This window comes from Xenopus laevis, chromosome 2L, assembly GCF_017654675.1.
Source record: "Xenopus laevis strain J_2021 chromosome 2L, Xenopus_laevis_v10.1, whole genome shotgun sequence".
In the NCBI taxonomy this organism is placed as follows: Eukaryota; Metazoa; Chordata; class Amphibia; order Anura; family Pipidae; genus Xenopus; species Xenopus laevis.
The window spans coordinates 69,511,942-69,584,030 of NC_054373.1; the positions used below are offsets into that span (position 1 = coordinate 69,511,942).

Consider the following 72,089-nt stretch of genomic DNA (forward strand, 5'->3'; position numbering starts at 1 on the left):
TTTAGCCCACTTGTTGTATGCCTTAGTGAGATTAAAAAGATAATTTGAAATTCAAATTATGGATTTTAGCCTGCGAGTAAGATGCAAAAAAATTATGTCTCCAAATTTCCAAATTTTAACGTTCCTCTAAAATATTCTAATACTTTTGGGCATTTTCAAATGAGGGGGCTGTTTAAAGTGAAGATAAAGGACACGCTGTCTTTTAATTAGCCCAAAAAACTTTTTGTGAACTTTTCTAAAGAAGTGAGACTTAAATAAAGATATCTCCCCCCTAGCCACTGCCTTCCAAGTTTCACACATTAAGGATGGGTCATTCGAGTGTATTATGTTGTCATCTAAAAACAGATCCCATCTGTTATGTAGCATTTTAATGAAGTCATGATTTTCTCTAAGTGAATCAGGATAAGACCAAGAAACATAGTTTTTAGGGGCTGGAAACTTGGAAACCACAAGAGAAACTGGTGCATGATCTGATACATCGATGTTTCCTGTACTTGCTTCAGTAGTTCTATTTATCAGATTATTGGAAATTGAAATATAGTCTATTCTTGTTCCTACGTGATGAGCAGATGAAAACAAGTTAAATCTTTTTCAGTGGGATGAAAAAGCCTCCATACATCATTAAGATTAGTGTCTTTGCAGAAATCATGTAGGAGATTAGACTTCTTACAAGGATTATTCAATTGCCAATCAGATCTATCTAAAGAACTAAGAAAGGACTCATTCAAGTCCACTGCCAAAATAATATTATTAGCTTGAAGCAAAGAAATTTAAGACAAGTAAAATAATTTTTTTAGGACTATTTGGAGCATACTCCGAACATAAGTGCCATGTAACATCATTAATGAGTACTTCGGTGTAAATAAACCTGGCAAACTAATTTTTAGTCAACTTAGTAATAGCAACATTCAATTTTCATGAAATAAAATAGCTACCCCACATTTTTGTTAACAGCAGGAGAGAAGGCTAGCTCACCTACCCAGTCTTTTTGCAACCAAGCATTCTCTAAATCATTAAAGGAAAATTATACCCCCAAAATGAACACTTAAGCAACAGATAATTTATATCATATTAAGTGGCATATTAAAGAATCTTACCAAACTGGAATATATATTTAAGTAAATATTGTCCTTTTACATCTCTTGCCTTGAACCCCCATTTTGTGATGGTCTCTGTGCTGTCTCAGAGATCACCTGACCAGAAATACTACAACTCTAACTGTAACAGGTAGAAGTGTGGAAGCAAAATACACAACTTAATTGTTAATTGGCTCATGTGACCTAAGAAGTATAGTTTGTTTGGTATGTTTGTGTGCACAGTGAATCATACGATCCATGGGGGCGGCCCTTATTTTTTAAAATGGCAATTTTCTATTTATGATTACCCAATGGCACATACTACTAGAAAAGTATATTATTATGAAAATGGTTTATTTACACGGACCAGGGTTTTACATATGAGCTGTTTTATGCAATATCTTTTTATAGAGACCTACATTGTTTGGGGGGTATAGTTTTCCTTTAAGATGGGTCTCTTGTGGGAATGCTATGTCACATTTGATATTTTTTAAACCTTTTAGTATACTACTTCTCTTTGAAAAGTGTTTTAACCCTTTAACATTTCAGGAAACAATGGATAAAGTATTTGTTTTAGATGAGAACTTCAGCCTGAAGAATGAATCCGAGCAGATTTTAATAGAACAATATATAAATAATTAAATCCACTGGTATAAACAAAACAAATCAAACAATACATGACAATGTTAGCATATTAAACTGGAAACAGTAACTTATATAACCAAAACAACAAATCAAGTTTATCAAATTAACATGACACTTCCTTTTTTCCCCTAAGGATGGACAACTCACAATCTCTCAATGACATGAGTTAAACAGAGAACATAATACCCACTACAGAAATCCCTTTAAGAGTGTCAGAAATCATGTCCTCTTCACTGGAGTGTGGAGGGTTACTTGTTCTAGGAGGAAGTGGAGATCTAGATCTGGACCTGGAGCCGGCCTGAAGAGAGTCATTAGAGAATTTGGATTGGCGAGGTTTCTCATATTTCTTCCACCTTTGATCCTTGGGGGGAGAGCTGAATCTTGAGTTGGATGTTGTTTCTGAAACAAAGTTTCCAATGCTTTTCTTTTCCAGATGTGAAGTAAATGTAGATGCTTCTCCAGGATTGCTAAAGACTATAGCTCCGGAAGGCAAAAATATCTTAAGTCTAGCAGGATACATCAAAGAAAAATTGATATATTGATTGGCCAGAGATTGGCAAGTTTGGGAGAATTCCTTTCGTTTTTGGGAAAGAAACAATGAATAATCTTGAAATATCAATATTTTATTTCCTTCCTTCCACTTCTAGTATATGTAGTTTTTTTATAGGCTTGAAATAGTCTGTTTTTGTCCAGATATTTTACAATCACAGCCCTTGGTCTCATGGAGGTCCAATTCTATGGAGTCTCTCTATCTAAAAGTTGTAGCATTCTTAAGGGAGACCTTGCTTGAGGGGAATTATTTTAGACATCACGACATATAATGAGTCATTCTGATAAGATCCTGGAATGTTAATAAATCTGAGATTGTTTCTTCTAGATCTATTTTCCAAATCATCAAGTTTTAACTTTAGAAACTTTGTTTCTCTAATGAGTCAATCCTAGATAAAGAATCAATCGTTTTGTCTTGAATTTGAGAAACTGCGTCTTCTATCTCTCTAAATCGTTTATCATGTGTAGACAATTTCCCTGAAATATCAGAAATTTTTATCTGTAATTTGTCGATGGCTTTACCAATTGTAGTCTCAATAACTGGATTAATGAGCCTGGCTACTTCAGCCGCAATAAGAGAGTAGTCATCAGATAAGGATGATCTGTGAGGAGCAGATTTGTGAGATAAGGAAGTACTATTAGTATCCGAATCCTGTTGCTTCACATTTTTCCTGTTAGCCTTTTTGTATGTTTTTCCATTAGCATATACAAGAAAACCTGAGCAACAATCCCAAAACGTAAGATTAATTTTCTTTTGTGTTTTATTTTTATTTATTTTTTCACTTTTTGTTCTTGTTTTTTTTCCTTTTCCTGTTTTTTTAAATGATAAAGCTTTTTATTTTAATTCAATATTTCCTTCTTTTTTATTTTTCTTCTCCTTTTTCCTTTCACAAAGAAGTAACCAATAATTTATTTCTATAGTGACAACCCTCCTCAAACATTTTCAACACAGTTTACAATAAAGATTTAACAATAGTATTAATTATGTCAGCAGTCACTGAGCAATGCCAAGGGGCAGATTTATCAAATGTCGAGGTGAATTTTTAGAATGAAAAAATCTTGAATTTCGAGCTATTGTTTGTGTACTTTGACTAGATAATAGTCCAAATTCGATTGTAATTTGAAAAAAAATCAAAAAATTTGAATATCGAAATTTATCATGTACTGTCTCTTTAAAAATTAGACTTCGACCCTTCGCCATCTAAAACCTGCCAAATTGCTGTTTTAGCCTATGGAACACTTCCTAAAACCTATTTGGAGTTAACTGGTGAACTTTGCAAAATCTATGTTTTTTTGGGGAAAAACTTTGAATCTAATTTGATCGAATGCGGTATTCCTTTTGTCTATCATTGGCTGAGCTTTCAAAGTAGCAACTTTCTTTTAATATAAAGCATGCCTTATGGAAACATTAGTATTTCAACTGTGACATATAGTTTATTGGATTAACAAAAAATATGCAATATGCATCATAACAAAATTAGACAGGTGCATAAATTTGGGCAACCACAACAGAGATTTTACATCAATACTTAGTTGAGCCTCCTTTTGCAAATGTAACAGCCTCTAGATACCTACTATAGCCTTTGATGAGTGTCTGGATTCAGCATGGCAGTGTTTTTTACCATTCGTCCATACAAAATCTCTCCAGTTCAGTTAAATTTGATGGCTGCCGAGCATGGACAGCCTGCTTCAAATCATCCCATAGATTTTTGTTTATATTCAAGTCGGAGGACTGTGGCTGCCATTCCAAAAGTGTGTTTAGGGTCATTGTCTTGTTGGAATATCCAACCCCTGCGTAACTTTAACTTTGTGACTGATGCTTAAACATTATCCTGAAGAATTTGTTGATATTGGGTTGAATTCATCCGACCCTCAACTTTAACAAGGGCCCCAGTCGCTGAACTAGCCACACAGCCCCATAGCATGATGGAACCTCCATCAAATTTGACAGTAGGTAGCAGGTGTTTTTCTTGGAATGCGGTGTTCTTCTTCCGCCATGCAAAGTGCTTTTGTTATGACCAAATAACATTTTTGTCTCATCAGTCCAAAGCAATATGTTCCCATATTACTGTGACTTGTCTAAATGAGCTTTTGCATACAACAAGTGACTCTGTTTGTGGCATGAGTGCAAAGGGCTTCTTTCTCATCACCCTGCCATACAGATTTTTGTGTGCAAATTGTGCTGATGTACAGATACACCATCTGCAGGTCTTTGGAGGTGATCTTTGGATTGTCTGTACCCATTCTCACAATCCTCCGCATAATCCGCTCCTGTATTTTTCTTGGCTTTGCCAGACCTGAGTTTTATAGCAACTGTGCCTGTGGCCTTCCATATATATATATATATATATATATATATATATATATATATATATATATATATATATATATATATATATATATATATATATATATATATATATATAAAACATTCACAACCCTTCCAGAAAAACTCTCTAATTTGCACGTGCAAATGATGTGCAATTTAAGGATGGGTAGTGGGTTGGAGGGGAGGAAGCATTGATGCCTCTTCCTGTCTGTCCATTTTGAATCTAACACAGGCATCTTTATGATCATCTTTATGCTGTGACAGGGTCAGCAGTTCTAGGATAATGGAGATATTTTTAATATCAGATTACCTATTCCTTGTTCTTCCTTGCTCTGTTGTAGAGCATGGAATCCAAAACTGTAAATCTAATCCCTGGAGGACTGAAAGCAGTGGATTGTGGATGATAAACAACTATTTTGGAACAGTGCTATAAGCTAAGGGGGGCCTTAACGAATGTTAAACCCCCAAAGTGGTTCTTGAAGTAATAAACTTTGTGTTCTAATGGATGCATACATTATATATTAATATGCAAAGCATCATGGCAAATGAATACTATGTTCTATTTAAAAGATCTTGGTCACCCTGTTCTTGTTGTACCACAATTTCTACCTACTTGCTCTCACTCCTACACTTACATTTAAAATGTGTCACACATACATATATACCTCCAATTTATGAAGGTGTAGAATGTAAAAGATCAAATTCATAATTATTTAATTTGGTACTCACATCCAGGTACATTGGTTCATAGGCCACAGCAAAGTTATTTTGTCTATTCCAGTTGTATTTTATGGCTGGTTCTTTCTTAGATGTCTTTTAAAAAGTCATCAAGGACCCAATTCTCCTTCATTCGCTCTCTGGTGGATTTGTATCTTTTCAATGGGACTCCATAAAACAGACAATTCTCACTTAGGGTTGCCAGCTTTTCTTGAAAATAAAATAACAGCTTCATATTTTTATATGTTTCTATCTTTTAATAGCATTGACATGAAGTATAATTTTTACCAGCCAGACCAGTAAAATACCAGCTAGGTGGCAACACAATTCCCACTCCCACATTAACCTTTGTGTTTTACTTTTTGTATTGTTCAGTAACACAAATGAAAACCCAGCATCCATACACACACCCCTCCCTACTTTTAATTAAATTCTACATACCCATACCTATACTAACTATAGAGCTTAGTATCACAATAGCCTTTGATATTATGTCTGTCCAAAAAATCATCCAAGCCATTCTTAAAGGCATTAACTGAATCAGCTATCACAACATCACCCGGCAGTGCATTCCACAACCTCACTGTCCTGACTGTGAAGAACCCCCTACGTTGCTTCAAATGAAAGTTCTTTTCTTCTAGTCTAAAGGGGTGGCCTCTGGTACGGTGATCCTCTTTATGGGTAAAAAGGTCCCCTGCCATTTGTCTATAATGTCCTTGACTAGTATGTATACTGGGGTGTAGTCAAGGGACTAGACATGTTTCATTTAGTAAAAATAATCCAGTAGGTAAGTCTTTTGAAAAGTAAACCATTAAAGCATTTTAAAATATATACACTGTGGGGGTTAAAAACCCAAAACCCCAAAAAATCTTTTTTTTTACTATAGAATCCAAATTTTTGGTAGAAAAAAACCCTCTAATTTTTAGATTTAGATTTATTATACCCCGAGTATGCAAAAAGTCTGAATCTGAAAATACTCTATCTTCAACCTGTCGAGGTCCTGTAGAAGTCAATGGCAGAGGTCCTATTTGCAATTTAAAGATATGGTCTGCTCTGGGTTTTGTACAATAATCCCAACATTTCGGGCTTTTCTGCGATTTAACAAAAATTCTGACTTTCTGGGGGTCAAATCCGAAAAATTCGGATTTTTCACACAACAATCCTGAAAAGTCGTAGTTTTTGTGCAACAATCCGAAAAACTCAGGTTTCTCCTGATGCGATTTTTTTGTGTTTTTTTAATCAAAAATAAGGGTAAATCTAGTTTGGTTGGACTTTTTTATTTAAAACATTCGAAAATTCAGACATAAGGGGTCATTTATTATTTGCAGGGCAGGGTCCAAAGTGCAAAAGTGGGGGGCTATCTGCCATATTTTTTGCACTTAGAATAATTACTGCAGGTCATCTGCATCCCCCAATGAATACAGCTCTGTGTTTGGCATTGATGAGGGTTGGGCAAAGTGAGGCATGTAGGCATCCACCCAGGACCCTGTGGCTGTTACCTAGTGGCAGATTTCCAATGTACCGCTACGCCGCTAGGTGTGGAGCACAGCCAGTTCCAAGAGGGTTTGAGGGGCACACACCTGGTTAATTTTCTCAGTTGATTGGGTGCACCTCCCGCAGTGTCCTTCCACACTGAGCCACAGGAATCAGAGAAGAGATGGACAGCACTCCAGGATTGAGTAAAAATTGCCTTTATTTACACACAGCAGGGCAGCATAGCAAGGTTTCGAGCCTCGCACGGCTCTTTGTCAAGCTAGCATATCATTATACAGATTCTCCTTTTTATACACTGTTATCATAGCACCCTCTAGTGGGGCTGCACCAAAGTAACAAAAATACAAAACATTGTTTCACTTATCTGACAATATGTCAATTAGTAGTCCCATTTCAGAGAAAGTAGCAAAATGTATCCTCAGATAGACTGTAAAAAAGGAGAACATTAAAACAATATTAAAATATTATAAATTATCTAAAAACAGGAGATAGATCATATTCCAGATTAAGCCCATTCGGTGCTAGGGTGTCCAATTTTCTAATCCACCATGCCTCTTTATACAACAGTTTTTTGACCCTATTGCCTCCTCTTCCCAACTTCGGGACAGCATCCAAAACCTGGAATTTTAGTTGTAATACCGTATGCCCCACTTCCATAAAATGTTTGGCGACCGGCTGGTCCATCCTTTTACATTTTATGGCTGATTTCTGCTCCCTAATCCTATCTCTGGCCATACGTGAGGTTTGACCCACATAAACTAAGCCACAAGGGCACTTTATGGCATAAACCACGAATGTAGTAGTACATGAATGGTGGCCAGAGATAGGAATACCACTTCTCGGTTGGTGAATAACCTCTCCCTTTTGTATGTAGCTACAGCAATTACACGAGCAACAGGCAAATGTGCCCTTCTTTACCGGACGCAGCACTGTCTGTCTGTTCTCTTTCCCTGAACCCATGTCTGCCTTAACTAACATGGAGCCTGTAGTGCGGGCCTTTTTATATGACATGACAGGTGGATTCTGAAAAGCAGGGATTTCTCCCAAATTGGTTTTTAAGATACCCCAATGTTTTCTAATAATTTTACCAATATTGTCACTCAATGTGTTATAAACCGAAATAAAAGGTATTCTGGCATGATTTTCTTTCTCTCTTTTCTTTAAAAGCTGTGGAGCACAGCCAGACCCTTGACACAAGTGCACTATGAAGCATGCTTTCACTGTCCTTAGTGCTCCTGCTCATTCCTTTGGCAAGGTTAGAATCTACACCCCAGTATACATACTAGTCAAGTTTGCAATGTGTCCCCTGCCCTCCTTGAGCTCTAACTTCTGCACCTGTCATGGATGTTCACATGTCTGCTGGAGTGTCTAAAGGTAATGTCCCATAGTTTAGGAACCACTGTTCTAGGGGAACTTGTTATTCTGAGAAATTATTTATTTTTTATTGACATTATGTTTTCCACTCAAATTTCAGCTAAAATCAACTGCTCAGCCTGCAGTACATTTTAGACTCACCTCATCAGCCCCTCTGAATGGTGGACATAAATTCAAATAAAAATGATCCACTTCATTGTGTACAAAGTAATGACCAACCAAGGGTGTAATGAAATCAGTGTTGGCTTTTATAAAAACAAGACCATCCCATACATTATGAGCCTTCCCCTTATAAAGCTATCCCATTAACACTTTATTTTTATCTGTCCTTAGTGTTACCCTATCTCTGGGTTACAAGGTGTGTCAGAAAAGTCATAAGTGACAAGGAAAATCAAACAAAACTTATTTTAATTAACTCGACAAGTTACTATATCAACTTATTTCTAAGCCACTATAGATTTCTATCACTCTTATGATAGAATAGCTCCAAGTCATATAATGGCTTGGGCAAGATACTAATTCTAAAGTGATTCAATGATTACTGCCTAACTAGATATTATAGGGACCAACAACAGCAATTTTGAACCATAAATCAACTAACATTGCTAAACGTGCCTTCCATTTGTTGACTGCCGCCCCTTTCATCTCAGTGTTGTTCTGCATTATATAACACATTTCCATTCATTTTATGAATTCTTGATTCTATAGAATTTAGTTGCTGTGTTCTTGGTGTACTAATGTGATCTTATTAATATCATATGAGCCAAAGGTGAACCGTGAGCACCGAGGCATTTTTTTGTAGCAGTATGTGCAAAATGTCGCTGTCTTAAATATATTGATAATGGGTTGAGTGCAGAGGACTCTTGTATTTGACTGTATGAAACTATAGATGCACCAATTCCAGGATTTGGTTTGGGATTCGGCCAGGATTCTGACTTTTTCAGCAGGATTCGCCCAAATTATGGGTGGGAAGGGAAATCACATAACTGTTTGTCACAAAACAAGAAAGTAAAAATGTTTTTTACACTTTTTCCCTTCCAGTCCCTAATTTGCATAGGCAAATAAGGATTCGGATTTGGTTCTGTATTCAGCCGAATCTTTCATGAATGGTTCTGGGGTTAAGACCAATTCCCGTATAGTAGAGTCGTGCAACCCAAGTAGAAACTATTTATCAATCCACCACCACCTGCATTGTCCAGTGGTGTAACTACTAGGGGAGCAACAGGTGCGACCGCACCCAGGCCTGGCTACTGAGTAAAGCATTCCAGAATTCTAGCATGTTACAAGAAGGTTTGAAGGTAAGAGAGACAAGCAATTTTTATGACACTCTCCAATCTTAGTCATTGAAGTGTGTGACTAAGAATAGCCTCCTTCTTACATAATAACTTTTGGTGGACGACCTGTGTTTGACAGATTTACAACTGTTCCATTTCTTAATAAATGGTTTGACTGTACTGTAAGGGATATTCAGTGACTTGCAAATTTCATTGTATCCATTCCCTACATTTTCAACAGCACTTTCACTGAGTGGAATTTTATTAATTGCATAGGTTATGCCATGATATTGACTTACTAGAAGTTGAACCTTCCAGACACACATGTATTTATACTACAATTGCTTGAAACTCATTGTCTGCACACAATTCTAATGTGATTTTGGAAAGGAAACGGCTGCACCAGTGATGACTTAGGTCAGCAATGTAATTTCAGTGTGGTGGAAAGGCTCAATTTTTTGTATCAGCAGCAGAAGTAGGCAAAGTGGATTTGTTAAGGTTTAGTACAGTGTTTCATAACCTTTATTTCAGGGGACCCAAACTACATTGAAGTATTTGTGATCCAAAAATGTATTCATATTCCATGTTTTAATGACTATTTTCTATTATGAGAGAAGCTTTGACTGTCCTTATGGGTCCTGCTATAAACAGCATTTATCAGGCCTAAGCCATAGGTTAAAGGGCATCTGTCTTGAATAGCATGCTGAATTTTTTGTGTAAGATATATCTCGTGCAGTACTTTAACTAGCACCGCCCACCCCCTTTCCAAACATGGAAGCACATGAAAAAAATCAATCGCAATGCAGTGTCTGGGGGGCCCCAAGGTAATGTGCTCCTTGGTGCAACTGCACTACGCTTCTAGTGATGAGGTTTAAAGAAATTTGGCCAGTCTTGTTACAGTAGATGCAGTCTTAATGGCTTTTCAGCAACTATTGTTTGCTGCATTTTATATTTGTCTACAAAAAATCTTTTGATTTTGGAGATTTGACATGTTTATGAAAAAGAGCGACATATTTATTATGCTGTGTAAAACGAATATGTTTGGGAAGATTTTCATTCACCCAGGTCATAGCATGTCTGTAGAAATAAGTCAAATCGACTGGACTTGTTGTGATCTTTCGGGCATAATCATGCTAATACAATCAACACCTAACTTCATGACATCCTTGCTGAATATAATAAACAGATTATGCTGATTGGAGCAGCATTATGCTAGTAAAATCTTATTTATAAGTCATTCTGAATTGAGAAAGTCAGTTGGATGACTAGTGAAACATCTTCAAGAAAAACACACAAAGTCCAGTTGATTTGTGTAAAACGAAATTCTGAGAAAAAGTTTAAAAAGCGGTGTAAAATCAATGGTGAATTTACCATGAATTTACCATTGTGCCATGTGATTTGCCATTGTTAATGGACCTTTGATAAGACCTTTGTAAGTAAGTACAAGCAGAAGTCACTATAACAAAAAAGGCATGTAAAAGTACGCTGTTTTTTTTACACGGCGAAGCCTGGTGATGTGTGGCAAATTATCCAGCCATTTATTATGTGGTGTACATAATAAATATGCCACTAAATGTAGCCCATGCATTGGAAATTTAAAACACAGATGCACTTTAATCCATTATAAAGAATAAGATAGGAGTATGCTTAAAGGGGAAGGAAACCTAGTCGACCTCTGTAATAAAAGACTACTCAGAACCCAAAGCAGGTTAAATCAGGTTTTATAGTATATTTTTTATGGTAACAAACAGGCTCCCAGTGGCGTAACTAGAAATCACACTAGGAGTCCATCTGCAAATAGAAAAATAGATCTTAAAGAGGTTTCAGATTCCAGCACTAATGTAGATCCTGTTAAAATCATAGTTTTAGCATATTTCCTGCTTTGTGATTGGCAAATGATGTGGTGGGTGGGGCTACAGGCAGAGTAAAAGATATGCAGCATTTCACTTAGTATACTGCTACACACATGCCCTGCATTGTTAGAGGACTCCTATCTTGAAAAAAATGGCTCCCATTTTGCAAGTTTCTTAAACTTTTAACGTTTGTGGATTTTTTTACATTACCTCTGGTCAACTGGTAATGGTATCTACTACTACTCTATATCACTGTTTAACCAAAAAGTACCATCTGTACTTTATATATCTAATAGTAGATTACTAACACAAGTACAACTAATAAATCTGAGCAGATAGTATCTGGATGCTTTGTATCTCAGATAAAAATGAATAAACCATATGTTTATGTGAATGAACCTTATATTTACATCATGTAATTGTAATGATTCTGAAATACTATGTAATGCAATTATGTCAGTCAGTCAAAGTCAACTGTTCCAATCCTAATTACAGTATTCACTTAAATACATTTTTGCTGTAAAATAGCAAATCATTATAAGATGTTTTCTTTTTAAATAACTCTACCTTCAACCTCCACGCGCAGCTCTTCCACAAATGTGCTGTGGCGTCTTTTGAGATCACTCCAGATTCTCTGGAGCTCCCTTAGGCTTAAGCGCAAGCGGAACTCCCTCCGCAGCCTGCGCCTCAGCCTCTCCATTATGCTCCGCCGGAGCGCCTGGATGCCTCTCACACCAGGAGGGATATTGTCGTATCCCTCCTGGTGCAGGTACCTGACAAAGTACCGTAGCTGGTCTCTATTCATCATGCCAGGTCCTGCCATTTTCAAAATGCACTCCTACAACTGTAAGCACGGGCGGGGCTATTTATAGTGGCGACGCCCGTTTTTGACTGCGCGCGCGCATGCGCAAACATAATTTTGCTATGACGCGCGCCGAATCTCGTCACGCGGCGCAGAATCTCGTCGCGACGGTGCCGAAATTGTTAAATTGACTACTGTAACACTCAAATACATTGATTTTTTTAAGTAAATTATATTAAGTCACACTATATTTGGTAATTAGGCACTATTAGAAGTAACATTATTCCCCTAGCAATCATGCATTGATTTAAATAAGAGACTGGAATATGAATAGGAGAGGCCCAAATGGAAAAAAGTAGCAATGACTAACAATACATTTGTAGCCTGACATAGTATTTGCTTTTAAGTTGGGGTCAACTCATTGACCCACATTTAAAAGCTGCAAAGAGTCAGAACTTAGAAGAAAAAGGCAAATAATTAAAACCAAATTAAAAGTTGCTTAGAATTTGCCATACTATTGCATACTAAAAGTTACCTTAAAGGTGAACCACCCCTTTAAGGGCTTTGCACTGGATCTATGAATACGTTGTGTAAAGTGTTTGGAAACAAAGGATGGCGTGTGTTCTCTTTGAAGGTTATGGACAGCAAACTGGGACAAGACTGCTTGTGAAGTTGAAAGTTGCAAAATAGCAGATGCAGCTTAAAGTGGGATTTAAGATGGACATCATCTAGGAATGAAATTCCTCTTTCCATTAAGCAAACTGTGTTGTCTCGTTTATTTAACTCAAGGACAAAAGCATTCATAGAGGACAAATTCCATCTAAATTATTGCTTACAGCATGAATTTAAGTAGAGTTTATGGCTATGTTTGCGTCACCCAGGGTTGCCAGGTTGGTTGGTTTCCAGTCAAATTTACTGGGCTGATGGTTGGGGCCTGTTTGGGCCTCTGTGTAATTTGAATGCCAGGGCCTATTTTGACTCCCAGACCAGACATGGCTTTGGGGCTACCATTAAAACATTTCCCTTACTTTTAAGCTTTGTACACAGTGAGAAATGTATATATGCCATGTTTTGCTTTGAAATCAATGGGAAGAGCAATTCGGAATTTCGCACCTATGTTTCACTCAGTTACTGCTACACACACATGCCCTCCCTGTATACATTTTTAGAGCACTCCTATCATTTCAAATGAAAGAATAATGACTGAGGCACAGGACTTTTGGCCGCAGTCGTTTCAGGGGTAATAATAGTGTGAATACATTTGACAACCAAGCAGCAAGCATTGTTGTAATCAATTGTACTAGAGCCAGAAGAATTAAATGAGGCAGGCCTCAACCCGAAGAAATTAGCCCACTAAGCAGCAAAAATAGAAGCAACATAATTAGAAGCCATGTTAGGCCTCAACCTCCAGAAGAAATTAGCCAACAATGTGGCAGTATTCGAAGGAACATTTTTAGAAGCCATGTTAGGCCTCAACCCAAAGAAATTAGCCAACAATGTGGCAGTGTTCGAAGAAACATATTTAGAAGCCATGTTAGGCCTCAACCACCAGAAGAAATTAGCCAACAATGTGGCAGTATTTGAAGAAACATTTTTAGAAGCCATGTTAGGCCTCAACCAGAAGAAATTAGCCAACAATGTGGCAGTGTTCGAAGAAACATATTTAGAAGCCATGTTAGGCCTCAACCACCAAAAGAAATTAGCCAACAATGTGGCAGTATTCGAAGAAACATTTTTAGAAACCATGTTAGGCCTCAACCACCAGAAGAAATTAGCCAACAATGTGGCAGTATTTGAAGAAACATTTTTAGAAGCCATGTTAGGCCTCAACCAGAAGAAATTAGCCAACAATGTGGCAGTGTTCGAGGAAACATATTTAGAAGCCATGTTAGACCTCAACATGGCTTCTAAATATGTTTCTTCGAACACTGCCACATTGTTAGGCCTCAACCACCAGAAGAAATTAGCCAACAATGTGGCAGTATTTGAAGAAACATTTTTAGAAGCCATGTTAGGCCTCAACCAGAAGAAATTAGCCAACAATGTGGCAGTGTTCGAAGAAACATATTTAGAAGCCATGTTAGGCCTCAACCACCAAAAGAAATTAGCCAACAATGTGGCAGTATTCGAAGAAACATTTTTAGAAACCATGTTAGGCCTCAACCACCAGAAGAAATTAGCCAACAATGTGGCAGTATTTGAAGAAACATTTTTAGAAGCCATGTTAGGCCTCAACCAGAAGAAATTAGCCAACAATGTGGCAGTGTTCGAAGAAACATATTTAGAAGCCATGTTAGACCTCAACATGGCTTCTAAATATGTTTCTTCGAACACTGCCACATTGTTGGCTAATTTCTTCTGGTTGAGGCCTAACATGGCTTCTAAAAATGTTTCTTCAAATACTGCCACATTGTTGGCTAATTTCTTCTGGTGGTTGAGGCCTAACATGGTTTCTAAAAATGTGGCAGTATTTGAAGAAACATTTTTAGAAGCCATGTTAGGCCTCAACCAGAAGAAATTAGCCAACAATGTGGCAGTGTTCGAAGAAACATATTTAGAAGCCATGTTAGGCCTCAACCACCAAAAGAAATTAGCCAACAATGTGGCAGTATTCGAAGAAACATTTTTAGAAACCATGTTAGGCCTCAACCACCAGAAGAAATTAGCCAACAATGTGGCAGTATTTGAAGAAACATTTTTAGAAGCCATGTTAGGCCTCAACCAGAAGAAATTAGCCAACAATGTGGCAGTGTTCGAAGAAACATATTTAGAAGCCATGTTAGGCCTCAACCACCAGAAGAAATTAGCCAACAATGTGGCGGTATTTGAAGAAACATTTTTAGAAACCATGTTAGGCCTCAACCACCAGAAGAAATTAGCCAACAATGTGGCAGTGTTCGAAGAAACATTTTTAGAAACCATGTTAGGCCTCAACCACCAGAAGAAATTAGCCAAGAATGTGGCAGTATTTGAAGAAACATTTTTAGAAGCCATGTTAGGCCTCAACCAGAAGAAATTAGCCAACAATGTGGCAGTGTTCGAAGAAACATATTTAGAAGCCATGTTAGGCCTCAACCACCAGAAGAAATTAGCTAACAATGTGGCAGTATTTGAAGAAACATTTTTAGAAGCCATGTTAGGCCTCAACCACCAGAAGAAATTAGCCAACAATGTGGCAGTATTTGAAGAAACATTTTTAGAAGCCATGTTAGGCCTCAACCAGAAGAAATTAGCCAACAATGTGGCAGTGTTCGAAGAAACATTTTTAGAAACCATGTTGGGCCTCAACCACCAGAAGAAATTAGCCAACTTAGCGGCAAAATTATAAGCAACCTATTTAGAAGCCATGTTAGGCCTCAACCACCAAAAGAATTTAGCCAACAATGTGGCAGTATTCGAAGAAACATTTTTAGAAGCCATGTTAGGCCTCAACCAGAAGAAATTAGCCAACAATGTGGCAGTGTTCGAAGAAACATATTTAGAAGCCATGTTAGGCCTCAACCACCAGAAGAAATTAGCCAACAAAGTGGCAGTATTTGAAGAAACATTTTTAGAAGCCATGTTAGGCCTCAACCAGAAGAAATTAGCCAACAATGTGGCAGTGTTCGAAGAAACATATTTAGAAGCCATGTTAGGCCTCAACCACCAAAAGAAATTAGCCAACAATGTGGCAGTATTCGAAGAAACATTTTTAGAAACCATGTTAGGCCTCAACCACCAGAAGAAATTAGCCAACAATGTGGCAGTATTTGAAGAAACATTTTTAGAAGCCATGTTAGGCCTCAACCAGAAGAAATTAGCCAACAATGTGGCAGTGTTCGAAGAAACATATTTAGAAGCCATGTTAGGCCTCAACCACCAGAAGAAATTAGCCAACAATGTGGCAGTATTTGAAGAAACATTTTTAGAAGCCATGTTAGGCCTCAACCCAAAGAAATTAGCCAACAATGTGGCAGTGTTCGAAGAAACATATTTAGAAGCCATGTTAGGCCTCAACCACCAAAAGAAATTAGCCAACAATGTGGCAGTATTCGAAGAAACATTTTTAGAAACCATGTTAGGCCTCAACCACCAGAAGAAATTAGCCAACAATGTGGCAGTGTTCGAAGAAACATTTTTAGAAACCATGTTAGGCCTCAACCACCAGAAGAAATTAGCCAACTTAGCGGCAAAATTATAAGCAACCTATTTAGAAGCCATGTTAGGCCTCAACCACCAAAAGAAATTAGCCAACAATGTGGCAGTATTCAAAGAAATATTTTTAGAAACCATGTTAGGCCTCAACCACCAGAAGAAATTAGCCAACAATGTGGCAGTGTTTGAAGAAACATTTTTAGAAACCATGTTAGGCCTCAACCACCAGAAGAAATTAGCCAACAATGTGGCAGTATTTGAAGAAACATTTTTAGAAGCCATGTTAGGCCTCAACCAGAAGAAATTAGCCAACAATGTGGCAGTGTTCGAAGAAACATATTTAGAAGCCATGTTAGGCCTCAACCACCAAAAGAAATTAGCCAACAATGTGGCAGTATTCGAAGAAACATTTTTAGAAGTCATGTTAGGCCTCAACCACCAGAAGAAATTAGCCAACAATGTGGCAGTGTTTGAAGAAACATTTTTAGAAACCATGTTAGGCCTCAACCACCAGAAGAAATTAGCCAACAATGTGGCAGTATTTGAAGAAACATTTTTAGAAGCCATGTTAGGCCTCAACCAGAAGAAATTAGCCAACAATGTGGCAGTGTTCGAAGAAACATATTTAGAAGCCATGTTAGGCCTCAACCAGAAGAAATTAGCCAACAATGTGGCAGTGTTCGAAGAAACATATTTAGAAGCCATGTTAGGCCTCAACCACCAGAAGAAATTAGCCAACAATGTGGCAGTATTTGAAGAAACATTTTTAGAAGCCATGTTAGGCCTCAACCAGAAGAAATTAGCCAACAATGTGGCAGTGTTCGAAGAAACATATTTAGAAGCCATGTTAGGCCTCAACCACCAGAAGAAATTAGCCAACAATGTGGCGGTATTTGAAGAAACATTTTTAGAAACCATGTTAGGCCTCAACCACCAGAAGAAATTAGCCAACAATGTGGCAGTGTTCGAAGAAACATTTTTAGAAACCATGTTAGGCCTCAACCACCAGAAGAAATTAGCCAACTTAGCGGCAAAATTATAAGCAACCTATTTAGAAGCCATGTTAGGCCTCAACCACCAAAAGAAATTAGCCAACAATGTGGCAGTATTCGAAGAAATATTTTTAGAAACCATGTTAGGCCTCAACCACCAGAAGAAATTAGCCAACAATGTGGCAGTGTTTGAAGAAACATTTTTAGAAACCATGTTAGGCCTCAACCACCAGAAGAAATTAGCCAACAATGTGGCAGTATTTGAAGAAACATTTTTAGAAGCCATGTTAGGCCTCAACCAGAAGAAATTAGCCAACAATGTGGCAGTGTTCGAAGAAACATATTTAGAAGCCATGTTAGGCCTCAACCACCAGAAGAAATTAGCCAACAATGTGGCAGTATTTGAAGAAACATTTTTAGAAGCCATGTTAGGCCTCAACCAGAAGAAATTAGCCAACAATGTGGCAGTGTTCGAAGAAACATATTTAGAAGCCATGTTAGGCCTCAACCACCAAAAGAAATTAGCCAACAATGTGGCAGTATTCGAAGAAACATTTTTAGAAACCATGTTAGGCCTCAACCACCAGAAGAAATTAGCCAACAATGTGGCAGTGTTCGAAGAAACATTTTTAGAAACCATGTTAGGCCTCAACCACCAGAAGAAATTAGCCAACAATGTGGCAGTGTTCGAAGAAACATTTTTAGAAACCATGTTAGGCCTCAACCACCAGAAGAAATTAGCCAACAATGTGGCAGTGTTCGAAGAAACATTTTTAGAAACCATGTTAGGCCTCAACCACCAGAAGAAATTAGCCAACTTAGCGGCAAAATTATAAGCAACCTATTTAGAAGCCATGTTAGGCCTCAACCACCAAAAGAAATTAGCCAACAATGTGGCAGTATTCGAAGAAATATTTTTAGAAACCATGTTAGGCCTCAACCACCAGAAGAAATTAGCCAACAATGTGGCAGTGTTTGAAGAAACATTTTTAGAAACCATGTTAGGCCTCAACCACCAGAAGAAATTAGCCAACAATGTGGCAGTATTTGAAGAAACATTTTTAGAAGGCATGTTAGGCCTCAACCAGAAGAAATTAGCCAAGAATGTGGCAGTGTTCGAAGAAACATATTTAGAAGCCATGTTAGGCCTCAACCACCAGAAGAAATTAGCCAACAATGTGGCAGTATTTGAAGAAACATTTTTAGAAGCCATGTTAGGCCTCAACCAGAAGAAATTAGCCAACAATGTGGCAGTGTTCGAAGAAACATATTTAGAAGCCATGTTAGGCCTCAACCACCAAAAGAAATTAGCCAACAATGTGGCAGTATTCGAAGAAACATTTTTAGAAACTATGTTAGGCCTCAACCACCAGAAGAAATTAGCCAACAATGTGGCAGTGTTCGAAGAAACATTTTTAGAAACCATGTTAGGCCTCAACCACCAGAAGAAATTAGCCAACTTAGCGGCAAAATTATAAGCAACCTATTTAGAAGACATGTTAGGCCTCAACCACCAAAAGAAATTAGCCAACAATGTGGCAGTATTCGAAGAAATATTTTTAGAAACCATGTTAGGCCTCAACCACCAGAAGAAATTAGCCAACAATGTGGCAGTGTTTGAAGAAACATTTTTAGAAACCATGTTAGGCCTCAACCACCAGAAGAAATTAGCCAACAATGTGGCAGTATTTGAAGAAACATTTTTAGAAGCCATGTTAGGCCTCAACCAGAAGAAATTAGCCAACAATGTGGCAGTGTTCGAAGAAACATATTTAGAAGCCATGTTAGGCCTCAACCACCAGAAGAAATTAGCCAACAATGTGGCAGTATTTGAAGAAACATTTTTAGAAGCCATGTTAGGCCTCAACCAGAAGAAATTAGCCAACAATGTGGCAGTGTTCGAAGAAACATATTTAGAAGCCATGTTAGGCCTCAACCACCAAAAGAAATTATCCAACAATGTGGCAGTATTCGAAGAAACATTTTTAGAAACCATGTTAGGCCTCAACCACCAGAAGAAATTAGCCAACAATGTGGCAGTGTTCGAAGAAACATTTTTAGAAACCATGTTAGGCCTCAACCACCAGAAGAAATTAGCCAACAATGTGGCAGTATTTGAAGAAACATTTTTAGAAGCCATGTTAGGCCTCAACCAGAAGAAATTAGCCAACAATCAGTGGCGGAACTACCAGGGGTGCGAAGGGTGCAACGGCGCCAGGGCCCGCCGAGCCCCTGCACCCCCAATGGGGCCCCGCTGAGCCCTGCTGCATCCCCGATAGGGCCCCGCCGAGCCCTGCTGCATGCCCGATTGGGCCCCGCCCCCCATGACCAGATACTGTCAGCACTTTTTGAGCTGCTGTCTGGTTTTTGCGCGCATTGTCCGCTCCCACAGTTATGGGCCCCCGCTGTACTTAGTGGGCCCCATGCTGCTGCGCTGCTGCTACACTACTCCACCTGATGTCAATGACTGGCCGGCGTCCGACTCCTTCACGTGGGGGAATCAGAGATCAGCGTCATGGAGGAAGAATGCTGTGGATTACTGGTGCGGTGGGTGAATCGGGGCTGTGGCTGCCTGTTATAAATCCGATCCGCTGGTCAAGTTTGGCCACTGGGCCTGATATTGCTGCCTTCTTATTTTCTCCTCTGACAGTTCTCTCCATGGAAGATTTGATCTGCCTGACTCCTACAACAGTGCTGGTGAGCAAACATTTGGGGGGGGGGGTTCATGGAATATGTGGGCCTTAAAGCGGTGGTTAACATTTAGTATATTATAGCATGGCTAATTCATACCAACTTTTCAATTGGCCTTCATTATTTATTTTTTATATAGACTTTGAATTATTTGCCTTCTTCTGACTGTTTCCACCTTTCAAATGGGGGTCACTGACCCCATCTAAAAAACAAATGCTCTGTAAGGCTACAAATGTATTGTTATTGCTACTTTTTATTACTCTTCTTTCTATTCAGGCCTCTCCTATTCATAGTCCAGTCTCTTATTCAAATCAATGGTAGCATGGTTGCTAGGGTAATTTGGACCTTAGCAACCAGACTTCTGACATTACAAATTGCAGAGCTGCTGAATAAAAAGCTAAAGTCAAAAATCACAAATATTAAAAAATTTAAACCAACTGCAAATTGTCTCAGAATATCCCTCTCTAAATCATACTTTAATTTAAAGGTGAACGACCCCCGCATAACCCACATGTATTGTGTAACCCTGGGTGTCCTCCAACAACTTCTTTCATTTCATTTTACATTTAACCCCTATGGTCTCTTAACTTCCCCACTAAGTTTGCTGCCCTACTTTTTTTTAAATCTTAATGCCCATCTCTATCTCTCTACCCCTAGTTAAGCTATGAATTATTTTACTGTGATGGGGGTGGTGGAGTGCTTACAATGAATGAATTAAAAATTGATTAAAAAAATTAAATGCTCGCTGAATTGTTTTTTTATTTATGTTTTTTATTTTTAATGAAGTGTAACATGAATTTTTAACCTATTAATGTATTACAAGTTGATTAAATGGAATGCAATTCTTAAAGCTGATTAAGTACCAGTGTGTGTATAAAATGTGTGCAAATAAATTTCTCTCTCTCCAACAATCTACAAGCTAAGGTCCCTATCACATTCACATCCACATCAATCCCTGCGTATTTAGCTTACACTCAAGGGCCCTATCACATACCCATCAGTCCCTACCCCTATCTAAGATTCCTAACACATTAACATCAGTTTCTGCATCATTGTATTAAAGGACAAGAAATGTTAAACTAAAGTAGTAGCTAGAAATGTTGTACATGAGGTTTTGGGCTTCTGTACCAGCCCAAGGCAACCACAGCCCTTTAGCAGTAAAGATCTGTGTCTCCAAAGATGCCCCTGTAGCTCCCCATCTTCTTTTCTGCTGATTCACTGCACATGCTCTGTGCTGCTGTCACTTACTGAGCTTAGGGACCCACTCACAATATACAGTACACATAGAATAGAAATGTCACAATAAAAGGCTGATTAGTAATTAATACAGATAATTACTACATGGCAGCACAGAAACCAGTGCAATTAGCATCAGAATTTAATAATCAGCAAACCTGTAACATCAGCTTATATTACAGACCAACCTCATTTTCTGCTGGATAAATAGTGACGACCCATAAGCTTAGCTTCTCAACAGCTGCTCAGAACCCACTGAGCATGTGAGTGTCACAGACACTTTCTAAGATGGTGACCCCCTGTGACAAGTTTGAAGTCCTGGATCATTGCTGCTATTGACAAGCTGAAACTTTAGGCTGGTGCAATAATTTCTCTATGTAAAACATGGCAGTTTTAGCCATATCCATTTTTAGGGTTTAGTTCTCCTTTAAATGTCAGATGGGCCCAGTTGTAAATTTCTGTACCAGGGCCCTAAAGGGTCTAGTTACGCCACTGCCAACAATGTGGCAGTGTTCGAAGAAACATATTTAGAAGCCATGTTAGGCCTCAACCACCAGAAGAAATTAGCCAACTTAGCAGCAAAATTATAAGCAACCTATTTAGAAACCATGTTAGGCCTCAACTACAAAAAAAAATTGCCGACAATGCAGCAGTAGTGTCAGCAACAGCAGTAGGAGCCTTGATAGACACCCACCAGACTTTTGCCAAATAATGAGGCATTAGTAGCATCAGCAGCGGCAGCAACAGTCATGTTGTAACTTTAAATCAACTCTATATTAGAGCCAGAAGAATTAAATGAGGCAGGCCTCAAACAGAGAAGACTTTGGCCAAATAATGAGGCATTAGTAGCAACAGCAGCGGCAGTCATGTTGTAATCAACTCTATATTAGAGCCAGAAGAATTAAATGAGGCAGGCCCCAAACAGAAGACTTTTGCCAAATAATGAGGCATTAGTAGCAACAGCAGCAGCAGCAACAGTCATGTTGTAACTTTAAATCAACTCTATATTAGAGCCAGAAGAATTAAATGAGGCAGGCCCCAAACAGAAGACTTTTGCCAAATAATGAGGCATTAGTAGCAACAGCAGCGGCAGTCATGTTGTAACTTTAAATCAACTCTATATTAGAGCCAGAAGAATTAAATGAGGCAGGCCTCAAACAGAGAAGACTTTGGCCAAATAATGAGGCATTAGTAGCAACAGCAGCGGCAGTCATGTTGTAATCAACTCTATATTAGAGCCAGAAGAATTAAATGAGGCAGGCCCCAAACAGAAGACTTTTGCCAAATAATGAGGCATTAGTAGCAACAGCAGCAGCAGCAACAGTCATGTTGTAACTTTAAATCAACTCTATATTAGAGCCAGAAGAATTAAATGAGGCAGGCCCCAAACAGAAGACTTTTGCCAAATAATGAGGCATTAGTAGCAACAGCAGCGGCAGTCATGTTGTAACTTTAAATCAACTCTATATTAGAGCCAGAAGAATTAAATGAGGCAGGCCCCAAACAGAAGACTTTTGCCAAATAATGAGGCATTAGTAGCAACAGCAGCAACAGTCATGTTGTAACTTTAAATCAACTCTATATTAGAGCCAGAAGAATTAAATGAGGCAGGCCCCAAACAGAAGACTTTTGCCAAATAATGAGGCATTAGTAGCAACAGCAGCGGCAGCAACAGTCATGTTGTAACTTTATATCAACTCTATATTAGAGCCAGAAGAATTAAATGAGGCAGGCCTCAAACAGAAGACTTTGGCCAAATAATGAGGCATTAGTAGCAACAGCAGCGGCAGCAACAGTCATGTTGTAACTTTAAATCAACTCTATATTAGAGCCAGAAGAATTAAATGAGGCAGGCCTCAAACAGAAGACGTTTGCCAAATAATGAGGCATTAGTAGCAACAGCAGCGGCAGCAACAGTCATGTTGTAACTTTAAATCAACTCTATATTAGAGCCAGAAGAATTAAATGAGGCAGGCCTCAAACAGAAGACTTTGGCCAAATAATGAGGCATTAGTAGCAACAGCAGCGGCAGCAACAGTCATGTTTTAACTTTAAATCAACTCTATATTAGAGCCAGAAGAATTAAATGAGGCAGGCCCCAAACAGAAGACTTTGGCCAAATAATGAGGCATTAGTAGCAACAGCAGCGGCAGCAACAGTCATGTTGTAACTTTAAATCAACTCTATATTAGAGCCAGAAGAATTAAATGAGGCAGGCCTCAAACAGAAGACTTTTGCCAAATAATGAGGCATTAGTAGCAACAGCAGCGGCAGTCATGTTGTAACTTTAAATCAACTCTATATTAGAGCCAGAAGAATTAAATGAGGCAGGCCTCAAACAGAAGACTTTTGCCAAATAATGAGGCATTAGTAGCAACAGCAGCGGCAGCAACAGTCATGTTGTAACTTTAAATCAACTCTATATTAGAGCCAGAAGAATTAAATGAGGCAGGCCCCAAACAGAAGACTTTGGGCAAATAACGAGGCATTAGTAGCAACAGCAGCGGCAGTCATGTTGTAATCAACTCTATATTAGAGCCAGAAGAATTAAATGAGGCAGGCCCCAAACAGAAGACTTTTGCCAAATAATGAGGCATTAGTAGCAACAGCAGCGGCAGTCATGTTGTAACTTTAAATCAACTCTATATTAGAGCCAGAAGAATTAAATGAGGCAGGCCCCAAACAGAAGACTTTTGCCAAATAATGAGGCATTAGTAGCAACAGCAGCGGCAGCAACAGTCATGTTGTAACTTTAAATCAACTCTATATTAGAGCCAGAAGAATTAAATGAGGCAGGCCTCAAACAGAAGACTTTTGCCAAATAATGAGGCATTAGTAGCAACAGCAGCAGCAGCAACAGTCATGTTGTAACTTTAAATCAACTCTATATTAGAGCCAGAAGAATTAAATGAGGCAGGCCTCAAACAGAAGACTTTTGTCAAATAATGAGGCATTAGTAGCAACAGCAGCGGCAGCAACAGTCATGTTGTAACTTTAAATCAACTCTATATTAGAACAGAAGACTTTTGCCAAATAATGAGGCATTAGTAGCAACAGCAACGGCAGCAACAGTCATGTTGTAACTTTAAATCAACTCTATATTAGAGCCAGAAGAATTAAATGAGGCAGGCCCCAAACAGAAGACTTTTGCCAAATAATGAGGCATTAGTAGCAACAGCAGCGGCAGCAACAGTCATGTTGTAACTTTAAATCAACTCTATATTAGAGCCAGAAGAATTAAATGAGGCAGGCCCCAAACAGAAGACTTTGGCCAAATAATGAGGCATTAGTAGCAACAGCAGCGGCAGCAACAGTCATGTTGTAACTTTAAATCAACTCTATATTAGAGCCAGAAGAATTAAATGAGGCAGGCCTCAAACAGAAGACTTTTGCCAAATAATGAGGCATTAGTAGCAACAGCAGCGGCAGTCATGTTGTAACTTTAAATCAACTCTATATTAGAGCCAGAAGAATTAAATGAGGCAGGCCTCAAACAGAAGACTTTTGCCAAATAATGAGGCATTAGTAGCAACAGCAGCGGCAGCAACAGTCATGTTGTAACTTTAAATCAACTCTATATTAGAGCCAGAAGAATTAAATGAGGCAGGCCCCAAACAGAAGACTTTGGCCAAATAACGAGGCATTAGTAGCAACAGCAGCGGCAGTCATGTTGTAATCAACTCTATATTAGAGCCAGAAGAATTAAATGAGGCAGGCCTCAAACAGAAGACTTTTGCCAAATAATGAGGCATTAGTAGCAACAGCAGCGGCAGCAACAGTCATGTTGTAACTTTAAATCAACTCTATATTAGAGCCAGAAGAATTAAATGAGGCAGGCCTCAAACAGAAGACATTAGCCGCAAAATTGTAAGAAAAATATTTAGAAGCCATGTTAGGCCTCAACCAGAAGAAATTAGCCAACTTAGCGGCAAAATTATAAGCAACATATTTAGAAGCCATGTTAGGCCTCAACCACCAGAAGAAATTAGCCAACAATGTGGCAGTATTTGAAGAAACATTTTTAGAAGCCATGTTAGGCCTCAATCAGAAGAAATTAGCCAACTTAGCGGCAAAATTATAAGCAACATATTTAGAAGCCATGTTAGGCCTCAACCAGAAGAAATTAGCCAACAATGTGGCAGTATTCGAGGAAACATTTTTAGAAGCCATGTTAGGCCTCAACCACCAGAAGAAATTAGCCAACTTAGCGGCAAAATTATAAGCAACCTATTTAGAAGCCATGTTAGGCCTCAACCACCAAAAGAAATTAGCCAACAATGTGGCAGTATTCGAGGAAACATTTTTATAAGCCATGTTAGGCCTCAACCAGAAGAAATTAGCCAACTTAGCGGCAAAATTATAAGCAACATATTTAGAAGCCATGTTAGGCCTCAACCAGAAGAAATTAGCCAACAATGTGGCAGTATTCGAAGAAACATATTTAGAGGCCATGTTAGGCCTCAACTACTAAAAAAATTTGCAGACAATGCAGCACAGTAGTATCTATGATAGCAGTAGGAGCTTTGATAGGCCCCCACCATAAAAAAATTTGCAGACAATGCAGCACAGCAGCAGTACTACTAGGGCTAGTAGCAGGCTACAGCAGCAGCAGCAGCAAGGGCAGCAGGTGCAGACAGATGGGGAATGGGCAATACTACTGAGGAGGAGAGTATGGGCAGCAATGGAGAGAGGAGGCTAAATCTGTGGAGGAGAAGGAGGAGAGGAGGCTAGTCTCTGCTGTCTGCAATGGGCACTTGGATATCCCCGCTTATCCATGCCTCATTCATTTTAATGAACGTCAGCTTATCCACGCTGCCAGTGGATAGCCGTGTCCGCTTCTCAGTGACCACTCCACCTGCGGCACTGAAGACACGCTCTGACAGGACACTGGCAGGGGGGCAAGCCAGCACCTCCAGAGCGTACTGTGCCAGTTCTGGCCACTGGTCGAGCCTCGAGACCCAATAATGCATGGGGTCATCGTCAGGGCGAATGGCATCCTGCACGCTGACTGACCCCATGTAGTCAGCCACCATATGCTCCACCCGCTGCTGGTGGTGGCTTTGGGTGCTGACTGGGCCTGCTGCTGGCCATTGAGGCTCGAAAAAGCTCTTCCACACACCCATGAGATCTCCGCCCTTGCTGCTGCTGCTGTTAGGCCCCCGTCTCTGCTGGGTGTGTGGAGTAGTGGAGGCCTGAGAAGTGTCAGACTGGGGGAAGGCCTCCACTAATTTTGAGCACAGAGCCTTCCTCAATTGACCCATCCTCCTCTCTCTCTGGCTGGGTACAAGGAACTCCCCCACCTTTCCCTTGTACCGTAGGTCAAGCAAAGTAGCCACCCAATAATCCTCCCGGTCTTTGATAGAACAGACCCGGGGATCGCTTCGGAGGCAAGTCTGCATATGGGCAGCCATGTAAAAGAGGTGCCCCCGACCAACCTCTTCTTGACTGCCCTCCAGATGCAGCAGGTCATCTGGCTCGACCTGCCCCTGCTCTGTACCCTCCCAGCCGCGGACAATAGCTGGGGTGGTTGGGTGGCATGTGCCCTGCTCCCCATGCTGCGCAGGCACCCAGTCCTCCTCTCCCTCATCCTCCTCATCGGGCACCATTTCCTCCTCAGCCCCCTCTGCCTGCCTACGGGGCCTACTCTCCTCCTCCTCCTCCTCAGGCACGTCACCCTCCTCTAGCAGCCCATCCAACGTGCGCTTGAGGAGGAACACCAGGGGTATCACATCACTAAGACACGCATTGTCCCTGCTAACAAAGCGTGTCGCCTGCTCAAAGGGGGCAAGTACTTGGCAGAGCTGCCTCATTTGCTGCCACTGCTCTGCACTAAAGTACCCCAAATCCGCCCCCTGAGTACCCCTGGCACTGTGCTCCAGCAGGTAATTGCTGACCGCCCAGCGCTGCTCTAAGAGGCGCTCCACCATGTGCAGGGTGGAATTCCAGCGCGTCGGCAGGTCACAGATGAGCCGGTGGGGTGGCAGACTGTGCTGCCGCTGCATCTGTGCCAAAGACGCGCTGGCGGTGGGGGACCTGCGAAAATGGGCACATACCCTACGTACCTTCTCCAGCATGTCACCCAACCCTTGGTAGCTCTTGAGGAAGCGCTGCACCACAAGGTTGAGGACATGTGCAAAGCAAGGCATGTGGGTCAGGTGCCCTAGGTGTATGGCGGCCAGCAGGTTGTGACCGTTGTCGCAAACAATGTTACCTGCTTGGAGCTGGCGGGGAGTGAACCACCGCTGCACCTGAGTCTGGAAGGCAGCCATGAGCTCAGGTGCAGTATGACTCCTCTCGCCCAGGGAGAGGAGTTGCAGCACAGCCTGACATCGCCTGTGCAGCACTGAAGCGTAGCTGCGGGGATGCTTCAGGGGTGGCTCATCCATAGTGGAGGAGGAGGAAGTGTGGGGTTTGCCCTGTACCCCACGAGGAGGCACCTGTAGCCTGAGGGGAGCGCCCCGGCTTGCACCCTCCCCAGCACTCATGAGGGTGACCCAGTGCGCAGTGTAGGTTATGTACCTCCCCTGCCCATGCCTGCTGGTCCACGTGTCAGTGGTGCAGTGCACCCTGCCGCCAACAGCATGATCCAGCGACAGGGACACATTCTCCACCATCTGCTGGTGGAGGGCAGGGACGGCCTTCCTGGCAAAATAATGGCGGCTGGGGATCCGCCAGTTAGGGGCAGCGCAAGCCATCAGCTGTCGGAAGGGGGCTGCTTCGACTAGCTGATAGGGCAGCAGCTGCACTGCCAGAAGCTTTGCCAGGCAGCCATTAAGCCTCTGCACTTGGGGGTGGCTGGGGGAGAGAGGCGTCTTGCGGGTGAGGAACTGGGGGAGGGAAACCTGGCGGGACAGGGGCCGCATTGAGGAGGAGGAGGCTGCAGAAGAGGCTGAGCTACACAGTGGCTGCCTCCGACTGTGAGCCCCAGAATCCTCTTCCCTTGCTGCAGGGTCTGGGGAGCTAGCACCTCTTCCCTGAGGAATGGGAGGAGGTGGACAGGAAGCACCGCTGCCCCCCGGTGCCCTGCCACTTTGGTGCTGCTCCCACGTCATCCTGTGATGACGTTTCATATGGGAACTTAAAGCTGATGTTCCCATATGTGACCCTGCCTGCCCCCTTCGAACCTTCTGCCGGCAGAGCTGGCACACTGCTACTGCCTGGTCCTCTGCCTGGCACATGAAAAAAGCCCACACTGCTGAAGTGCGGGCCACTGCCTTGCCTGCTGTGGAGGGTTGGGGATGGTCCCCACCCGTACGCCCATAGGCTTTGGAACTAGGCGCAGTGCTGCCCTGTTGCCTGCCCCCCCTAGCAGTGGTCGGTGGAGCCGGCTCTTCATCCTCATCAACAACAAACAGTTCCCCCCCTGAACTGCTGCTGTTATCCTCTGGAGCCGGCTCCCAGGGTCTGTCTCTGTCATCATCCTCCCCCAGACCAGACCCTGCCTCATACATGGCATCAATACCCACATCCAGCATACTGGTGTCTGACCCCACACCAGCAACTTGCTGCCCTGCCATAAGGGGACTCTGCCCAATATCCCCAACTGATGTGGGCTGTGACATGACCTCCTCCTCTTCATCAGACATGAATGCCCCCCCCATTCCTGCCTGATCATCAAAAAGATCCTGGGTGTCTGGGCCCAAGTCCACCTCAGGATCAAATAAGAGGGATGGGGTATCATCCCACACTGAGCTAGCAGGTGATGCCACCTCCTGCCACTCACTGGTGCCCGCTGCAGACGAGGTAGCCTGGGTCAGCCAGTCTACCACTGCCTCTGCCTGCTGCGAACGTATGGGTCGCGAAGCAGTGGCAAAAAAATCCTACGTGTGCCAGTTGCCCCACTGCGACCCAAAGCCACCTGCTGCTGTGGCATTTGCTGCTACTGCTGCTGCTGTTGTTGCGGCTGCTGCTGCTGTTGTTGCGGCTGCTGCTGCTGTTGTTGTTGCAGCTGCTGCTGCTGTTGTTGTTGCAGCTGCTACTGCTGTTGTTGTTGCAGCTGCTGCTGTTGTTGTTGCAGCTGCTGCTGTGATGGCAGCTGCTTTGATGGCAGCTTGTGCTGCGCTACAGTGCCCAGACTGGGCATGGCACATGGGCTGGGCTGTTGTGGGGTTGGATGCCCACGGCCAGCACCACGGCCTCTTCCTCGGCCACCCCTCCCTATTCCACCCTTCTTCCCACCACCACCACCACCACCCCTCCCCCCTCTCCCACGGCCCGTCATATTGGGCAACTAAACTAAAAAAACAAAAAATATAAGGGGGGGGTTTGGATATTTCGGGGAAGGAAAGGAGAAAAAAATAAAACCCTCAACTAAATCCCCACAAGGAGTACACACACCAGCACAGACAAAGACAAAGACAGTTAGCCCTAAAAAGGGCTATTGGGTGGTGAGCAGGCAAGCAGAAGAGGGAAAACAGTAAACTGAAATCCACAACCTCCACTTGCACTGACTCAGAAAAAAAAAAAGCTCTCTACACAAACTCCACTAGCTAAATCACACACAAATCTCTCACTATCCTGCTCTCTCTACCTCTACCAGAAACGCCAGGAGTAATGGCCGCCTCTGCAGCTCCTTATATAGACAGTGGGATGGCTCACATCTTATTGGCTGCTGTGGGTGACGTTCAGTTTGTCGCGCGCCTTTTTGTTTTGACGCGCTTTCGCGAAAAATTCGCCGCGAATTTAACTATGGCGAATTTATTCGCCCATCCCTAGTTATATCTTATCAGTGCAAGATATTGGAACTTTTGAGTGGGCAGGACTTGTGGAGTGGCAAAGCAGAGAACCTAGACTGGTTAGGATAAGACAAGCTAAAAGGAGCCAAAAAGCTCTCCACGTGCAAAACATGCAGCAAGTTTGGATATATGGCTGTGAGCTATTAGGTTGTATCTGTGCTATTAAACCAGCGGTTCTAGATGCATAGTTGACCAAAGGGACATAACGGAGTGATTTGCATGTCTCTGCCCATAATGCCTTATGTGGGAGTTAAACTTTAATTTTTGGTATTAAGGCAGTGCTATACAGTATATATAGCACGCAACAAGTAAATACCTTCTGTTTTCAGAAGGCATTATGCTATGTACTTTAGATTGTAAATATTATTAATAATTTAATTATTATTTAATTATTATTTTATATTTATGAATTTTGGATTTGTCAGAATGTGTACATAATACATGGGTTTTCTGCAGATTTTACCACACATAAAACAGGCAGTGTATTTTTAAATTAGCTGATATGTAAGCCATGAAGTTAATATGTACAAGGTATACTTTTTTGACTACAAAATGGAGTCAAAAAAGTGGATCCCTGTCATTCATATTAGGGATATTTTATCTTGGTACCTCATGATATTTGGGAGATAAGATGCTGAAAAGTGGATTTTCAGAAATCAAAACTGCTATATTTAGGAAAGATTTGCCATTTGGTGCAGAAAGACATTTTTATCCATTTTGGATTAGGGAGAATGTGTACTTATATGAATTTCTGCACTTTATGCACTTCTATGCCGACATTAAGTTAAAATAAAGAGAAAGTAATGATCTTAGGTTTGCATGTTTGTTTCAGACATAGGGTTTTATTCAATATTAGGTGAAAGGCATATTTGTTTAAATTACATTACATGCTTTTGAGTATTTTCATTAACAGCCTTGAGTTCTTAGTTGACTGTTCACAATATAAGATTTGTATATGTAGATTCATGAAGGGTTATTTTCTTGTTTGATGTAATGAATATATTACACATGAATGGTTGAAGCTAGTAGTTAGTTACACTAACTTTAAAACCTTTGTGATACTGTAAGAAAATCAAGAACTTGGCTGGTTTGGCACACTTATGTTTGGCTTTGGCTAGGTCTTTTAGTGATAATGAACAATAATATTACATGGAAGAGACTGGAATGCAAGATATTTATGCTGACTGTGCAAATCCAACCCTGTTGTTGCCCATGTCATAAACAGAGTAATATTGTCTAAGGAAGACATCTCCAAGTATCCAGAAGGGTTGACCATTTTGAGATGGCAAGTACGTCACCTCTACCCCAACAGAGCAGTAGCCATTATTCTGAAATTGCAATTTAACAATGTGAAATGGTTAATTAACAGATGCAAAGATATAAGAGAGAACAAAATATTAGAAGGTACACCGAAGAAAAGAAATAGGGGCTCAGATATACAATAAAATATGAAAAGGCACAATACATACCATCTAAACTAATAAACACAAAAATAATACATTAAAAAAATCAAAATAAAAGAAGACATGGTACCTGGAGAATATAGGCAGAAGGAGGAATGGGAAACTGCACACCATTTATGGTAAAACTGATGGGAGGCAGGCTCTGCAAACTGTTACAGTTCACAATGTACTGTAAATCAAATATGAACATTTATTAGTGAGAAATCAGCAATTCAACTGAAAGTAGCCTCTGATACTGAAGTTCGGCTCTGTAATTTTTCCCTTTATCTTTACTACAGATATAGTATCCTTTATCCGGAAACCAGTTATCCAGAAAGCTTCAAATTATGTAAAGGCCATCTCCCATAGACTATACCTTGTACTTGGTCTGGTCCAAATTAAGATATAGTAAATCCTTAGTGGAAGCAAAACCAACCTATTGGGTTCTGGATAACAGGTCCCATACCTGTACTCAAACAGTTTATTGCAGAGTTGTCCTTAGTACATGTAATCCTGACATACATAGGGTCATGGTCTGGTCCTCAGTGACTCTAGACTACCTCCTCTGTGCAGTGATGTTTCTTGTAAGATTAAATCTACAATTGCAATACAATTTTCATAAAAAGTTAAAGGCTATGTTATTTATTCAAAACCAACGAGGAATGCACTTTCCACATACACTGTGAGTTGTATTTCAGCATTAGTGGTGTACAGGGTAATTATAAATCTTAATTACAAGCACAAAGCGTTAAAAGAAAAACTCATACTTGCACTTCCCCACTATGTTCATGCAGGAGCTTTACAAGAGAGTAGAGTGGAAATGCCTCCTTTTACTTATTCATAGAATCTAATGCACACCTAGTGAGGAGAGGAAATGAAACTCGCTGCCTACTTTCCTCTTTCTAATATGTAGCAAGAAAACAAAATTATGTATAATTATGTATTTAGTCAGGGTTGGACTGAACTGCTGCTTTGGGTCCCCCACACCCCAGTAGCAAAGAGACATTAGGCACCTCAAGCTCCAGCCACAATCCCCCTCCTCCCCCTGGCACTTACATTTTTTCCTGCTTGCAGCCACAACTGGTGGGCGGAAGAGAGGTTCCGGGGCTATGTCAATAACGAGTATGGGCCAGGGTTAGATTTTTTTTTTTTTTTGCCTCAACCCACCTCTCCATACTGGCTCTGTTGAGCTCCCAAGTACTGCAGGAATGTTCCCATAAATTGCTGTGGTACTGTGAGCAGAGAGGTTCCAGTATCCACCATGGCCTGGCATCCTTGGCTGCACCACCCTGTTGCTTGACCATTGATGGAAAATCTGAAAAATAAACACTTCTGTCAGCACTGGCATAAAGTGCATAAAGTATTACTATTAAGCCATATAGGACTATATCTGTGTTCTGTAAACTGAGTTAATAATAATAAATATCTTGTTCATACTTACTCATCAATTGCTATTTGCCAGTACAACTCCTGAGTGACAGGGGCCCAGTATATCTGACCACTATATAAGTTGTTATCAACTCCACCAAAGATCACTTCTCCAGACTGGCTGCAAATAGAAAGTAGTCAAGCAACTATGGTTTCATAAGATTATTATAGTTCTTTAATAGCTAATTTGGAACAATTATTTGCCTTACCTGCTCATGTAGACACTGAAGATAGGGTCGGTAAGAATATTTTGTTGCAGCATACCCTGCATTGGAGTGGAAGCACCTCCTGCTGCTAGGGCAGGGTAAGCCATGCCAAAGATTCCTTCAAAGCTAGCATATACAAAGTTGGTGCCAGGCTCATTAACACTTAGACCTATTTCCTGATTTGTGATGCTCAGTCCTTGTACCTAAAAAAAATGTTTAGCAGTTAAAGCAATGGTGATCATACTCTCCCCTAAATTACATATGCAAATTAGGATTTGGATTCGTTTTGGCCAGGCTCAAGGATTCGGCCGAATCCGAATCCTGCTGAAAAAGGCAGAATCCTCGCCGAATCTTGAACCGAATCCTGGATTCGGTGCATCCCTAATTTTAATTACCCAGATATTGACTGGATCAACAGTACTGCCAGATCAATTAATGGGAACAAGTTTATAACACAGATTGTTGAGGAGCCAAGCAGAAAAAATGCTATTGTGGATCTAGTGATCTCAAATGACCCAGAACTTATAGCAAATGTAAAAAAGTCCTTGAACCTGTGGGTAATAGTGACCATAATGTTATATCATTTAATGTCTGGTGCAAAAAACAAATATAGAACACTGGGGCAACAAAAACCATGAATTTTAGAAAAGCTCATTTTAGTGCCGTGAGTGCTGCCCTTCAGAGCATTGATTGGGGCATTACGTTTTCAGCTAAAAACACAGAACAGAAATGGTTGTCTTTTAAAATGATACTAAATAATTACTGTTCTCAATTTATTCCCTTAAGGAGTAAATGTAGAAGCTCCAAGAATCACCCTGTGTGGCTTAATATAGAAGTAAATAGGAAAAAAGAGAAAGGCATTTAAAAACTACAAGTCTGTTGGGACAGAAGCTGCTTTTAATGAATATAAACACTATAATAAATGTTGTAAATCAGCAATCCGGAAAGCAAAGAAAGGAAATGAAGAGTGCATTGTGGCAGAGGCTAGGACTAACCCCAACACGTTTTTTAGATATATTAAAGGACCAGTAACATCAAAAAAATGTTTAAAAAAATTCGTTAGTACACAACGAAAAAAAACACCTACACAAATTATACTTTAAAAAAGCAAAGTCTTTATTAAGAAATAACTTACAGAAACTCTGCTTCCTGTCTTCTACAGAAACGGCGAAAGGGTGACCATCCATTGAGCGGTGCTTGATTTCTCGTCCCTGGCTCTCTGCTTTAGCTGCCACATTCTGTGCTTTCTGTAGTGCAGCGGCGCTTCCAGCAGGAACTTGAGGCAGATCTGTGGTGCCGGTGTTCCTATGGGCCATGTTCTCTCTCTCACTGCTGTAGCGGCTCAGGCCCTACAAGATCCCCCTCCGCCCAGGGAGGTGAGTCCGGGTCAGTTCCCTGTAGGGCGGCTGTGTGGCAAGGGGAGAAGGAAGACTTGGAAGGGGGCGTCAATGTATTTAGGGGGGAACGGGGGTATTTGGGGGTTCTCTTACACAGTTTGCTGGGACAACCGGTAGCGCGACCTAGCAGCTGCGCGCACCCGCTGCAACTATGTTTCTCTCTGGCACTTCGCAGCTACAGACAAAACTACAAGTCCCCCCATGCATCCGTCCCTTCTGCTGGGCAGCTTCTCCGAAAGCGCTACCGGCAGTGGGACGCAGGGACTTGTAGTCAGCTACATGCAGAGTCTCGCAGCTCAGCAGGGCGTGAGCCGCTACAGCAATGAGAGAGAGAGAACATGGCCCATAGGAACACCACCACCGCAGATCCGCCTCAAGTTCCTGCTGGAAGCGCCGCTGCACTACAGGAAGCCCAGAATGTGGCAGCTAAAGGATCCAGCAGCAGAGAGCCAGGGAGGAGAAATCAAGCACCACTCAATGGATGGTCGCCCTTTCTGTAGAAGACAGGAAGCAGAGTTTCTGCAAGTTATTTCTTAATAAAAACTTTGCTTTTTTAAAGTATAATTTGTGTAGTTGTTTTTTTCGTTGTGTACTAACAATTTTTTTTTTTAAATCTTTTGATGTTACTGGTTCTTTAATAGTAAAAAGATTCAGGTGTGTTGCTCCATTAAATAATGGTACCAGTATGGTTGTAACAGACACAGAAAAGGCAAATGTGCTAAATCAGTTCTTTTCTTCAGTGTAGAGGAGTCAGAGTTCTCGGGCTCACTTCATAGCTACACTGATGGCTCAGCTCAATCTAGTCAATGGCTGACTCAACATATGATCCATAAAGCTTTAATAAAAATTAATGTAAACAAGGCTCCAGTGCCCGATGGCATACACCCCCGGGTTCTAAAAGAGCTTAGTTCAGTAATGTATTAATGTTTGCAGATGACACAAAACTATCCAGCCCAATACATTCCATCTAGGATGTGGCATCATTGCAACAGGATCTTGACAAACTGGTCATCTGGGCAGCTAAGTGGCAAATGAGGTTCAATGTTGAAAAATGTAAAGTCATGCACCTGGGATGTAAACATATCCAAGCCACTTTAACCCTTTATTGGACTGCACTAGGCAAATTCATTATGGAAAAAGACCTTGGAGTCCTTGTAGATGATAAACTTGGCTGTAGCAAGCAATGCCAGTCAGCAGCATCAAGGGCAAGGTCTTGAGCTGTATTAAAGGGGGGCATTGATTCATGGCAGGAAGCGTTCATTCTTCCACTTTATAGAGCACTGGTAAGGCCCCATATGCCATACAGTTTTTTACTCCATCACTCAAACAGGACATTATTGTATTAGAGAGGGTACAGAGAAGGGCAACTAAGCTGGTAAAAGGTATGGAAAATCTTAGCTATGAAGAAACACTGGCCAAATTGGGTATGTTCACGCTGGAGAAGAGGTGCTTAAGGGGTGATATGATAACTATGTATAAATATATAAGGGGGTCATTCCAGCTGACACAAGGTCACCCATTCCAAATAGAAGAAAAGAGGTTCCACCTAAATATTCAGTTGTACTGGCTGATACATCAGATAGCTTTAAGAAGGGATTGGATGGCTTTTTAGCAAGTAAAGGAATACAGGGTTATGGAAGATAGTATTTAACCAGACAGTAGAGCACTCAAATGCAGATTTACTGCTGTGAATTGAACAACGGGGCCCATTTACTTAGTTCGAGTGAAGGAATAGAATAAAAAAAACTTTGAATTTCAAATGTTTTTTTTGCTACTTCGACCATCAAATGGGCTACTTCGACCTTCGACTACAACTTCAACTTAGAATTGAACGATTCAAACTAAAAATCGTTAGACTATTAGACCATTCGATAGTCGAAGTACTGTCTCTTTAAAAAAAAAAACTTCGACCCCGGCAAGTAAAACCTACCGAGGCCAATGTTAGCCTATGGGGAAGGTCCCCATAGGCTTCCCATAATTTTCTGATCGAAGGAAAATCCTTCGATCGATGGATTAAAATCCTTCGAATCGATAGATTTGAAGGATTTAATCGTTCGATCGAACGATTTTTCCTTCAATCATACGATCGTAGGAAATGCGCTAAATCCTTCGACTTTGATATTCGAAGGATAGTCGAAGGATTTCAATTTGGCAGTCGAATATCGAATATTCGACCATAAGTAAATTTGCCCCAACATGTTTTGGGCCTTCAGTGCCCTTTCTCAAGTGCCATGTGGAGAGCCTCTACACCTCCATCCCACATGATGGAGGGTGGAGGCAGTTTGCATTGAGTTGGACCAAGATTAAGTAATTGATAGTGCCAATCAGATATTTGTTCTTCAGTGCCTGGAACTCAAAGTGGTATTGTTTAACAACGATTTACTTTTTCAAGGCAGATTTTATTTACAGATATGGGGGATGGCAATTGGGTCCAATGTGGCCATGGCCTAAGTCAACATACGTGAATAGGTTTGAAGAACAATTTGTGTATACTAAGTGGTTTTTGAAGTACTGCCTTAAGTGGTTTTGCTTTATTGACAATGTGTGGATGGGGCCACAGTGGTCCCTTTGTGAGTTTCTGGGTGAAATCACTGTAACTCTTCATTGCCGTGTATCAAATTCACAATTCATGTCAGCAGTATAACATCTCCTTCCTGGAAAAATGTGTTTTTAAACACATGTTGTTTGTAAAAATAGTCACACACTATTGCACTTTGAATTATTTCACCCAGCACAAGTGAAAAAATCAATCCCTAAATCTCAGTTTAGCAGAATAAAACGGATCTTCACAGATGAACAGCTGCTAAATATGAGACATGATGGGACGTAGGAAAAATTTTGAGAGAGAGAGAGGATATCCTAATAGGCTGATATTTCATTTTAAATTAATTTGTTGAAACTATTTTTATATTCCTATAACCCTCTTACTTTCAAATATGCCATGTTTAAATCCTACAATACATAATACTTACTCTCATCGTGTCATAATCTGATGTGTGAATAATGCAGGAATTATGAATTTCCATACATTATATGATATATTCAGATTCCTTGTTATAGTTTTCATGTTACATATCTTATCTCATTTTACATTTATTTGTTATAACTATTTTTATATTCTTATAACACTCTGTTTAAAACATGCCATGTTTAAATGCTACAATACAGAATACTTACTGTCACAGTGTCATAGCCAAATACACCAGTAAGGCTCCCACTACCATAGGCTATTGAGAATTGCTGGTTATTGGAGGTGTAAGTGGAGGACTGGCTGGGGTTGAACAGTGGATGATTCTCTGAGGAATAAGAAATCAACATATAGTACAATTAGGAAACCAGCAGATGATAGAAGGAGCATGTATGTGTCTACTATGTTCCAAACATTTAGTTAATTAAAACACTAAGGGGATGATTTTTATTATTCAGTACTTTTTTACCAAGTGGTAATAACTTAGTGTGGAAAAGAGCTAATGTATTCCTAACATTAAACCTCCTATTACTTTGTATACATTTTAACACATTGTTCCTTAATTGCCTAAGACTGAATGGCTCCCAATGTAACAAATATCAAGCCTTCTATCATTACTTTTTTATTTATATATACAATATATTTCGAGTCAGTCCCTAGGCTCATGTAACTGACAGTAGCACAGAAGATGTGTTTTGACCTTGAAAAAAAATATGGACAAAGATTTTCACTGCTAATGGGCTATGGTTACATTGGTACATAACCTCAAAATATTAATACTCAGCATTTCTATCATACTTTTTTGTTAAATTCTAAAGGAAAAAACTAACATATGATTTTTATGTGTATTTCACTTTAAAAAAGATATCTTCAATATAATTTTATTTTAAAAATTTGTACCATTTTAATTAAAACGACCATTCTGTTGCTGTTGAATTATCCCTTCTATAGCTCTGAATTTTGCATTCTGAAATCTTTAGATAGCAGCAAGATTCACTACATCAAAACACTCCCCTCTCCTCTGAGTTCTAATGGACAGTGAAGCAGCATGCAGGATTGATTCACGTGTTTGAAACAACCCCACATGCTGCATCCATGCCTTTCAGAACACGGAGATGGGGTGTTCGTTGATTGATATTTTATAAATCAGCCCCAGGTAGGATTGCCACCTGTCTGTTTTTGACCTGGACTGCCTGCCCAGTTTTCCAAAAAAGGAAATGTGGACAGGGCTCACCACAAATTGCATGGTCATCAGCCAATCATTGATCTGCACACTGTAGACCTGTCTCTGATGATATGCACCCAGCCACAATATGTCAACACTGCTCCCCTGACATCACCTGTCAGCACCCACTATAACCCAGTCCACTCCTGGACTGCCGAAAACAGACAGGTAGCAAGCCTAACACCAGAATGGTAGTGTGTAGATGTGCTAAAGTTACTTGCTAGTACTTGGGACAGCTTTTCCCCAATATGACATAAATTATTATTACTTAAAAAAATAACAGTATGGATAGCCAGCTAAAAAGGTCAAACATTCAAAATTGAAGCCTAATCAGTCCTATTCACAGTGTATATGAGCTAATGCAAGGATTAATGTAAATGATAAAACATGCAATGGAATTATATTCTAAGCAAAACACAGGGGCATAGCAAGCTTGTGCCTGGCCCCCTGCTAGAGAGACTTTCAGAGAGCCCAGTGTGCACAGCCGCTCCTGCCCGCAACCAACCCTCATTCGAAACACCCGTCCCTTGCCGTAAGCTTGCACAGGCACAAGTGTGTCAATTAGAATAAGAAGAAAAAGAGCAGCGGGAAGGGGGATTAGAACACTATAGATGAAGCAGACCCCACTGTCTGGGCTCCCTTTTCCCCGGGGCCCCTCCGTGACTGCAGAGTCTGCTACCTCTATAGCTACGCCACTGTCCAAACAAGTAAATAACAATACTTACGGCAAGCTGCACTTTGGCAGTAGGTGGATGCTACCCACAAGTTGGATGACCCAGTATCAAAAAGAACCATGAAGTTCTGTGGAGGGGTCCCAACACTGATTTGTCCATAGTAGGCTGCCTAAAATGAGAAATATGTATATTAATATAATAATTCATAATACATATTGTCAGTTATTAAATTGTGTGGTAAATGATCTAGTAAAACAAACGTTTTTGTTATGTAAGTTTAGGTATGTTTTGCAGACTGTAGGCTTGCACATGCACTATATTTACAAAATGTAAACATACTGAAAATGTCAGCATGTCTAGCTAGTGTTGCCTGATAACTACAGGTAACATGGTGAGCTTCTTTAAAAATTCCCTGATCCAGTGTATGTTTTACAATGGAGTGCCGGCCCAGGCAGCGCCTAATATATTGGCAACCCCACCCACTGAATTCAGCTTTCCTTGTCTTTCAGTCTATGAACATGCAGTGATTGGATAAACTAAAGCAAGATTTTCAACAGTTTTTACTGGAGTGCCAGGGCCAGAACTAGGGCAGGCAGAAGAGGCACATGCCTAAGGAACAAAGCTTTGGGGGCACCAGGCATGTACCTTATAAGCAGCCCATACCCCTAGTCTGCCCCTGAAAAGGTTAAACAGATGCCTCTCTCTGAATGCGTGCTGACACAGCCCCATCCACGCTCGTTTGCATCTGTCTGTGTACGTTCGCGCATGCAAATTTGCATGCCCGTGAGGGGGGGGTGGGTCGCGCAGTGGCTGGCCAGGTTGCCTGGGGAAACCGGTCGGCATTACCCGGCACTGCCAGGGGCTTACCATAAAACCTTAGATCAATGTTGCCTCTAATTCCTTCTTGGTTATGTTTGTAATATAATTCTTTTGTGTGCACATTTTAAACATGTGTTTAAAAAAGTTTTGAATAAATACAAAATATTGTATTTTCAATTCTTTGTTCGTTCCACAATTTGTTGTGTGGGCTGGCCTCAAAATGTGTGTGCATGCACACACAATCACACAACTTAAAGCAAATATTGCCTTAGACCTTAGGACCACTCTCCAAACTATTTTACTCCTCTCCTCACTTAATCTCTTCATTCTCCTAGTCTCTTTTCTTTGCATACTTTAATTTGTCTTATGATTCCCCTTTGTTCCAATAAAGGAATAGGCAATGACCTTGGGCCCACTCTCCAAACTATTTTACTCCTCTCCACACTTTTAATCTTTTCATTTTCCTAGTCTGTTTTCTTTGCATACTGTAATATGTCTTAAGTATAGCAGTAGGGCTTAGTATATAAAGAGCAATGTATTTAGTGGTAACCCAACTAAATAAATTATTCTTTATATTTTATTTAGCCCTCCTGAGTGCTTTAATTTTTTGAACGTTTACATATTTAATATATATACATATAAAATACTTAAGCACCCAAGCATTTATATTTCAAGAGTAGTAGAGTAGTAGAGTAGTAGAGTGCTCCCCTTTTGGACTCTCTCTCTCTCTCTCTCTCTTTTTGGCTACTTCGACCATCGAATTGGCTTCGACTTCGAATCGAACGATTCAAACTAAAAATCATTTGACTATTCGCCACCTAAAACCTACCGAGCATCAATGTTAGCCTATGGGGAAGGACCCAATAGGCTTTCCTAGCTTTTTTTGATCGAAGGAAAATCATTTGATCAATGAATGAACGATTTTTCCTACAATCGTTTGAACGAATAGCGGTAAATCCTTTGACTTCGATATTCGAAGTCGAATGATTTTTCTTTGACGGTCGAATATCGAGGGTTAATTAACCCTCGATATTCGACCTTAAGTAAATGTGCCCCTTGGTGTATGTGTAAATATGCAATTATGTGTATATGTATAGATAATCTTGTACACATTTCCACATTACTCACGTCCATATACATGGGCTCATAGGCTATAGCAAAATCATTTTTGATGTTGTATTTGTATTTCAAGGCTGGCTCTCTCTTGTGTGTTTTCATAAACTCTTCAAGGACGTCAATCTCCTTCATCTTCTCCCGAATCGTTTTGGATTTATACAGAGGGATTCTAAAAAAAACAGAGAAGGAACTAATATAACAGCTACAGCCTTTACAACAAAGTTTTTTTAATTCAGTTATCTGTACCTGTATGTATGTATGTATGTATGTATCACAGGTACTACATAGACTCACATATCATTCCAAAAAAAAAAAAAAACATAAACTACTCACAAACTGCATATACATCTCTAAAACTCAAGTTATTTTATGTAGTATTAAAATGCACCCTTTTAACTGTACAAAACACCAAACATCATGAGATTTATTTAAATTAAGCTGTCATTTATTTTTTACTGACCTGAATCCCTCTGAGACCTGCAGACACACAAAAGCAAGGATCACCCACTTCATGGTTACACACTGTTGTCAACACCAAGTTTTTTCGAAGTAGCATTTCAGTATTTATACCACTCAACTCCTACTTTTTCCCTAATTGTTGTGTATCCATCTTTTATTTCCAAGCATTGAATTTTCCATCCTCGTTCTGTAAAAAAATGTTTATTTTGGAACATAGTTATCCTTATAATGAACAGATATCTTGTTAATGGGTATGAGATAAGATTTTGGACAGAGGTGTAAAGGTGTCCTCTAAAACTTGGCAAACACTGCAACAAAAAATGTCTAATCTTCACAGTGATGTTTGAACAGTTCACTGAGAAATCTCCATATGCAGTCATTATAAAATATAAAAACATATTATTCTTTATTTATATAGTGCTGACATATTCTAAAGCACTTTATAGAGATAACATATCAATCTCTGTCATGATAGAGCTCACACTCTTCAGTAGCTATTAGTGTCACACACAAAATAATTCGTTTTTAAAATGACAATAGAACTGGCACCATTTTTAAAGAAATAAATTGATTGTTGTATCTCTAGATATTTAAGTATTTACAAATTGTTCATCAGTTACATACATAGTTTGTTTTAAAGACAATGTTTTCCCAATGAACCCCACTTTGCAAAGTGTATATATATATATATATATATATATATATATATATATATATATATATATATATATATATATATATATATACAGTCAGTTGGGTGACACACCGCTTACAAATTCTATACCTGGGTGCCGGTAAAACAAATCACATGTGCATAAGTAGCCAACGTGACGTCCCTGAGAGGACCGACACGTCACGTTGGCTACATATGCACATGTGAATATATTGTTTTTTCACTGAAATCCTGGTGTTGCTGGTCATTTCTGCACTAAATAAAAAAAAGGCAAAAAATTCATTTATGTGCAAATACTTTATGGTTTAAGTCGATGTTTCTGTCTATTTTGTCCTTGATATAGGTCCTCTGTGTAGGACCAAAATGTATACTTACAACATTAAATATTTGCACATAATTGAAGTCCCATGAGTACTCGGTGTCCTTCATGCTGATATAGATTCAATCTATGGATTCAATAGAAGTGTTGGTGTCGAGGTGGGTAAGAAAAGACGTGCTGGGACAGCCAAAAAGTTTAGCTGGTAAAAGGAGGCCAATAAATAAGGTTTCCTTCTTAAGGCTAGGACTACACGGACGTTTTCGGCACGATCCGACATGATTCGACAAACCGCCTACGTCAAATCGCATGCGATGGAAATAAGGTAAGTGAATGCATTGTCAGATGAAGTTGCAGTGTTGATCCGACACGACTGTTGGATGCAGATGCAGATGACGGATCAATGCTGCGACTTTGGTCTTTTTTCATCCAGATTTAACTATGTAACTATGTAACACACACATACATTTAGAGACCCATCTATACACTCCCATATATAGAACTAATCCTAGATATTTCTATATATACCAATATCTATACTAATTAACTGTAAGATCACAATATTATGCTTGTCTAAACCACTCATAGGGGCATCAATAGAATCTTCCATGACAACATCATCTGGCAGGGCATTCCACTAGCTCCCTGTCTTCACCAAAAAGAACCACTTTTGTGCACATAAAAATGAATTTCTTCTCTAAAGTGGTGGCCTCTTGTTCTGTGATGTTTTTATGGTACTTGTAAAAAGCAATCATGCCTCTCACAAGCTTCTTTACACAAGAGAAAACAACCCTAGCCTTGATAGTATTTCCTCATAGTTTAATTCTTCCATTGCTTTTACCAGTTTACCATGTCCCTCCTCAATAACTCATTAATATCCTTAAGGACTGGGGCCCAAAACACCATACATAAAAGTCTGGCCATACCAGGGATTATGTTTTTGTCCCCTGAGTAAATGCCCTTTTTCTATACAAGACAGCACTTCATATGCTTTTGTAGCCAGAGTGACTCTGCCTAGAGTTACACAGTTGGTTATTAACAAAAATAACCAAATCCTTCAGAATTAAAGAGGCCCCCAACACATTATCATTTAGTGTATAACTCAGATTTATGTTATTTCTACCAAAGTGCATAACCTTGAATTTATCAACAATGAACATTTGTGAATTTGCTCTCTGCTAAGTGCCAGCATCCTGCATGGAACTTGCACAATTTAGTATCATCAGCAAAAATAGAGATAATACTTACTATGCCTACCTCAAGGTCATTAATAAGCTAGGCAAAAAAAAGCCCTTGAGGTACTTCACTAACACTGGTCCAATTAGACAATGTTCTGTTTATCACAATGCTGGTAATCTTCTTGTAATTTTCATTGTAATCTATCCTTCAGCCTGTTCTCTGTTGAAGTACAAATATTATGATCCATGCAGTGCCCTGCCTTGGACTTGCTGTTTGCCTGCCTGTTTACTCTGTGCATGCTAATACCTACGTTCTACATTGCCTTGTTCAGCCTGTCCTTGTTCAACCTGTGCTTCAGTGAAGTGTTCCTGTTTGACAACATATGTAGGGCTGAACTGGGGCGGCAGGACACCCTGTGGGCACAGCCAGCCCAGACCCACGTCCTGCCCAAATCTAGTGTTCCTGTCCCCAACCTCCCTGTAGTGACAAAAATAAAGTGTGTGCATGTGCACAGCGGGGGGGGGGAAGGAGTTGAGGCTGTTGAGGAGGACCCGGAGTGGGGGGGGCCTGAGACAGCAGCCCCGGTGGGCCCTGGGCCACCCAGTTTTGTACTTTAGTAAGAATGATAAAGAGGGAGAGCTATTGATAAAGGCAGTCTTGTAGAAGCAGTGATCTCCGTGGTGGTGGGATTAGACCATGAGTTTTGTGGAACATTGCCACGGAGCAAGAGTGGTGAAAGGGTATAAACTAATGTTGCCTGTAGTTTTACTTGCAGAACAAGGAGGAAATTTGTAATGGTTGACAGAATATATTGCCTCTTTAAAGTGGTGATATACGTTTAAATGGACTATTAGTATGATATATATATAGTGATATTAGTCGCTATGTATGTTTTCTGTATGTTCTATGTATGTTATAATTCATGTGATTTCTTTGTATAAACACATTTATTTACAGAGCTTGCTCAATATGATGGTGTTCTAAAAATACATGTTAATAGTAATATTAATTATTGGCCTGCTGGGGTAATGGGATTTTTAAGTCCTGATCTGAGTGGACCCTTTGACCTTACTGAAGAACAAAGCATTTCTACTTTTCCTGGATTTGTTAGTAAGCAGTAAGAAAGATAAAAAAGAGTCATATCATATATCAATCATATATTTATCTTGCTGTACAATCAATTTATGGGTTATATATAAGAACAGGAAAGGAAAGTATAGAACAAAGAAAAACAATAAGTAAATGGAATAGAATGTCCCATACAGGATTAACAGTATATTTCAATTTGTGTTGAACACATCTGCTTTGGCAGCCATTAAACATTGGAGTAGAAGATCTCTTTTGGCAGTGTCCTTAGATACATAATCATATAAAAGAATTATTGATGGGGCATCTAAATGTACTGTGCACCCTATAATATTAGCACAAATGGTTGATATTTGAGACCAAAAACATTGCAGTTTCGAACTAGTATACCAAATGTGTGTTAAGTTGCCCACCTCTGTATTAGACCGCCAACACAGGAATCAAACTTATTGCTACATACAAGCAGAAGAATCCAAGGATGCTGTTAAATATAAGGGCTGCCAGGGTGAGTTTCTCAGGAAGACTTTGAGCAGATGAGAGAGCAAGAGTTAAAAGATAGAGATATCGCTGGGAAAAAGAGGTTCAGCCTGCACACTGTATGTGCTATCCTTTGTAGTCTGAGCATATGGGAAATTAGTATATTTTTCAAAAAAGTGATTTTTGTTTACAGTGTTATATGTTGCTAAATGCATACAGTATTACACCATCACTATAGTAATCCTATACACTTTGAGGGAAAATATCTGCATGTAGTAAACACGTCTTGTTAAATCAAAGCACACGTAAGGGCAGATTTACTAAGGGTCGAATTTCGAAGTTAAAAAAACGTCGAAATTCGACCCTCTAATTGAAATCCCTTGACTTCAAATATCGAAGTAGAGGGATTTTTACCACCGTATTCAATCGATCGAACAATCAAATAGAAAACATTTAATCGGACGATTTTTAGCGATCGATCGAAGGATTTTTATTCGACCAAAAAAAACGTAGAAAAGTGCTCTGGAAGGTCCCCATAAGCTAACATTGCACTTCGGTAGCTTTAATTTGGCGAAGTATGAAGTCGAAGTTTTTTTTTAAAGAGACAGTTCTTCGATTATCGAATGGTCGAATAGCCGAGCGACTTTTACTTCGAACCGTTCGAATCAAAGTCGAATATAGCCTATTCGATGGTCAAAGTACCCAAACATTTACTTCGAACTTTTTGAAATTTGAACCATCACTCGAGCTTAGTAAATCTGCCCATAAGCTGACACTTCCCATCAAGGTAGTGCCATTGTGTCAGCCTTAAGTATGTTTACCCCAGAAAACCATACATTTTTGGAAAGTACACATTCCCTTGAATCCAAATTGGGTATGCATGTCTTTCTACTCCAAAGCACCAAGCTGCAAACCTTTCCTAAATCTGGCAATATTGGTGATATTTTAGAAAATCACCTCATAATTTCCACCCTGCAGCAACGTCTTTCCCACATACTTTTAGTATCAAGACAAATCGCCCCAAATATGAAAGTCTGGGGTCCTCTGAACAGTTTTATGCCCAATATGTATAGGTTTACCTAAGCACGTGGCATATAGGGGCACCAAAATGAAGACCCCCCATATGGTCTTTAATTTCAGGTACTGCAAAATCAAAACATTTACATAGTTTTAGGAGGGCAAAGGTAGAAAAAAGTACGTTCATCCCAGAATACCATATATTTTCAGAAACTACATATTCCCCCATATTGGGTATGCATGTATTTCTACTCCAAAGCAAACCTCTCTGAATTTGGCAATTTTGGTAATATTTCCAAAAATCGCCTCAAAACTTCCACCGTGCAGCCTCGTTTTTCCAACATACTATTAGGTATCAAGACAAATCACCACAAATATGAAAGCCTGGGGTTTTTACATTTCTGAAAATTGCCTAAAAATGTTGCAATTGGCCACATTTATCTCACCTAATTTCTTACATACAATTTGAAAACACCCTAAATATTGACACCAAGGGTCTACTAAACAGTATAATGCCCAATATGCATATATATACCAAACCAGCTGACGTGTGCAAACCCAAAATGAAAATAGTGCATATTCATTTTCTCTGCTGCCGATTAGCCTTCTGTGAACAAAGACCCCTGGCAGTGTATTATATTCCACAAGACCACCTAACAGCAAAAAGACCCCCCAAAACCATATATTTTTGTAAGGTACACATTCTGAATGATCAAAAATGGGCAATTAAGTCTTTCTACTCCAAACTCCCAAACTGCAAAGCTACGCTACATGCATCGGTTTTTATGACATTTCTGAAAATCGCCTAAAATATTTGAATTGGCCGCATTTATCTCACCTTATTTCTTACATACAATTGTAAAACACCATAAATATTGACACCAATGGGCAGATTTACTAAGGGTCAAAGTGAATTTTCGAAGTAAAAACTTCGAATTTCAAACTATTTTTTGGGTACTTCGACCATTGAATAGGCCTCAATTCGATTTCAACTTCGATTCGAATTGAAAATACTTTGAATATTCGACCATTCGATAATCAAAGTACTGTCTCTTTAAAAAACTTCGACTTCGACACTTCGCCATCTTAAACCTGACGAATTGCTATGGGGACCTCCTAGAAGCCAACATTTGGCTCAGTTTTTAGAAGTCGAAGTAAAATCGTTTGATCGATCGATGAAATCGTTCGAATCGTTTGAGTCGAAGGATTTCATTGTATGATCAAACGATTTGACTTCGACCAAAAACAGCCAAATTCGATTAAAAAACTTCGACTTCGACATTCGAAGTCGAAGTAATTCAATTCAATGGTCGAATTTCGAAGTATTTTCCACTTCGAAATTCGACCCTTGATAAATCTGCCCCCTTAACAGTTTGATGCCCAATATGCATAAATATACCAAAGCAGGTGGCATTATGGACCCCAAATAAAAATAGTGCATATGAATTTTCTCCGCTGCCGATTCGCCTTCTGTGAACCTTTGACTTCCTATTATGTGCCATAAGACAGCACAAACAGCACAAAAACTCCCCCCAAAACCATATATCGTCTAAAAATGTTGTAGTTTGCTGCATTTATCTCACACAATGTTTTACATACAAAGAAAAATCACCCTAAATATGAACTTCAGAGGTCTACTGAATAGTTTGATGCCCAAAATGTATTGATTTACCAAAGTATGTCGTATGTACGGACCCCAAATGAAAAGCATGCATATGAATTTTCAGGCTGGCCAACTCAGCTGTTGAAAAGAGAGCCCCAACTGTGAGTTATGACCACCAAACTGTAAAAAGACCCCCAGAAAACCATATATTTTTGGAAAGCACATATTCTGGCAGATCAAACTAAGTTATATATATCTTTAGATACCAAAGCACCAAACAGCTAAACTATACTAAAGATACATAAGGAACAATAATGCAGAGATAAAATTGCAATAAAACCACAAAGATTGTGTAAATCAATGAAATAACAAAATAACTCAGATCTCTACTTACTTATCGGCCAAAATCGATTATCCAATAGTCACACTGCCAAAATAAACAGTTAATAAACAGTCAAAAAAAAAAAAAAAGATAATGGTACAATGAATAAGTTAAAAAAAAAAAGACCTGTCCATGAGTTTGTGTGTATACTGTACATGTTTGTGCACTTCTAAAAGTTGTCTGTGTGTAAATATATGTGAATACAGGTACGGGCAGATTTACTAAGCTCGAGTGAAGAATTCGAATGAAAAAAATTCGAATTTTGAAGTATTTTTGGGTACTTCCACCATCTTATTGGTCAAATTCCATCGAATCTGATCAAATCAAATGATTTGAACGTTTCGAAGTAAAAATCGCTCGACTATTCGATAATCGTAGTACTGTCTATTTAAAAAATACTTCAACTTCATACTTCGCAACTTTAAACCTACCGAGCTGTAATGTTAGCCTATGGGGACCATCACCTTTTCTAAGCTTTTTTTGATCGAATAAAAATCCTTCAATCGATCACTTAAAATCATTTGAATTGTTCGATTCGAAGAATTTTATCGTTCAATCGAAGTATTTGTGCTAAATCCTTCGAATTCAATATTCGAATTCGAAGGATTTAACTTTGAGGGTCGAATTCGAGGGTTTTTTAACCCCCGAAATTCGACCCTTGATAAATCTGCCCCATAGTGTGTAAAAGGGAGCAAGTGGGCAAAATAAAGAAATTCAATCCAATCATTACTAAACTGTGTGTAATATATATATCATATATTATATACGAATAAATGTACTGTGTGTATGTAAGTGCATGTAATTATGTAAAAAACATGCACTTAACATTTCTTGAAGCAGGAGAATCACTGCCATCGCTGGAGGGGCCCTGAAGATCAACGTGCAGAGCTGTTGCGCAGCAGGAAGTGAGTGGGCGGTTGTGCAGAGAGGAGAAGGTAAGGGAAGTAGCAGAAGCGACATGCATTGATTGTCTGCTAATTTGAAGTCGGACATGCGACAATCACGTTGCAGATCCAACGTGACAGCCCTTCAGCCTCGTTGCCTATGGGGCAGTCATCCCTCCTGACTCTCTGCAGAGGCGGCAAAAGCCCTGAACAAAAGCCCTAAACCACCAGCACGTACGCCATATGTGCTTGGCGGTTAAAGGATTAACCTAAAATAAGTCAAGGGATCTCCCTTGATATACAAAGTTGTACCATACAAGTAAGAATGTTTATGGACACCTTAGCAACATACTGAAAACACAAATTCTGAAATCATGTAGGAGTAACCTCAATTGGAGGAGAAACCATTTGCAGTGGCCACATTTTTTCTGTGAGGTTACTAGTCAGGCTCCCTCAGGTTATCACACATCTCCCCAGCCTCCTATTATGTACTGTTTTTTGAAGGTTTGCATTTGTGTAAGATTAACCCTTTAAGTGCCAGAATAATTTCCCATATTGTTTATGCGAAATGCCAGCCATTTTTAAGAATTTGGTACTTGTTCAGTTTAACAAGGTATTTTGTGGAAAGCCTCCATGAAACTAGGAAAATTATATATTGTTATTTTCATTGCAAATTGGGCTTTGACATGCAAGTGGAATTTTGCAACTTTTCTGGAGATGTAATGTGTATTTTAGGTGAAATATGTAAAAAAAAATTATTGAAAATTGTGTATATCTCAATTTTTTTTCCAAGGAAAAGTTATTTTTACATGCATTTTTTTGTGTTTGTAAAAGCACTGATCCTGCCAAGTCCAACAATACCAAATATGTATTATTTTTTGTCCAGGAGTAACCCCCAAACTAAAATAGCATTTTGTAGAATTTCACACCAGAACAACATGGATAAGCGCATGTAACAGTTGATGCAGCATAACTTACAGTCATGTGAAAAAGTTTGTGAACCCCTCTTAGCCTGCATAATAATTTACTCCACTTTCAATAAAAAAGATAACAGTGGTATGTCCTTCATTTCCAAGGAACATCTAAGTACTTGGGTGATTTCTGTACAAAAATGTTTAGTGAAGCAGTATTCCGTTCTATGAAATTTAATCAATTCTGAAAAACTGGCAGTGCAAAAATTTGGGTACCCTTGTAATTTTGCTAATTTGAATGCATGTAACTGCTCAATACTGATTTCTGGCAACACCATTGTTTGGATTAGCTCATTAAGCCTCCCCAAACCTGTCTGTCGAAAAACAAACCCCTTCAAAAGAAATCAATATAATAAAAAAAAATAATTAGGTACGTGAGCTGAGCATTGCTCTTACTTGTGCTGGTTTGAGGGAGGGACAGGGTTGCTGCTGATTAGTACCTGTAAAAAGAGCACTGCCTTTCATTACATGTGTAATTCGTGATTGATGATGTCATCGCACAAGATTTCAGATTGCAAATCTCGTGAGATTTCGTAGTTGAAACATTTAGAAGACAGTCTAAGTTCCAAGCACTGTGTAGTACCACCGATTGGGGAGTAGGTGTGAAACTGAGTAAAACTTGGTGTTGTGTTCTGTGGCCAGGGCTAACAGCAAAAAGACACAAAAGCTGCTCATCCTCCTCCACCTGCCTATTGTCTGGTATATTCGATTTGTTTCATATTTAAGTATAAAGCACTGCAAAGTAAATTACCCAACATTTTATTTATTACATTACATCTTATGACAGATTTTTGGGGTTAGGCTTTCAGTGATTATTGGTATGAAAAAAACGTGTTATGGGCCCCTAATGTAAAATGTGCTGCAGGTGGTTAACTTGCTGGGAGTTCCTGTTTAATGTAGTGTGCTTTTGGTTCTTATTATTTAGGAAAAATAAGTGTGTAAGGGCCAAAATAAGATGCAGTAGAACTCAGTATTAACCTAGTATAAGGGGTCTAGGGTCAGGCAGTATATCTGAAGCCCTTATTAAAGTTGGCAAAGGTGCCTGCCTCTAGGGCACTTGCAATAATAGGGATGAAAATGAGGCAGTTAAGTGGGAGTGCCAATTGTTAATGGAATTTAGCAATAATCAGTGTCTAGGGGTTCATTTTCTTAAAGAAGGTAGCATTAGACTATGCTGTGTGCTACAGCATTTATATTCTTGTGTGTATTTTTGTGTGTAACTGGTACTTTGGACATCTTTTAAAATGCCCTACAATGTCAGAAAATGTATGATGGGACTTCCCCACTCTTCCCTCCATATTCAACAATCTAAGGCAGGGCTATTCAACTGGTGTTCACTGGCCTGTACTGTTCACACCTGAGACCCCAGACTGAAACTGCCCACATTGTTCACCTGTTCACACCTCAAACAAAGGGGCAGCAGCACTGTGTCACTGTATGTAGTACATATTGGAGTGGTCCTGATCAGTGAAAACAGTCTGCTCTGTTCTGCCTTCCCTATGCTCCCTGTGTGTGCCATAATCTTTGCCTGTCCTACTCTGTCTGTGTGTGCCATACTCTGCCTGCCTCATGCTCCCTGGATGTGGCAAAAAAGGTGCATTTCTTAGAGTAAAAATCATATGCATGCAATATAATGCACTTTAAGCATATCTTAAAAGTTAAAATGCGAGCAATCATCATAAAGTATGCAATATTACACGTATGTAATGTTCATGCATATTACATATGCAATGTGTTAGAAATCACCCCAGTGAACATAATCATTTACTTCCCCAATGTGGTATACCTTCTGCAAACGTCTGCCAATGCCCCAGTGATCCTAGACTGGGATCCTGGATACTACACCTGCACAGTAAAGATCAGACCTAAATTTTTAAGTTGAAAATTAGTGTGTATGCACTCTAGCCAGAGAGTGCAAAGGATCTCTGGGGCATTAAGCAAGATAGTGGTGCAGCACTTATTAAAGTTGGCAAAGGTGCCTGCCTCTAGGGCACTTGCAATAATAGGGATGAAAAATGAGGCAGTTAAGTGGGATGGCCAATTGTTAATGGAATTTAGCAATAATCAGTGTCTAGGGGTTCATTTTCTTAAAGAAGGTAGCATTAGACTATGCTGTGTGCTACAGCATTTATATTCTTGTGTGTATTTTTGTGTGTAACTGGTACTTTGGACATCTTTTAAAATGCCCTACAATGTCAGAAAATGTATGATGGGACTTCCCCACTCTTCCCTGCATATTCAACAATCTAAGGCAGGGCTATTCAACTGGTGTTCACTGGCCTGTACTGTTCACACCTGAGACCCCAGACTGAAACTGCCCACATTGTTCACCTGTTCACACCTCAAAGGGGCAGCAGCACTGATTACACTATACAAGTATATTAGAGGACATTATAGACAAATAGCAGTGGACCTTTTTACCCATAAAGAAGATCACTGTACCAGAGGCTTCAGACTAGTAGAAAAGAACTTTCATTTGAAGCAACGTAGGTGGTTCTTCACAATGAGGACAATAAGGTTGTGGAATGCACTGCTGGGTGATGTTGTGATGGCTGATTCTGTTAATGCTTTTAAGAGTGGCTTGAATGATTTCTTGGACAGATATAATATTAAAGGCTATTGTGATACTAAACTCTATAGTTAGTATACATATATACCTGTATAATTTATGTGTACAAAGTATGGAAGGGTGTGTGTATGGATGCTGGGCTTTCATTTGGAGGGGTGTAACTTGATGGACTTTGTCTTTTTTCAACCCAATTTAACTATGCAACTATGCAACCAGCACCTCAGTTCACTATTGCACCAGCGCAATACAAGTATATAACACTACAAATGGCCTAAAGCACCATAGCTCAACACAAAATCTAAATGCCTAGACAAAGAACAAACCTACATACAATTGTTTTTACTGCTACACTGCACAAAAAAATTGCTTACCCTGTGCCAAATCCTACACCGTAAATCAAAAATCACTACTATACAGAAAAAAACTGCCAACTTTTGCCTTGCCAAACTTTTGTTTTTATTACTCTACTTTCTATTCTCTACTTGGAGTAAGGTTCTAAGTGGGGTCCCTCAGGGTTCTGTATTCGGTCCACTTTTATTTAACTTGTTTATTAATGACTATGGGGAGGGTATTGTAAGTAATGTATCAGTATTTGCAGATGACACAAAACTATCCAGCCCAATTAATTCCATCCAGGATGGGGCATCCTTGCAACACAATCTTGACAAACTGGCAATCTGGGCAGCTAAGTGGCAAATGAGATTCACTGTTGATAAATGTAAAGTCATGTACTTAGGATGTAAAAATATCCAAGCCACTTGTACCCTTAATGGGACTGCACTATGCAAATCCATTATGGAGATGAACCTTGGAGTCCTTGTAGACGATAAACTTGGCTGTAGCAAGCAATGCCAGTCAGCAGCATCAAGGGCAAATAAGGTATTGAGCTGTATTAAAAGGGGCATTGATTCACGGCATGAAGTGGTCATTCTTCCACTTTATAGGGCACTGGTAAGGCCCCATCTAGAATATGCTGTATAGTTTTGGTCTCCATCAGTCAAACAGGACATTATTGTATTAGAGAAGGTCCAGAGAAGGGCAACTAAGCTGGTAAAAGGTATGGAAAATCTTAGCTATGAAGAAAGACTGGCCAAATTGGGGATGTTCAAGCTGGAGAAGAGGCGTTTAAGGGGTGATATGATAACTATGTATAAATATATAAGGGGATTATATAATAATCTCTCTAATGCTTTATTTACCAGTAGGTCTTTCCAGCTGACACAAGGTCACCCATTCTGATTAGAAGAAAAGAGTTTCCACCTAAATATTCGGAAGGGGTTTTTCACAGTGAGAGCTGTGAAGTTGTGGAATTCTCTCCCTGTACTGGCTGATACATTAGATAGCTTTAAGAATGTAGGAATATGCTTAAAATATGCCTTCACCTTTAAATTCTTATATTACATGGTTAGTTGCTTGTAACTGCAATTGCAAGATTCAGTTAAAATACAGGATCAATATTATCTGTACAACTTGTAGAAACTGCATACCGTTACTGAAATATATGTAACTTCAGCTGTTGCACTTTAGTTATTTCTTAACTTTGACATCTTGCTTCCCTCACCCTATGTAACTTTTTTGCGTCTTCTAAATGTAACACATGCTCTATTCCTGTGATTCTGCAAACTGTGCTGTTTGTTGTCTCTCTCCTTGTATGCGGTTAAAGGAGGGGCTATAGGGGGCATGCAAAGAATATAAAATCTAGCTTTACATGCTAATAAACAGACAAGTTTTGCATCATATCTTGTGTGGTGTACTGCTTGTCTCCCGGAGATCTCTGGATCCTAAGTGAGGGGCTCCAAGGGCGTGGCAGGTGGAAGGGCGGTCAAGGACCGAAAACCCTACAATTTCTGGTGTCAGAAGTGGGATGCTCAGCTTTCGGGTGAGTACATTCCTTTTGAAAGTCTCACCGTGTCTGTTGCATCGATAAGTAAAATTGACAATCATACTACTAGGTAGTGTCACAGTGGCGTGTCCCGTTTTAATATAAGGAAAAGGAGTGTCTGTGTGGTAGCAAGGCTCCACATCCTCGGGGACAGGGCTGAGGGTTAGATCCCCTCTCCCGGCTTTAAGCCCGTCTGACACAAGGTGTCCACGTGATAAGATTGGTCAATTTTTTTTCCTCCGCCCAGGAGTTCCTCACAAGGGATACCTGTCTTTTTGTTTGTCAATATATGCATATGTGTTGTTAACCTTGTTGTTGTAAGAGTATGTAAGTCTAAAAAAAACTTTTGCAAAACATGTTCTGGTGGATGTCCTTCATGAATGACATCTAACTGTTTGTGCATGGAGAATTGTTAATAATACATACTTTTACTACTATCTGTCACTTGTGTTAATCATATATATATATATACATATAGTCTATTGGGAATTGCTTTGCAAGGTCTCTGAGTCTAGCAACAAAATTTCCAAGAGCCGGCAGGTAAGCCACTTGTTGCTTACCCAAGGGAATTTCTTTTGCTAGTGTTCAGATGTCACATGCGTTGTTTACAACCTATATGTACTGTATATATAGAATATATGTACGGATATGTTTTGATGTTTTGTGATATCTTCTAAATTTTAAAGTGTAGGATGTTGGTATAATTGTGTTATGGATTGTCTATTGTTAACTGTTGTGTAATCACAATTGTGGATTGCTTCCCCTCCCCTCTGTCTTTTTCATTCTTGTGGTTGTCATTCTACATGAGACATAAACTCTGGATTCGATCCGGAGGCAAGCTGTCTTTTCTAATCAAATTTTTGAGTCCAGGAATTAGGTAACTAGTCGGGAACAGTGAGTAACAGAATTTAGAAAACACATAAGCAGTATTTGTTAGGAAGAACAGCAAGTCTCATTGAACACTACACTACTTGATAGGATAGAAAGTTGCTATATTGCCATCAGTGTTAGTATTCTATATTCTCCTCTGATAAAAGATAATAAATCATGTATGTTTAAGAGAGTTTGGGGAACATGTTAAAGTTAAAGAGTAAAATCAGAAGAGTCATTGCTGTAAGACACTGCTAAGCTAAGAGATCGCTTAAGATATTTGTGTATGAATGTGTGCATGAGGCAGAGTGTTTAGGCAAGCAGCTGGCCACTGCTTGTCTTGTGTCGTGTGTAACATTGTTAGTGAACACCACAGATGTATTAAAAAAATAAATAAATAAGCCAAAGCAGAAATTGATAAGCAAAATATTTCTCTGTGTTTTATAACTTGTCTCTCTTTTTGACCCCCTCCACTCAATTCAGCCTTTCTCAAATTCTTTCTGAAAATTCTTTTTAACTGGTTTAAATAATAAAGTTTTAGTTGTTATGTTAGCATAATGGAATGATACAAGGTATATCAGATGCTAATTTTTATTTTTTTGTTTTATAGGAAGAGATATTATTTGATTAAAAATACTGTGCACAAATGCAATGGAAAACTAAAGTGCGGAATAGGTTAAGTATTGTCACAAGTAGTAGATATCTAGTTTGGGTGGCAATGTTGCCTATGTAGATCCAGAAGATAAGGAGAACATATTGTTTGCAGTTTTGCAGATAAAAAGGGGATTTGTTTGTGTTGTGCATTAGACAACAAAGTAACCATTAGGCTAAGAATTGTCTTATGTGAAGAGATAAAGGTTCAGATAAGGTGCTGTGTTGAACTGTTACGAGATATTGCAACGTATGTAGGTTTAACACAATCAATAAGAGTAAAGTATGAAAAATATTATATTAATGTTGATTGTGCTATTGTGAAAATATAACTAAGATGACATCTGTGCTATAGTTGCACTACTTCCGTTGTGGGTATATCAAGGGATCTGCCCATATCCATTTACATGTCCAGCCAATTGGGTAACATAGAGGTGATTGCTAAGGGTGGGAAAGACAGAATGTTTTCTGCCCCACATAAAACTTTTGTTCATTTAATAAAATAAATCCATTTTCATAACCTTCAGAAGCAACAGTTCTGCACTCACCTACTGTACCTGTGCGTTATATATATCCATAGAGTACTGTTTATGTATTATTTTGAAACTCTATTGTTCGCTTGTCTCATAGGACACATTAGCTAAGGAAATTAAATAGCTTCATATTTCTTCATTAACTTGGAAAGTGCACACCCTCAGATTTCATAATATGTTGACCATCGACCGTAATGGTCTCTGGTCAAAAGGAGGATAGTGTAGGCTTTCCTAAATATGCAGCACCAGTGTTTATAATATTTTTCGAGCATGTTACTAAGAAAGTATCTTATCAAGGGGGAAAGTATTTTTGTGCAACAACTATCCCTGATTAAGGAAAGATCCTATGATTACGGAACTCTTATCTGCTCAGTTTTAGACACTGTTTAGTCCTGATAATTAAACCAAAACCAGGAGTATTTTCATATCTTTTAACAATCAGTCTTTTCTGCTCAGAATGAAGGATCTTTTGTATTTATATGTGTCTCTTTATTTGCCAACAGTCAGAATATAAGCATATACTGCCTCTTTAAGTTTTGATTTATTGTATAAATTATTTCCTGATCAAAGTTCTATCGCCTCCATCTGCAATCACTATCATTAAGTATCAGGTACCCACTAGGTGTTATGACCTCGTTGTACTAAGGTAATGTACTTGGCATAATCTACATAGCTATTATTGCAAAATAATCTGTTCTACCTGTTGCCTCTAACACTGTTTTATCAGGTCTTCAGAATCAAGGTATGTCTGAAAAGAAGGAACAAATGCTTAATGCCAGATGTACACCTATTTGTGCACAACATAATCTGGGTAAAACTGTTCCAACACCTGTTAAGCATTCTACTAAAGCAATATATTCATTCCAAATGTTATAGATAGATTATATTCAGTTATCTAAGTGTTGCATTTTTGAATGTGTACTTGTTTATGTTGATCAAAGGTTTTGCTGGAGACCAATGCCAATAAACTGTTTAGGAGATTATGTGCAGGTATGGAATGCCAAAAGGCATTGTCCACAGACCAAGGTACACATTTCACTGGACAAGTAATACATCAAGTTTTGCATAGTATACCATCCATAAGTTGAAGTGGAAAGGTTAAATGGCATCATTAAAATAGACTCTGCAAGGTGTGTGCATAAACCAGGACTGTATGGCCAGATGTTTTGAACCTAGTTTTTATGCCTAACTAGGCTCACAGATACCTTTTTGGAAGACCAGCATGCACGGCTCAATACTTTCCCTTTTGCTGATCGACTTTGCATGAACCATGGAAGTTTGACTCAGTATGTTACCCAGTTGCATTGGAACTGACCAAATTGTATTCTTGAGTTTATTCTGCATTACCAGATCCAGCAGATGTTCCATGATCACCTAGCTTTGCTTCCAGAAAATGGGTCCTCATCAAAAGGCACTCTGGCTGTTCTGGGATGGACCATTTCAAGTGCTTCTTTCTACAGATACTGCAGTGAAAGTGGAGCAGAAGCCCAAGTGGATGCACTCATCACACTGTAAGAATACTCAGCTTCAACCAGTTGTGTAAGTGGGGGAATTGCAGGACACAATAAAGCCTCTTTTCCCTGCACCACCTAAGTCCCAGGGACCTCAATATCCAATGCTAATGCAGGGAGGTCCCCTTCGGGTGAGGATCATACTCCTGGACAACAACCGAGGACAACACGTTAACATCACATCATCTTTTGGGTTACATATTTTTACCTGAAAATTCGTTTTATTGTGGTCACTGTGTATTGTGGACTTTGCAACTGTTTGAGCCTAAAAGTACTAAATACATGTTATGGCAGCAGCCACACCTAACACCTACTGATTGCTGGAAATGCACACACTCTCTTTTTACCGCTTGCAGCATGCCTTATATTTTAAACCCTCTAACACCATAGAGGATATAACAAAGATGCCAAAAAGGTAATTCCATCCTTCTCCAATACAATACCACCCTCGGCCTTATGGCTATAGCATAGTTAAGATAACTGGGTGCTGTTTGGTGCGATTCATTTCATTTGTACAATAGCCTTTCACTGTGGCTTCACTTCCTGGGGTCAGTCTTTCCTTCTCATTTGAGTCATCCCTTCGGGATGAAAGGAGGGATTGTAGGAATATGCTTAAAATATGCCTTCACCTTTAAATTCTTATATTACATGGTTAGTTGCTTGTAACTGCAATTGCAAGGTTCAGTTAAAATACAGGATCAATATTATCTGTACAACTTGTAGAAACTGCATACCTTTACTGAAATATATGTAACTTGAGCTGTTGCACTTTAGTTATTTCTGTAACTTTGACATCTTGCTTCCCCCACCCTATGTAACTTGTTTGCGTCTTCTAAATGTAACACATGCTCTATTCCTGTGATTCTGCAAACTGTGCTGTTTGTTGTCTCTCTCCTTGTATGCGGTTAAAGGAGGGGCTATAGGGGGCATGCAAAGAATATAAAATCTAGCTTTACATGCTAATAAACAGACAAGTTTTGCATCATATCTTGTGTGGTGTACTGCTTGTCTCCCGGAGATCTCTGGATCCTAAGTGAGGGGCTCCAAGGGCGTGGCAGGTGGAAGGGCGGTCAAGGACCGAAAACCCTACAAAGAAGGGGTTGGATAGCTTTTTATCAAGTGAGGGAATACAGGGTTATGGAATATAGCTCATAGTATGATCATAGTTGATCCAGGGACTAGTCCGATTGCCATTTTGGAATTTTCTCAAGGTTGAACTTGATGGACATGTGTTTTTTTTTTAAATCTAACTTACTATGTTACTTACTATGTTACTATGTTACTAGTGATGGGCGAATAAATTTGCCAGGTGCGAATTCGCAGCATATTTTCGTGTTTTTCCACTGGCACATACATTTGTGAAACTGCCGGCATCAAAAAATTGTTGCGCGTCAACATTATTCGGACACCCATTGACTTTAATGTCGGCATCAAAATTGACATGAGCTTCTGAATTGATGCGAGTGTCAAAATTCACGTTTTGAAAATTTTTCGCCGTTTAGCAAATTTCACTGTACAGTTCGCCATCACTATTTTTTACCAACATCTATAACCTAGTTATAAGCAAAGTAGGTACCTGTCAAAATGTTAGATGTCAATGGGAGCTTGAATAAAAAAAAAACACTGCACAGAACACAAAAAAAAACGCATTATTTTTCCAGCACACTTAACCAGTTATTGCTAGCATATGCATAAAAATCTAGAGCATGCCAAGTTTACTATACAGATTTACTAATTCCTTTTACCACCAACAAACCCAGAGAGCCCTAACCTATCAACACAACACAGAATTCAAGTCCTTCCTTACTGTACTACAGTATTATACACGTCTAAACAGGGTTTGAAACATAAAGCAGGCTTGCTAGGACATTTCTTTTCAAACACCCCTGGAATGGCAAACCTTGCAATCTCTCTGGGCATATAATTTAATAGGAGTTGGTGGAATTTGGGCAATGAAATGCTTACCCACCATTCGGGCAACATTGTTATTGCCAGGCATATCTGGAACCTCCTCCAAACAAAAGAGAATGGAGCAGCTGTAGCAGGTAATTGTAATAATTCAATTTCAGGCCTGGTACTGCCGCCTTGTAAATGACATAAGAATTATAAAGGGCCATTTGGAGCATGTAAATTGCTGCTTTTTTGTACCAGGCCCTGTTTTTTCTGGTGGTGTGGAAATAAGTTTGAATTTGGTCTGTTTTATTGACGTCACCCATATGCTCATTATATTCTTTACAACAGAGTGGCTTTGAAATTTGCAGGCCTACCAAGTCTCTGTTGGACAACTACACTCTCATTGTGGATAGTAATAAGCATAAAAACATTTTCGGTGTCTGCAAATTTTAGCGCCAGGAGCTTATCAGTTGTGCAATTATTATATTGTGTCAACAAAGTGTTTCAGATTAAGCAGAGGGTCTAAATGACTCCATACATGAGCAGATATAAGCTGCCGACAGATTAAGTTGACAGCTTTTTGGCAAGTGAATGGGACCCTCAGACGTACTTTTAATTCCTTATTCAGCAATTCCCTGGGCAGTCCTTTGTGGTTACGCCTAAAGGTGCCTCAGGCTGGGGTGTCCAAACAATAAAGGATTCTGAATAAGGAGATGCTTGTGTAAAAGTTATCAATGTATAAGTGGTAACTTTGGACCAACAGTGGATTTATGAGCTCCCAGACAATTTTACCACTGGCAGTCAAATCAAGGGGACAATCGGGGGGGTCCAATTTAGAGTCTTTTCCCTCATAGAACATGAAAAAACTAGTATAGCCTGTGCTGCTTTCGCAGAGTTTATAAAATGTCATCCCATAGTGAGAATGCTTACTACATAGTTACATAGTTACATAGTTACATAGTTACATAGTTGCATAGTTAAATTGGGTTGAAAAAAGACAAAGTCCATCAAGTTCAACCCCTCCAAATGAAAACCCAGCATCCATACACACACCCCTCCCTACTTTTAATTAAATTCTATATACCCATACCTATACTAGCTATAGAGCTAAGTTTCACAATAGCCTTTGATATTATGTCTGTCCAAAAAATCATCCAAGCCATTCTTAAATTAACTGAATCAGCCATCACAACATCACCTGGCAGTGCATTCCACAACCTCACTGTCCTGACTGTGAAGAACCCCCTACGTTGCTTCTAATGAAAGTTCTTTTCTTCTAGTATAAAGGGGTGGCCTCTGGTACGGTGATCCACTTTATGGGTAAAAAGGTCCCCTGCTATTTGTCTATAATGTCCTCTAATGTACTTGTAAAGTGTAATCATGTCCCCTCGCAAGCCGGGCCGGATTTACATAGCGGGCACCACTAGGCCCACTGCCACTCGTCGCCCCTGTCCCCTCCCCTTTATTCATGCAAATTTTCATGGAGACTGTATCTCCTGCTCATCGCCAGTGTTTTTGAACCAATGTGGTTGTTTGGGCAAATGCCGCCCCCCTAAAATCCTGCCGCCCTAGGCCTGGGCCTAGGTGGCCTTCCCACAAATCCGGGCCTGCTCGCAAGCGCCTTTTTTCCAGAGAAAACAACCCCAACCTTGACAGTCTACCCTCGTAATTTAAGTCTTCCGTCCCTCTAACCAATTTATTTGCACGTCTCTGCACTCTCTCCAGCTCATTTATATCCCTCTTAAGGACTGGAGTCCAAAACTGAATTCAGTACTAATCTTAGGCTCCCTTTGAAAAGTAAAAGGGACTTGTCCACACAGATATTTTGGGAGGGAGTGTAGACCTCTGCGAAGAGCTGAGACAGGCTATCTATAAGGGGCCTCAATTTATAAAGCCTGTCATGATCGGGCTCATTAGGGGACACAGCCACTGCATTGTAGTTAAAATGAAGAAACCGCGCCACCACTACTAGCCTCTGCGCTAATAGTGCTACTATCACCAACCAACAAAACTCACTGTAACTCACTATATAAATCCAAGACAGCAAGATTATGACCAAGAGTTAACCCCTGCTAGTATTACCAGAAGAAAAAAAAACTTGAGCTTAAACTAATGAACCCTTTCCAGAACTTTACGGAATATAGATATGGCACAGCTTACAATCAACCCAACCCCTTTGGAATTTTCTGGAACAATCAGCTGAATCAAGCAGAGTAAGGTATGTGTATAGAAAACACACACACTCTGGTTAATGCAGTCGGGAAGTATCACCTTTTATTTAGCCACAAAACATTCAACGTTTCTGGGGGGAACACCCACCCATTCAACGTTTCTGGGGGGAACAATTCAACGTTTTGGAGGGGAACACCCACCCAGGGAGGAACACCCACAACACTCACCCATTCAACGTTTCGGGGGGAACACCCACCCATTCAATGTTTCGGGGGGGAACACCCACCCAATCAATGTTTCGGGGGGGAATAATTCAACGTTTCAGGGGGAACACCCACCCATTCAATGTTTCGGGGGGGGAACACCCACCCATTCAATGTTTCGGGGGGGAACACCCACCCATTCAATGTTTCGGGGGGGAATAATTCAACGTTTCAGGGGGAACACCCACCCATTCAATGTTTCGGGGGGGAAAACACCCACCCTTCATCAGGATAAAATTTTTACAGTTGTTGGATTTTCAAATAAATGAATAATTAATCATAAGAATATTTAGGTTCAATAATAACATATAATTGTTTCTATTTTTTTATACTATAACCTTCTATTATTTTATGTATACATGATTTATATATTATGCATGTTTGATCTATCATGTAATAATGAGGAATAAGTGTTTTATTTTGTTTTATACAAATTAATGTTGGATGGTAAAGATCCATGAAATTTATTTTCTAAAAGGGATAACTTAGTCTACCAGACTGCTAACCCAGGTGTTTCACAACTTTAAGCTTAAGCAAATTTCAAAGGTTGTATAATCCTTGGTGTCTGTTTGAGTATAAGATGGGAACATCTTAAAGAATTTTAAAAGCTATCCATAGAATAGAGCCTATATGTTTGTTAGGGTAATAATTAATCAAGGACAGACCAATTTTGAACGGCTAGTGTGTTCACAAATATATTGTATGTACCAAAGGTATTAAGGAATCATAAAGCATTGTTCCAGTCTGAGGCAATGTCAACATTAATGTTTAACACCAGACTAAGGAGGTCAAAGGCTATTTTGAATTTTTTTGGATAATTTAGGCCACAATGTTTAAGGCAATAGTGCCATCTACAGGTAGTGTAGGACATCACGTCCAATAATTGACATTTTACAAAATATTTAGATTATTTGGTGATAGTTTAACTTTGGAGACTACCATTCAATTCCAGTTGGTTAGTTGATTAATCCCAGGGGTTGAGTTTTAGACAGAAATGAGGGATAAATTAGGAGACACTGGGATAGATAAAAGAAAGAGGAAAAAGGAGCTAAAAGATGGAGGAAAGAAGGAAAGACTAAAAGGAAACGACTGAAAAAGAGGACCAAGAAAAGGAAAGGACTGAAAAAGAGGACTGGAAAGGACTAGGGATGTAGCGAACGGCGGAAAAAATGTTCGCGAACATATTCGCGAACTTGCGACAAAACATGCGAATAGTTCGCGAACGTCGCGAACCCCATAGACTTCAATGGGAAGGCGAATTTTAAAAGCTAGAAAAGACATTTCTGGCCAGAAAAATGATTTTAAAGTTGTTTAAAGGGTGCAACGACCTGGACAGTGGCATGCCAGAGGGGGATCAAGGGCAAAAATGTATCTGAAAAATCCATTGTTGACACAGCGCTGCGTTTTGTGCTGTAAAGGGCAGAAATCACACTACGTCACTCAGGTGATGTTTCTGGACACGGAATGTGAAAAAGCTCACACAGCTAGGTGGCACTTGGTTAAAGACTGGGCAAATAATGCCTGCAAGGTCAACGTATACACTACAGCCGTTGGATACGGAATATATTATTGCTGCTTGAAAAACGTCACTCGGGTGGTGTTTCTGGAGACGGTATTATTATTGATATTTAGACAGCTAGGTGGCAGTTGTTTGAAGAACAGATGCAGATGAGAGATCAGCAGCAGGACAGCTGCCCACAGCAGCTACATACAGAGCACTGCAGTAGAAGGTAGATTACTAGCCAGCAAAGCTACCTAACCTAAAATGTCCCTCAAATCCCTGCAGAGTTCTGTCCCTACAATACAGAGCAGTATCAAGTAGATTACTAGCCAGCAAAGTTACTAGCAACTGTCCCTCAAATCACTAACAGCTCTCTCCCTACACTAGCTCTTCCAAGCACACACAGGCAGAATGAAAAAACGCTGCAGGGCTTCAGTTTATATATGGAAGGGGAGTGGTCCAGGGGGTGTGGGGGTGGTCCAGGAGGGAGAGCTTCCTGATTGGCTGCCATGTATCTGCTGGTCTGGGGTGAGAGGGCAAAAATAAGCGCCAGCTAAGGCGAACCCAAATTGGCGAACGTCGCGCGACGTTCGCGAACATTCGCCGAACGCGAATAGTCGATGTTCGCGCGAATTAGTTCGCGGGCGAACAGTCCGCGACATCCCTAGAAAGGACTGAAAAAGAGGACTGGAAAGAGAAAAACAGACTTTTAAACTACAAGCCAAATAAAAGAAAAGGATCAGATGTCTTAAAGCTCCAGGAAGAGAGATCAGGGTGACATTACAGGCCAGTGAGAACTTACAACTGGTAAATATAAATTTTAGTTATATTTAATGCCAATTAAGTTGTCTGCTTGGATATTTGTTATTCCTATATATTGTATAGTTATACCCTAAACATTGACTTTCCCAGCATTGCAAATTTAAGTTTGTGCTGAGTGGATATCAAGAAGTATTTGGTGGATTTTGTAAGAAGTAATAATTTGATTTGTTATTATTATAATACTATGAGTTTGTGCCAGCATGGTTTTATGCGTAATAGATCTTGCCAGACTAACTTCTTTTTATGAGAAGGTAAGTAGAGACCTCGATTCTGGGATGGCAGTGGATGTGATTTACTTAGACTTTGCTAAAGCATTTGATACAGTGCCACACAAATTAAGGAATGTTGGCCTGGAACATAGTATTTGTACCTGGATAGAGAATTGGCTAAAAGATAGACTACAAAGAGTGGTGGTAAATAGAACATTTTCTAATTGGACTAGTGTTGTTAGTGGAGTACACTGCAGGGCTCTGTGCTAGTACCCTTGCTTTTCAACTTGTTTATTAATGACCTGGAGGTGGGCATTGAAAGTACTGTTTCTATTTTTGCAGATGATACTAAATTGTGTAGAACTATAGGTTCCATGCAGGATGCTGCCACTTTGCAGAGTGATTTGTCTAAATTGGAAAACTGGGCAGCAAACTGGAAAATGAGGTTCAATGTAAGGTTATGCACAATGAAAAAATAATATAAATGCAAGTTATACACTAAATGGCAGTGTGTTGGGAGTTTCCTTAAATGAGAAGGACCTAGGGGTCTTTGTAGATAACACGTTGTCTAATTCTGGGCAGTGTAATTCTGTGTCTACTAAAGCAAATAAAGTTCTGTCTTGCATAAAAAAGGGCATTAACTCAAGGGATGAAAACATAATTATGCCTCTTTATAGGTCCCTGGTAAGGCCTCATCTGGAGTGTGCAGTGCAGTTTTGGACTCCAGACCTTAAGAGGGATATAAATGAGCTGGAGAGAGTGCAGAGACGTGCAACTAAATTGGTTAGAGGGGTGGAAGACTTAAATTATGAGGGTAGACTGTAAAGGTTGGGGTTGTTTTCTCTGGAAAAAAGTCGCTTGCGAGGGGACATGATTACACTTTACAAGTTCATTAGAGGACATTATAGACAAATAGCAGGGGACCTTTTTACCCATAAAGTGGATCACCGTACCAGAGGCCACCCCTTTAGACTAGAAGAAAAGAACTTTCATTTAAAGCAACGTAGGGGGTTCTTCACAGTCAGGACAGTGAAGTTGTGGAATGCACTGCCGGGTGATGTTGTGATGGCTGATTCAGTTAATGCCTTTAAGAATGGCTTGGATGATTTTTTTGGACAGACATAATATCAAAGGCTATTGTGATACTAAGCTCTATAGTTAGTAAAGGTATGGGTATATATAATTTAATTAAAAGTAGGGAGGGGTGTGTGTATGGATTCTGGGTTTTCATTTGGAGGGGTTGAACTTGATGGACTTTGTCTTTTTTCAACCCAATTTAACTAACTATGTAACTATATATAAATAAATTAATTATTTTGTTAAATAGTTGTCCTGATTTTTCACCCTTTGTACCAATTGATTGGGAAGTCTCGATATCGAATTCAAAGTTGGGCATATATTATTTAAGACTCCTCCTGTTTTATTATTTATAAGGAGCCTTAAATTCTTTTATGTGATTTTATCAAATATATATTTAAATAGCCCGACACAGTGTTGTATTTAAACTATACAATTGGCGCCAACAAACGTCCTGTGGTGATGTCTAGTGTGGGCGTCTATTACCATCAGTGACGTAAGCAATGTGCTGTGTACAAATAACTGAAAGTAAGAATAAATAAAGAGCATAACTAAATATAAAAAGTATAGCGCATCAAGACAGTGTTAACTTAAAGTCCATTATAAGTTTATTCAGTGTTCCCCCTTGATGAAAATTTCTTTAAAGGAACAGTTCAGTGTGAAAATAAAAACTGGCTAACTAGATAGGCTGTGCAAAATAAAAAACATTTCTAGTATAGTTAGTTAGGCAAAAATGTAATGTATAAAGGCTGGAGTGACTGGATGTGTAATATAATAGCCAGAATACTACTTCCTGCTTTTCAGCTCTATAACTCTGAGCTAATCAGCAACTTGAAGGGGGGCCAAATGGTACATTTCTGCTCAGTGAGTTTGCAATTGATCCTCAGCATTCAGCTCTTATTCAAAAGCAACAGATATGACCCATGTAGCCCCCCCTCAAGTCACTGATTGGTTACTGCTTGGTAACCAGGGTAACCAGGCAGTGGAAGCCAAGAGAGCCGAAAAGCAGGAAGTAGTGTTGTAGCTGTTATATTACACATCCAGTCACTATATTTACCCAGTTTTTATTTTTATACTGAACAATTCCTTTAAGGTGATCTAAAAACATATATTGAGCAGAGTGCTCTTTGGCAACTGCCCCTTGCTACTTTCAGGTAGCAAAGCCGGAATCTATAGAACCCGTTCAGCGCAAGTGCATTTAGACTTTCAATACTTACGCCCTTGTCACCCTTCTTGCAGTTGTGGTGTAATATATATGACCCAGCAACCTAACACTTACGGCCAGCTGCTCGTGTCCTCCTCCAGCTTCTGTGCTGCATCTGGTTACTATGGCAACAATCCACTTACTATAGGGCTTCTCTGGTGCGTCCATGTGTTGCTCCATCCTTGGCGTGTTCACTTCTGTTGCGTGCCGGTAGGCTTGGCTGATTACACTGTCAATTGCACAGTGCTTCCGCCGCACCCGCTCCTGCGTCATCCACTTCAGTCTGTCATAAATATCAGAAATGTCAGAAGGAAATGCCTGGGAGTCAAACACTTCGTAACCCTTTAGCCTCTGGGTTCCTACATCATCTTAGGGGCCCATTTATTAACGGTCGAAGTGAATTTTCGAATCCAAAAACTTCGAATTTCTAAGTAATTTTTGGGTACTTCGACCATCAAATAGGCCAAAATTCAATTTGAATTGAAAAAACTTAAAAAATTCCGCCATTCGAAAATCGAAGTACTGTCTCTTTAAAAAACTTCGACTTCGACACTTTGCCAACTTAAACCTGCCGAATTGTTGTTTAGCCTATGAGGGAATCTCCTATAACCTTTATGAGCTGTTGGCTAAGTTTTGAGAAGTTGAAGGTTTTTTTTGTAAAATTGTCCTACTAAATCGTTCGAAACGAACAATTCGAAGGATTTCATCGTGTGATCGAACGAATTTAATTTTAAAGAAAAAAACTACGACTTTGACTATTGTACTACACCTATTCGATGGTGCAAATTTATCAAGGGTCATTTTCGAGGAGTTAAAACCTTCAAAATTTGACCATCGAATTGAAATCCTTCGAATTTGAATATCGAATTCAAAGGATTTAGCGCTAAAATAGCATTCGACCGATCGAATAAAAATCGAATGATTTCAACGATTTTTACCGATCGATCGAAGGATTTTTATTCGATGCCAAAAACTTTAAAAAATGCACTGGAAGGTCCCCATAGGCCATATATCAATTCAGTAGCTTTAATTTGGCAAAGTATTGAAATCGAAGGATCTTTAAAGAGACAGTACTTCGACTATCGAATGGTCGAATATTAGAACGATTTTTACTTTGAATCGAATTCGAAATAAATTCGAAGTCGTAGTATCCTATTCGATGGACGAAGTATCCAAAAAATTACTTCGAAATTCGAACCTTTTGGACTTTGAAAATTCACTCGAGCTTAGTAAACCTGCCCCTTAGTGTTTGTCGTATTTCTAAGACATATCCAGCCTTTGGAGTATGCAGCCGGATCACTTGCCCAATATTATACCGGGTGCCTGGTCTATTACTCCGTTATCCTGCTTAGGGCTCCTATTTCCTTCAAAGCCTATCGCACATCCCTTCTGGGTCATCACTGGTCTCCTGAAAGGTGGCAGAAAAACATCCTATACACAAAAAATATACTGATAACATCAGTGATAGTCTCAATGTTATTGTAGAGTCAAAAATAAAAGAAAAAAGTAAGGAACAAGAAAAAAGAAAAGAGTGGACATCCAGCATATATTTTTTTAAGGATAAATCAAGGTCCTCCAAATGATATAGTCATACTGTTACTGCAACAATGTTGTTAAATCTTTAATAGAATGGAGCCATGGGAAGTGTCTCTTAAAAGTCTGTTGATTATTGCAACGAGGTTGCTACATACTTAATAGAATGGATCCATAGGGAGTGTTTCGTTAAGGCCTCTCGGGACCAAAGTATCCAACTTAAAAATCCACATCAATTCTCTTTGCAGCAGTGTTAACCCTTTCCCTGCCAGCCATTTCATCCAAAACGCAAACATCTACTGCCAAGCAGTTTTTAGACTTTTTGTACTCTTTTGCTTTAAGGGCTTTTCCTGGGGAGGTCTTTTATTTTACCCAGGAAAACAATATATTGTTTTTTTCAGGACAACCTGGGCTTTCAGAATATGCTAGAATTTTGGTGTAATTCCACTTCTGTAAAAATATATACAAGTGTCTAATAAAATGAAAAAAAAACAGGTTTCACATAGTACAATCACATATATCAGAAACATAATTTATTTTATGTACTAGAACACAGCAGATTTGGAATGGTCTATGTCTCCTGAACCTGCCAATACCAAATATATATAGTTTTATGGAAATTTCTCACTTGTATCAAAATCTCTAAGCAGTACACAATGGCATACTTCTGATTTCAAGGCCACACAGTAGGTTTACCATAGAAAACGATGCATTAATAGAAAGAGCAGATTCTGGCAAATCAAAAATGGGTAAATATATCTAATGTACATTTAGCGCTATAGTAAATTGAGTGAACCTTACTCTACTATAGGCTTCACTCCTAGTACATATGCTCCGGATGAGACCTTAAAAACCTTAGGGAGTGAGCCTTCGCATCGAGGTGGAAGCAGGGTGTAGTGCAACTGTAACTGTAATCAGGGTGCAAAGAATTGGGTGCCAGTGGTTCTTATAACTTAACCAAATAACAGATTTATTGAGCACAGTATACAATCCTCAGTGGAGTGTACATAAATGAGAACATTGGAGGGTCATACAATATATTGAATAGGCAGTACTCACAACACCTTTGGTCAGTATGATTCTCCTCAGAGATAGGAACAATATGTGCAGCTTTGAGGAGGTACACCCAGCTTTCAGCCTTTTCCCTAAGTGGAACCTGAGGGGAATCTATCTACCCTAGGTCTGCACACTTAGTCCCTACTTCTGGGCAATGAGTACCCTGGGATCTTAATCCCACTACAATCCTCATAGGAGCCTCAAGCTGCTCAGCTAAATAACCTGACCGACTATCACTCCTAGAGTGATCTATAAGGGTGAGTAGCCTATTCTTACTAGACCTGACCTGTCTAGGTTCCACTCGAGCTCTGCCTCCTGCACAGGCTAGAGCCAGCACAAGATGGACCCTGAAAGTATGGCTTCAGAGCCGTTTATACTCTAGCACAGTGCCATCTGCTGGTCACTGTGAGCATTAGCAAGAGTCAACAGTACCCCTCCCAACTGTATTTTAGGACCCAATTAGGTGTCCATAACATGGAAGGACTGCCTGACAATAATACTAGGGGTGGCTATTCTACACATCCCTACATACACAACACTACCAAGTTGCAATTCTTTCCTAAAGTTATATGTTTTTTATAGAAATTGGTGAATTTTTTGAAATATTACCTCAAACCTTCCAATCTACAGCATCATATCTCCCACACATCATTTTCTGCCAATGTAAAACACCCTAAACATGATTGCTAGGAGTCCACTGAACAGTTTGATGCCCAATATGCATGTGTTTACCTAAGCATGTGGCATATAGGGGCCCCAAAATGTAGACACCCCATTTGAACTAACAGTTCTGTAATTCCAGATACTGCAAAATCAACACGTTTACATAGTTTTGGGGGGGGAAGGTAAAAAAAAGTATGTTGACCCCAGAAAACCATATATTTCCTGAAAGTACACATTCCCCCGAATCCCAATTGGGTATGCATGTCTTTCTACTCCAAAGCACCAAGCCACAAACCATTCCTAAATTTGGCGATTTTGGGGACATTTACAAAAATCACCTCAAAACTTCCAACCTGCAGCATCGTTTCTCCAACATACTATTGGCTATAAAGAAAAATCACCCCAAAAATGAAAGCCTCGGGTCCTCTGAACAATTTGATGCCCGATATGTATAGGTGTACCCAAGCACGTGGCCTATAGGAGCCCCAAAACGAAGCCCCCCCCATATGGTCTGTCATTTCAGATACTGCACAAGCAACACATTTACATCATTTTGAGGGGGGCAAAGTTAGAAAAGAGTAAGTTCACCCCAGAAAACCGTATATTTTTGGAAAGTACACATTCCCCCGAATCTAAATTGGGTATGCATGTCTTTCTACTCTAAAGCACCATACTGCAAAGCTACGCTAAAGGCTGCGGTTTTTATGACATTTCTGAAAATCACCTAAAATTATTGCAATTGGCCGCATTTTTTTCACCCAATTTCTTACATACAAAACACCCTAAATATTGATGCCAAGGGTCTAATAAACAGCTTGATGCCCAATATGCATAGATATACCAAAGCAGCTGGCATGTGCGGACGCCAAATAAAGATAGTGCATATGAATTTTTTCTGCTGCCGATTTGCCTTCTGTGAACAAAGACCCCTACAGTGTATTATTTGCCACAAGACGCTCTAACAGCACAAAAAACCCCCCAAAATCATATATTTTTGTAAAGTACACATTCTGACGAATCCAAAATGAGCAATTGTGTCTTTCTACTCCAACATACTGAACTGAATTCTACCCTAAAATAAACGTAAGGAACAACAATGCAAGCATAAAACCACAATAAAACCACAAAAATCAAACACAATTAGACAAATCAATGAAATAACAAAATAACTGATCTGACAGCATGGTTAACAGTCAGAATACTTGATCCAATAGCCACGCGGTAAAATCAACAGTTTTTAGCGGAAAAACAAGAGGCAATATGATAAAATAAAGAACTAAAAAAAAATAAAAAGTAAAAAACAACATATAAGTGTGTTTTTACAGCTCTAAAAAGTGTATAAATGTGTTTTTATGTGCAAGTGAATGTGTAAATATGTGTAAATATGTGTAAGAGTTTGAAAAAGAAAAAAAAGTCAGAAAATCCAAAAAAAAACGGACTTTAGTAAATTGTGTAGT

At 39.6% G+C, this 72,089-nt stretch overlaps 1 protein-coding gene across 2 annotated transcripts; it reads right to left on the reverse strand.

Moving 5' to 3' along the window:
• Positions 1–7,137: 7,137 nt before the first annotated feature.
• Positions 7,138–41,745, reverse strand: LOC108704545 (gastricsin). 2 transcript variants are annotated; one of them, XM_041582002.1, is made up of 9 exons: positions 41,637–41,745; positions 41,189–41,345; positions 39,293–39,410; positions 37,552–37,670; positions 32,981–33,180; positions 32,785–32,892; positions 32,511–32,658; positions 31,435–31,533; positions 7,138–7,237 (listed from the first exon to the last, which is right to left on the reverse strand). In XM_041582002.1, exons 1-9 carry the CDS (start codon positions 41,687–41,689, stop codon positions 7,229–7,231), a joined length of 1,011 nt encoding a protein of 336 aa, XP_041437936.1. In that variant the 5' UTR covers positions 41,690–41,745; the 3' UTR covers positions 7,138–7,228. The 2 variants fall into 2 exon arrangements, with proteins under 2 accessions (XP_041437936.1, XP_018096610.1); XM_018241121.2 differs by lacking the exon at positions 7,138–7,237 and adding an exon at positions 30,940–31,229.
• Between the last annotated feature and the right edge of the window lie 30,344 nt (positions 41,746–72,089).

What these genes read in the sequence shown, in the direction of transcription:
- LOC108704545 (XM_018241121.2), bottom strand. Translation starts at nt 41,689, where the DNA reads ATGAAGTGGGTGATCCTTGCTTTTGTGTGTCTGCAGGTCTCAGAGGGA. An exon ending in TTGGCTATGACACTGTGACA is followed by an intron (nt 33,181 to 37,551) that starts GTAAGTATTCTG and finishes CATTTTTTTTAG; the next exon opens with GTACAAGGACTGAGCATCAC. An exon ending in AACAGAGCCAGTATGGAGAG is followed by an intron (nt 31,534 to 32,510) that starts GTGGGTTGAGGC and finishes TTTGATTTACAG; the next exon opens with TACATTGTGAACTGTAACAG.